The 51,836-nt window shown below is 43.1% G+C and overlaps 1 protein-coding gene across 2 annotated transcripts; it reads right to left on the reverse strand.

Annotated features, from left to right (window-relative positions):
* Positions 1-2,186: 2,186 nt before the first annotated feature.
* RRAS2 (RAS related 2) lies at positions 2,187-48,144 on the reverse strand. Of its 2 annotated transcripts, none has more exons than XM_056353883.1 (6): positions 47,821-48,144; positions 16,078-16,165; positions 15,247-15,349; positions 12,170-12,278; positions 4,132-4,250; positions 2,187-3,641 (listed from the first exon to the last, which is right to left on the reverse strand). In XM_056353883.1, exons 1-6 carry the CDS (start codon positions 47,923-47,925, stop codon positions 3,554-3,556), a joined length of 612 nt encoding a protein of 203 aa, XP_056209858.1. In that variant the 5' UTR covers positions 47,926-48,144; the 3' UTR covers positions 2,187-3,553. The 2 variants fall into 2 exon arrangements, with proteins under 2 accessions (XP_056209858.1, XP_056209857.1); XM_056353882.1 differs by lacking the exon at positions 47,821-48,144 and adding an exon at positions 46,904-47,289.
* Positions 48,145-51,836: the final 3,692 nt, after the last annotated feature.

Consider the following 51,836-nt stretch of genomic DNA (forward strand, 5'->3'; position numbering starts at 1 on the left):
ATAGGAAGCTCATCCGCCTCGTGTGCCTCCAACGGCTCTGCAGCTTGACCACACGAGGTTAGTTTTAACCTGCCCCGTTGCAGATGCACAGTTCACAGGCAGCTGCCCAGTGCAACAGGCTGGAAACAGACTAAACAACTGGTCCTACTTCTTACTTCTCTCCTCTGCACAATCAAGGTCAATTTATAATTATCATCTGTGTCACTGGCCCTGCTGCCCCTGAACAGGCCATGTCACAAAACCAAAGTAGCTTTTAGAGGTGATGTAATACTTCTGGAAATTCTCCTCTTCACCTGTATCCATTAGTTCGCTTGTGAGCACTGATGCAGAAGAGTTGCTAGGTCAGAGAAAGAAAATGCATTAACCAGAGCAGGCACAAGGAACTACAGCGTACTTCCATGGAAGCAATTCTTCCCGATTCTGGACCACCCATAAAACTTCACCAACTGCAGAAAAAGGCATTTGCCTATAAGCAGGTCAATCCTTGTCATTCAGTGGAGCAGCAGGCTCAGTGGTGCAATACTCCACAGAGAGGTGAGTTGGTTTGTGCTTTGAAATAATGAACCAGACCCTCCTCTGTGCTCTAGAAGGAGCAGGAGGTCATTTGTGGATACATTTTAAGCACCCCAAATTTCTGAACTGTGAGTTTAAATGATTTGTGGACGGAAGTAACCACAAACATAAGCAACACATCTTTAAGCATTTATTCTGTCATGTAAAGTTGTGATCAACTCTCTCAGTTTGTCAGCTAAGCTGCTCTCCTGCAGCAAGGTGGCAATGTTGTAAATACACAAATCATCCGAGGTATATAGAAGGGGGCTACTTCTTTTGAGAAGATTTGAGAAGACTGACAAGGTCCCTATTGCACTTTGCAAGCTCTGCAGTAAGGACAGAAGTCCCACTTTCCACCGTTACCTTCAGGTACAACAACTAGAAAAGCAAATTACTGAAATACTTCAAGCTGTTTCAAATTCACAACCACTAAGACCACCATTACTGCCCCCCCCCCCCCAAAAAAAAAAGTATTTTTCTAAATACTTACTTCAAGTCCAAAAAGTAGGATTGAAATGCCTACATTTAACAGCTCCTTAATATGCCATATACAAACACCAAGTGAAGATTTCCCTGTGCATTCTTTCCAGTAGATGCCTTAAAAACACATGCACTGCAGAATATACTTCTTTATCAAACAGAGCAGGTTCTATAGCAGTAGCTGGTGGTCCCCCTTCTGCTTAACTTGTTTATACCATGTTTACAATGTGGCTTAGCAGACAGGAGTAGGTTGCTCAGCATCAACCACCTCAAAGCTATTCTGCTTCCCATGAGGAAAAGCAAAGGTGTGGTGCTCTCCACCTTCCCTATGCATTACAGAGTTACACATTAGAAGACCTATTTATCTAACCATCTTCATTTTCAGATCAATCTATCATGAGTGTAAAGTTGAAAAAAGGAAAAATGATGAAACCTAAAGATTTTTGCATCTCCAGAGATTCAGTCTCAACACACACGCTGTAATTTGTCTCTTTTCATTCCCAAGTCACACATTTAGTGACTTGACTCTGGAGAGCTCTACATATTTAAGAAAACATTTGCCACTGGCAGTAATTTCTTGCATTTGACTTGAAAAGCGCAATCCATCTCCCAAATATACTTCCACTGTAACTTTTTGTGGAACCTTCTACGCATTATCCATAAGCATCCCTTCATCAACCAGTAACTTTACTTAAGGGGGGAGCTACCCACTCTCTCAGAACAGTATCATACAAGCTAATCTAAAGGACACTAAAAATTTAAATTCCTCTGCTACGCACAGTACTAGCGGCACTTTTAGGTTTAATGCTTTGCTGGTGCAAAGGCAAGGGGAGCTTGTTCAAGCACTGTTTTCTCAGCAGACATCTACAGATTTATGGCAGAGCACTCTACAGTGAGCACAGCCTGGGAACAGAAAGAACTGTCAACCGGACCACTGACTACATACTTCAAGTCAAAACAAACATCAGCTTCTATCATCTATCATGATTTAAATTGGAAGGGCTTTGCTTTACTTCCAGGCTCGAAGAAAGGCTGTGCAGACACGCATATCTATCTTCTATAACCGGGTCCCATCGCTCCCTTCTCCCCACCCCCAAAAAATACATTACAGGTTTTGGAAGACAGTCAGAAAGAGGCCGTGTGCTTACCCCCGATAATGGTTAGATCATCTTTAATTCTAGCACCTGAAGTTATACAAGGGTTTGCTTAATAATCAAGTTTCAAAGAACTGTTGGACACATTCAGTAAGGTGACAACTGTGCAATACCACTCAGTATTTCAATATCAGGGACCATACTCTTGAATTGTTTAAACACAATCCACAGAACTCAAAATTAACAACCATCCACAGTTTAACTAAACAATCAGTTAAAAGTCTTACAGTTTAATAATTCACATAATGGTCAGTCTTTAGTAAGGGATAGTGAAGCTCATTAAAACACAACACTAGATTTTCCTCTATGGGTGCGTTGGGCAGGCACATAATCGGCCGTTCTTGGATATAACCGGAAGTAAGGAGAAGTTCACCACAGTTTGGCAAATCCCACATTTTGTCAGTTAAAAGTGAACTGTGAGAATTAAATACTCATCTTTACATATACACAAGTTTATGCTGTGAAAGCATATTTGCTTACAAACATATAAAAATACTTGTTAACTAGTTTGATAAGAAAATAATGTATAAAAGTATATAGCAAAAACATTTAATCATCTCTGACAATGGAAAGATCAAATTCATTTTTATATCACATGAAACAAAAACAGCTACAATTTTAGTTTTCCTTAATCCCTTACCCAGAAATACAAAGGAAGACACAATTTGTTTCCAAACAAATGATGTGAAATTTCTTAATAAGCTGAAACGCCTCAATCCAGAATGAGCTCAGGTATTTGGCCATATCCTAATAGTAGTAGTAATCATCCTGTAGCTGTTCTGGATTCATAAAATAAATACAGTAGACTGTTTTGGCCACTGAAATAAAACTGCAGCATAAATGAGAGATGAAAATTTTTGCTGACAATGAAATTCAGTGTAGGTTTTTCTTAAGGCTAGCTGAATACTCAAGTCTAATTTAACTGAGGGCAAAAAAAGCCAATCCACTCCTTTTTTTAAGGAGTATCCTCTATACTTCAATATAGGTCTTTGTAATAGCTAATGAAATGTCAAAAGTAAAAATAAATTAATTCACAAGAGACAACTTATGCATGACTTCAACACCTTGTCCTACACGGGTTTGTTTCATCTCCTTTGCGAATAAAACTCCACAAGGTGCAAGCTCTTAAGGGAGAGAAGGAAGGAACTGTGGTATTAAAAGAAGCAGCCTTAGTGTTTTGTTTTGAAGTCTGCCCCAGGATGACCGAGTCTTCTTCAAGAACTATTCTGCCAGCTTCTCGGACTAAGGCTATTCTGGTGACCACTTTTAGGACATGCACATATAAGGCTAGACCAATACCAGAAGTGATGTAAAATGATGGAAAGAAAAAAAAAATCTGGCAGTTGATAGCTTGTTTCTTGGGATTCTCAGAAAATAACACAATGGCAGCCTTTCTTGTCTTTTTCTTTCCGTGTTGGCTCTGGTGAAGGAGGGCACTCTTGTTCTTGAAATTTCCTGGAAACAGATATTTCAAATTCAATTCATAGAATCATTTTCAGTTCAGTAAAAATAAATACTGTATTTAAAAGTTACTGGTTTACACTCTTATAGAGGAAGGACTTACTTTTAACACCCAAACTACTGACTTAGTGATGTTTTTTTGGGTTGGTATTTCTGTTGTGATTTTGGTTTAGTTTTTGTTTGTTTCTTAAGAAACACATTTTTTTGCAGAAGGCAGATCCCAGATTTAGTTTTTCAGGTTTGCTTACCAGGCGATCAATAAAATCTGAGATTTAAGTGAAAAAATTATCTTTCAAATATATATTACATTCACATCAACATTCTTCCTAACACACAGGAGTATTCTACAATGGAGAGTACTGATCAAACTTTACGGGTAACAGCAGGAAGAATTTTCTCAGTGATTTCCCACTACATTTCGTACGTTTGCTGTAGCTATCCATTAAATTAGGGGCATTAATTATCTGGTCTCAAGTGATCATACCTTATAACTCTGACAAGTTCATGAAAAGCTTGGTCTACATTCAATCTGATTTTTGCTGAGGCTTCCATGTACGTTACTTTTAGTTGCCGCGCTAGCTGCTGACCTTCCTCTTGCGTCACCTGTAACACACATCAGTCATTAAGTTCAAGGCTTCTGCAGGCATACTCCTATCAGCAGACACTGCACATACACGTTAAGGATGTATTTCCCTTCAAACAATAATGCTTATCTGGCCACAAAATAGCTTCCACACTGTCCACGTAATGCAACTGAGGAACAAATCCATGCAATGAATGTTTTCAAGTGCAAGTGAAGACTTAAAAGTTTCTGCAATTGACAGAGATTGGCCCTCTGAGGCATTTCCCTCACTGCAGCTGCCTTGTCTTTGCTTCAGCTCCACGTAACGCCACCAAGTTTTCCTTCACAGGCAGACAAGAGTCCCTCACCCCTCAAAGCAAGGGCTTCAGCCAACATCTGCTGGACTACTAACAAACCTGCGAATACTATTGCTAAGTTCACCTTCTCTCTCTCCCAACTAAGTCTAGAGAAAAAGAAAAAAAATAATCAGATGACTACTTTTAAAACAAGAACTTCTGAATCTTTAGAGGAGTCGTTAAAAAAACCTGCTTATGACACAGCACAATATTGATACAGCCAGTTATAAATATAGCTTAATTACAAAAGATCTACAAAATCCATGAGACCTTCAGACTATACAGAGATACTGAAGAAACCTTGTCTACCTCTTGACTCCTTGGGACAGAGGAAAGGGAGATGAAGAGGAAATAATGAGCGTCAGAAGAAGTTGCTATAAAGTTTAAGTGATGAAGCAGAAGGCAGGAAGCTAGCGGACCATTATAGGAAGGAGGAATAAGTCAGTCACAGGGCAAACCCAAAAGGAGATCACTGCGTATTTTTGGATGAAGTAGAAAGCAGCGAGGTCAGACAACAGAAGGCCACCCTGAGCTGCGTCAGGCATGTGAGGCTTCAACAGAAAGGTCACCCACAGGGCCGGGGAGGAAAGGGCAGCTTTCAGCGATAAGAGGCAGTACACCAGCTCTTGCCAAGACAATGGCTTGTGGAAGAAGTGTCAAAGATTACACTGCTTTCACAGAGAGAAGTTAAACCATGTAGAGGACTGATGACGAGGACAAAGAGGAAAAGGACTTATTTCAAATTCAGTTTTGAAAAGGCACTCAGATATTCATTTACATTAAGAAGCTCTACAGAAATGGAAATAGATGGGAATAGAAAAGCAGCATCGGCAGAGTTCACCACAGTACAAGACACAGCAGCTGCACACACAGTTTGAGAGCCTTCACACACAGCACCTCAACATTTGATTCCTCTGACCTTAGCACCCCTGCTGGTATTACCTTCATACACTTACTGCTGAATTGAGGGCTGCTCTCCCTAAACCCTCATGAAGCTCTACAAGGAGCCCCCAGCACCTTGTGCCATTAGCTGGAGTAACTCAGGATGCATCTGCTGATCTCACTCACAGAAATGCTGTATTTCAGTGTTTTTACCACCAGCTGAAGCAAAAACACACCCTCAAAACCAATCCAACCTCAAGATCAACTACTAGAGCTGTATTTTTAACTGCAGGGCACAAAGTGAGAATGACTGGGACCCTTCAATCCTCCACTGCTGTCTGAAATCCGACTGTTATTCAAAAGTTTTTGCTCCGCTAGTTACAACAAATCCAGTTACACCCTCCTCTCTAGCCCCATACATTGAAACATCCTTATTCCAATTCTTATTAAGGCTGCTCTCTGAGAAACATTCACAGCTGTTTTCTGGCACATCAATGACATTGCAGAATCCCCCAAAGTTTGTATCAGGGCTTCCAGAACCTTCTATGCATCTCTGCCTCACTTAAACAAAAGTATGTTAAAGCACAGATACGGCAGGTTCTGCAAAACCACTTTACTTTTCTTCATCCCTGCACAGTCTACTGTAGCCCCAGGAAGTGAGAGGCTAAAGCCTAATAAAAATAATTGGGAAGGAATGTACAGTCCTGAGGAGAAACTGAATCCAGTCTCTAAACACATGTGGTTACTACTTTCTTCATTATTGTATCTAAAGCACATTAGAGCTATAAAACAAAACTAACACTGTAATAAAGTCAGACTGCATTTCCACAATATTCTGCATTTAAAATGTTATAGATGCAACAGTGAAGTCCTTACTCCATTTAGTAGACCATCTGGAATTGTTTAATTCCAAAATAATCCTTTTGACAATATACTTGTAGGATTGACAAGTAGCTTGTGGTCAATTTTAGTGACCTCAACAAAGTCAGTTTAAAAAAGTATCTTTAGTTTGGGGCATACTACATAAGCATTTGCAGTGCCCAAGCCGTAAATTAGAGGCCAGAACATACCAGTCCCATTTTCAAAACTGAGGGAATTGTACCAAGCACAAACATAGAAGTGCTTGAAAACAAAAATATGAACATTTGTTTTTTTATTCTCCCTTTTCAAGTACGACAACCCTGTATCTGACAGGTTTTTCAGTAAGCATGATGGGAGAGCTTATTAAACATCACCAGCAAAATAAAACTAAATCCTTTTTCTTCAAAGAACACTGTATTATATTTTGACAGATGTAAAGACAACCACAGATTTTCTGGTAGTAAATGTGCACGTAGATACGTGTGTGTTGGTTCTGCAGTGAAAAATATCTTAGTTTTGGTAAGTTCAAGGCTGAATACGAATGGGAATCACGGTGCTTATCCTTTCTTACAGGGTATTTTACCATTTGATTTTGGATATCATTCATTCACACTGTTCAGACATTTGGTAAAAGTTTCCCCAATTATAGATGATGTGAGCAAGTCAAACACAGGAAAGCTTATTCCCCCACTCCCCAACTTAACAATCTTCTCACTCAAGCAGTTTCCACTTGAGTTCCTGCACAAGCATCCTGCGAACATGTCACACACACACACCCTTCACTATCGTATCTGAGAACTGTCAGAAATACATTAATTTCTGAAGTTTCTACTCTTTTCTCCACCTAAAGCAGCTTACAAGGCTGCCTAACGTAACACCACATCTTTATTTTGCCTGGACACTTAGGCAAGACTACTTGTGTCAGCAGGTAACAGTTAAGCGCTTCCTCAAATTTGCCAGGAACCCCTTTCTTCTTCCTTGTGGTCACCCTGCAGTGCTCCCTGCACAGAAACATTGCCCACGTCTGCCAAGGGCTCCACCACTCCTAAAGAGCTCATCTGTCTGTCATCCTGATTTCCTGCCTCACCAGCCCACTCACGAGTGTTGCTCGTTCACATTTACAGCGGCCACCGTAATGCTTTCCCGTAAGGGCAGCTCACTACCCACTAATTCTATTTTGTCTGCGTTCTCATATAAGAAGCCACTTTGGTACACACAAACCGTGGTTAGGAAGCACTGACACGTACTCAGATGGACCGACTTGCTGTATTCAAATGCTGCATCAGATAGGTGCCTGGTTGCTAGTTCTCTATAAAGCTCAAAATCAGACAAGCCACAGGAAGACCCGAAGGTACGGCCCACCTGTGATAACACTGGCGCCACTGCATATGGCCATGAAATCTACCACCTCAAGAAATTATCGCACTTGTATGAATCTTAACTATCACAATAGTTAAGAAAAAGGGCAAAACAAAGCGTTAAATCTGCTTGGGCAGGCCACCACCCGGGTCCCTGTACCCACCCACCCCCTGGAATAAGCGACCTCAGCCCAAGCTAGCTGTGAAACAGTGACTCTGCAAAACCATCACATGAACTGCCTGCCTGCCAGCACCTGGGCTGACGCCAATCCCGGTCAAAGCGCAAGGCTGCTGGCCTGGCATCATCAGCTTCGCCCATCATCTGCCCATGCGTAAACTGGAGTTGCACGGAGCAATCTTGAAAACCTTGCTTTAAAGGCACGGATGATCTTAGCGCTTGGCCTCTCAGATGCAAAAGCAAAACGAAAGTTTCATGAAACCCAAGCCCTTTCCCATTGCAACCTGGATTTTCCTTGAAACCCTGCCATCTGGGGAATGATCAGACTTGACCCAGTTTAAGTTCGTAGTTACCTACAAAAAGTCATACATATCCTGCACTGACAAGTCTACTCCTCCATCACTAGTGGTTATTACTAAAACATCTGGTGCTCTACTGAACTGTCTTACTGTAGAAACACCCAGTGTTGAGTTGTACGGAATTAACTCACCTAAGAAAGATTGCTACGCTGCATTTACTTTAAGGAAAGAGCAATGAGACATGGTGTTTCAATTTTGGCTTCACAGTCACCAATCTGTGACTGCTTAGGGAATCTGGAAACACTGGTAACTTTATTCCTTCTCATGCAAGGATGTTCTAAAGATCAATGCTTGCTCATCCTCTAATAACTCATTTCTCTTTGTCAGCCTCACCTGTGGATATTGAGGACTTTGCCTCCCATACAACAAAGGGGACAAAATTACAAGCCGCCTGCTTAACTCCATTTGTCTACACAGTTACTACCCTAGCAAATTGCTACCTCAAACTTCCTTTCACCTCTCTCCTTCCAAAAACACCTGTGAGTTGACCTATAGCACATCACGGCCACCACTATTCTAGACTACACCTTTGGTGCGCCCCAACACCTCATCAGGACCACGCTATTGTTTGTGCGCCTCTGCTGTACAACTCAGTTCATGTATTTACTGAGAAACAGTCGCCACCACACAGGGATCATTAGTTACACATCGTTTGCTTCCAACTTCACAGTATCAAGATAGCACTCAGTACTGTGTTCAACTACAAAACAGTTACTTGTGTAAAGGTGTGGCCAGACCCTTGAGACACCCAACACTTTCCTACACATTTAATTAACTCTTTCTGGACCCAGCGAGATTTGTGTGTTCGTTCTTAGTATCGTTTGCTGATCAAAGTGCGCTAAATTAACTTCATGTCAGCCTCCCAGAGGTAGTGTGTGCTCTCTATTTTTTCACTGGTTTGCCTCCTGCCTTTCAGGAAAGGAAGGAAGATACCTAGTATAAGTAGGTTTTGCTCTAAAAAACTCATGCCAGCTACATGAACTTCTAAAAATGCTACTTAAATTCTGAAGCTGAAAAACATACATTTGTGATTAAACGAGACAGCTAAGACAACTTCTTGTCAAACCGCCAGCTGAAGTGAGAGGACTGCAGTGTGACTCTAGCTTGGCTGACCAGGTTTTTTGGTGTTAACAAGTAGGGCCTGACACACCAGCAGACCGAAAATGCAAAAATGGCACTTCTCACATTTTTGCCCCAGAATTACAGCCTGGGGACACCCCACAGCTCCTTCCCACCCCAGCACGCCTAACCAAGGTGAGGGAGCACTCCTGCCTTTGCCATCGCAGCCGCCTGCGCAGCAAGCCCGTAGCCAGAGCAGGGTGACCCTGCTTCTCAGGCTGAAGTTTTCCCATACTTGGGAGACATGGTGGCAGGATTAATTCTGAGCCAGATCAGCAAGCTGGTCCACCTCACTGACTGGATGCCTGCATCGAAAGTTCACATGACAGAGCAGAAACAACCCCACCTATGCAGTGGAGACTGGGGCTGTGTTTAACATGCAGCTGATAACATCTAACTGCTTGCTGCTGCCAAAAGGCGAGGTCTCACTTTCTTCCCCCCACCCCAACTCCTCCCTGCTCTGCTCAGAGCCACAGTCCCACCCCTTCCCATGCTTCGGGCTCTGGCACTTGAATCTTTCTGCAAGCTGATTTAACTCACACAGGTCCCAGAAAGTTATTCCAGCTCGTCTGTTTTCCTCCCTGTCTAGAGAGATGATTCAACTCACAAAGAGCTTCAAGCGAGGGCTAGGGCCAGCAAAGGAAAAAGCAGGAATGTGAAGTCAAGAGGGAGGGGAGCCTCTCCCTTCTGGGGACCAATTACATCAGCTCAGCATCCCCAAGCCATTCCTTCAGCCTGACATAAGGCCAACTGAAACACACCATGTGAAAGGAATGGGGCAGGGAAGAGTTAAAAATACATAAGTAGCTGTTCCAGCAAACCCAAAGTGCTTTTTCAGCTACAGATGTCTAAGCCCCAGCTTATGATGGAAGTCATACAAATCCATCAGTTTGCATGTAAATTGTGTGAGGGATAGTACCAAAAGTCATGCCTGTCAGCATCTAATCAATTATAGTAATTAAGATAGCCATAAAAAGCTACAGGAGTTTTTGGGGACATATGCTTTCTTGTGTTCAAATATAGGCAGCAGAACTGTGAAGTTAAGCAATTTGAAAACAGCTACTTTGAGCTTGAATGTGTCTGAGCCTGTTATCACCTGAAAAAGCAGCTAGGAATCAGGTAGGGAGGGACCAGCAGGAGAACAGGTGACTAGCACCTCTTTCTTCCTTTAAGGGAGAAAAATGCGGTAGAACAACACTAGGAGGTGGAAGACCAAGAACAAAGTTCTTAACTGTTCCTAGAAATGCATCTTCAGGATTATCAATGACATTTGCAGGTATCCTCCGAGACCTGGGGCTGACAGCAATTGTGTTATTTCCCTCCCAAAGCATCTGGCTGTTTGTCCTTCAGCAATTACCATCTGCAGAACAGTTCAGTTTCACCTACATGGTTTCCATGCCAACATTTGTGTATGAGATGAAGTACATTATGTTCCAGGACCTGCAGGGCTAAATTCGGGAATGGTAATAATGAAAGCACAATGGTAAGTGAAGAGTGGAAGTGTTTTGCTTCTGTCTCGGGGACAGGCTGACAGCTCTGTGCATGTGTCAGTACATGAAGTTACCTCCAATGAGTTTGTGAGCCAATTCTGCGGAAACTTCTTTCAAGACAGCATCTTTCAGCACAGGTTCTAATTTTGTCATGATCTTTCTACACAGGTTCTTGGGTAAAGATGTTGTGACAATCATGGGAGCATACTCACCGGGAACTTTTTTTTTAATACTCAAGGTTTTATGTAGTATTCAAGAAATTCAACAACGTACTAACCTACTGAAGTCTATAACATTTTGTGTTTTCAGTCTAGTTTTTTCTTGTTCTAGCCATTGGTTTTTGACAGAGGGAAGACTTTATTTAGCAAAGCACAAAACCTATGTAAGCACTTGCAGACAGAAGTTAAGTCATGTCCTGGTACACAAATCTGAGAATAGCTTATTGTTTAAAGCTGTGTTTTGCTTGTGAAACTCTTAAAATAATTACAGAAATTTTAGTAATATTTAGTTTACTGTCAGACAAAAAAAAAAATCAATCATATTTGCTACCAAGCTTTAAGAGGCATCTTACTGTCTCAGGAGAAAATACTAAGCTTCCAACAAAATTAGTTGCTGAAAAAAAATACAAGTTTGATGCCTGTTCCTTTCCTGCTGCTATAGTAAGATAATTTTCATTTCAGCTCAAATCAGTTTGATTCATGAAAAATCAAAGGTGAATAGGGAAAACAAATTTAAGACCCCTCCTTAAATCATTCTAAACTAAGTGTTTTAAAGCTTTCTTAGAACTAAAGCAGAGGTTGAAATCTACTAGTTTCAAAACTTTTATTTTAACATCTATAAATACAACAGTAACTGTGCTGCTGTACTTCGAACTTTTAAAGTTTTAAGTCAGTTATGCAGAAGACTAGTGGTCAAATAGACAACAAATGGCTACTCATTTATACACAGCAGCAGGGAACGGTAAAAGCAAGAGCACTGAAGTCTCAGGATCGTTAGAGCTAGTGCTGGAATGCACTGTGCTTGGCACAGCGTGCTGTGGTGAGGAACAGAACGGAGGAACTGGACACGTTCATGCCTGAGTAATCAAGTCATGACAGAAAGCTCTCAGCTCTGTATGCGAATAGATTTGGTCTCAACATAACCCCACTGAGTCAGACAGAAGATGTGCCATATGTGGAATGCCATCATGCTTCTAAGATTCTTCAAGGACAGAAACTTAGTGTAGTCCTGTTTCTTGCATTGGAATTACTTAGTATGGTATGTTATTCATTTGTTTCTTGTTCCCAGTCTATTTTTGGGAAGAAAACCATTAAGTTTCTAGAAGAAAGTGAGTAGTAACTAACAGCAAGTGAATTACCTGTCTTTGGTGGTCCAGATCTGCTTTATTACCAACTAGAATCATAGGAAACTCATCGCGATCTTTCACTCTTAGAATCTGTCGTTGAAACTTATAGATTTCTTCAAAACTGTAAAAGAGTAACAGTAGAGCATCAGTGTACTAATTCATAGATTCCCAGGTTCTGCAGAAGTTCATAAACAACGAGTCACCTATTTGGGCTTGCCCTGTCGTGCCACACAAGCGCAGACAGCTGCGGGCACCCCACCAGGGTCCACTAGCACAGCATGACCAGTTAGAGAATCATTCAACACAAACTAAAAAAATCCTCAAGTCACAGCACGAGCTATGCGCAGGACTTCAGAGGTGCTGCAGGGCGAGCAGAACACTTACTGTGTCTCAACCTAGAGGAACCTGGCTGCCAATGTGTTGCAGAGAATCAAGCGACCAGAGTCCATCCTACAAACACTAACTTTGGAGTTCAGCTCTAGCTAGAACATTTAAACTACAGCCTGGAGACCCTAGTGATCAATATTTCAGCTGGCAACCACCATGACTACTTCTAGGAATTTTGGGGGAAGCTGTAAAGCTGGAATATTTTACTTCTTGAAAAACAGAAAAATGGTAGGGCTAAGTGATCAGAATTCTTTCCAGTTACCAACTAAGTTAAACCAGGTACTGATGCTGCTCAAGCAGTAAGGAATACGGCAGCTGTGCTCCAGTGAAGGCAAGCAAAGCAGAAAGCTCCAAGGGCCACCTATTTGTCCTGGTTTCAGCTGGGATTGAGTTAATTTTCTTCTCAGTACCTAGTGCAGTGCTGTGTTTTGGATTTGGTGTAAGAACAATGCTAGTAGCACACTCAGTGTTTTCAGTTGTTGCTGGGTGATGTTTATACTCAGTCAAGGACTTTTTGGTTTCTCAGGCCCTGCCAGCCAGAGGGCTGGAGGGGCATGGGAAGCTGGGAGGGGACACAGCCAGGACAGGTGACCCAAGCTAGCCAAAGAGGTATTCCATACCGTATGACAGCATGCTGAGCATATAAACTGGGGGGGAAGGAGGAGGAAAGGGGGGACATCTGGCATTATGGCATTTGTCCTCCCAAGTAACCCATGTGTGAGCAGCCCTGCTTCCCTGGGATGGCTGAACACCTGCCTGCTGTGGGTAGTAGGAAATTAATTCCTTGCTTTGCTTGTGTGTGCAGCATTTGCTTTACCTATTTAATTGTTCTTATCTCAACCCTTAAGTTTTACATTCCTTTCCCATTCTCCTCCCCATCCCTCTGGGTGAGAGGGGAGTGGACAAGGGGCTGTGTGGTACTTAGTTACCAGCCAGGGTTAAACCACGACACTATTAAACAGTTAATTCTCGCCTAAACAAAGTCTTTTGGAGGAAAAAAAATAAAATCACTCCTTTCAAGTAAACACTGTTAAAGCTACACAAATCACTATACAAGGAGCTTCAGATGCTTGCAGACAATCATATATCCTTTGAAGCACAGACTTCCCAAGCACTATATTTCATTCCAGGCATATAGTCTGAAGCCATTTACACCTAGATCTGCAAACCAAAGTTTAAAAGCAAGATGACCATCAGTAAAAGTTGCATTTTGGAAAAAAAAAAAAAAAAAGATGTAGTCAGACATTACAATGCCAACCCACTTCATCTGTGTAAAGCAATCACAAGAAGGAAGGTGAATTGGAAGGAAGGTAAGCCATGACGTACAGCTGGACCTCCGTTGAGATACCCCGTTTTAATACTCTGCTCAGAGGCCTGTGCCAGCTAGAGGAAGAGAGCTGGAAGTTACCAATGAAGGCATCTAGGTTTCTTCTTGTTTCAGAATTAATTTCCTCCACAGAAGCAGGACAGACACTTCATTGACAGGCAAGTCAAGTCTTGAATCAAATGGCTATCAGAACAAAAATGAAAACTCTGCTCTTCAGAAGTCTTTGAAGGATTTCAGAGAGGAGAGCAATATGCAGTTTTAATGTGTCAAGACCTGCTTCAAATCAAGGCAGACCCTTAGCCAGAGGGGCTAACAAAAATTTAGGTTGGGTCCCCCCCCCCCCCCGACAAATCAAGGAGTTCACATGAATACTTCAAACAACCTACAGTCACCTATAGCAAAAATATTTACGTTAACACAAATTCTCAGTATGCCTTAAATCCAGACACAGATCTCTGACAGAAGTGCAAGAGTCTCTTCTGGACAGATGAATGCATACATTTAGCAGCATCTTAAGTGTTAAGGTACAAATCCAATGGAAACACGCTCAGGCTCCATAGAATATTGGTCTTAATTCTCATTATAGAGCAGTTAATAAGATCAGAAGTAATTTTAATTAGACCCTAGACCGAATCTTTAAGGCAGGGGGGGAAACAGACAGGGGGGTTTTTTTACCATTTTATTGCTCTTCTGTTCCAAGTGGAAACAAGTGGAAGAACATATCCCTGAGCACTTCTTTACTACTACATATCTGAGAAGCTCCATGGAGCAAGACCACAGCCAAAATATTAACTGATTGTCTGTATACATGGCAGTTTTCTACTCTTACAATGATCACGAGCTACCTGACCAAGCTTGTGAGCTTCTAAAAAGATTGTTTGATCTCAACTCTGCGGTTGATCAGTTATGCAGGTTCCAGTCAATTCAGGGCGTACGCAGTGAGCACCGCCTGCAAAAAAGTATAGAGACATACCCTGAACTGGATACACCCGTCCAAAAATCCAGAGCCAGCTGCTTGACACCAACTAGCACACGGCAAGGGGGTATTTCTAAGAACCGATCAGACATCACAGCATGTTGCCCTTAGTTTAAGTTTCTGTCGCTTCCAGGGAGCTAGTATTCTGGACTGTAATGAAGTGCTTGAATACAGTTGTCATTTTTTGGTGTACGCTTTCAAGCCATCCACTGCAAGAGACAGGCGCTTTCAGTAAGTGATTGGTTTAACAAGGGTTTTCATTAGCACTGAAAGAGCGTCAAACCACAGAATCTAAGAGTGATTGCACACTTAACGTTCTTGTTTGAGACTACTTCAGTAAAGGATAAACAGCAATTTAAGATTAATTACAACTTGTTTCAGTAACTTTCCATCACTTACCTTCCTCTATCAGTGACTGAGAAAACAAGCAGAAAACCCTCCCCTGTCCTCATGTACTGTTCACGCATGGCTCCAAATTCTTCTTGTCCTGCTGTATCCAGAACTGAACATAAGCAAAACATTGATTAAGTACAGTTCATGTTCTTAGGAGTACAGACTGAGAAAAAAGAGAACCCTTCCTAACAGGATATTGTGAGAGCCCCACCTGTACATGGTAACTAAGCAGAAGTCACTTTTCACAGATACTACTGGATTTTTGCTAAGATTCCCAACGAGTTCTTAGACTGAAGAACTCAAGACCTACCAAACAAACTGAACAAAGTTTGGTGGACTTCTGCTACTTCACAACCAGCTGAAACAGCTGGAAAATGCTTAGGGAGACATAGGGATGGGGGTTGGGAGGGCCGCTGGTTTGTTCTTGAAGAAGTCACTGACAAGGGAGAACTGAAACTTAAAGCAAAGCATTTATATTGCACTTGGGAGAGGCAGCACACAACAGCCAAGTGATGGGTTTTTCATTCCACCTTGTCACCCAGGTAGCTGCCAGGAGTTATCTAGATTCTCCCAGTTCTGTAGGCAACTTCGGCTTCCAGAATAATTCTTAAAAAAACATGCAATTCAGAACAACACACACATACATAAAGCATAAGCAGTTCAAATCCTGGGTATCTCATTAAAAAGACAAAGGTAGGTAGCTTTCATCAGTTGCACACTTCCATAAAAGCCACACGCTGCACCGTTGCTTACCCGCGTCACGTTTTGTGCACACAGATACAAACAGACACGAACAGCTACGGGCTGCCAGCACCCTGCTTCAGCCAGGCTACTCACTGTCCAAGCGCGCAGCTCTTTCATCTATCACACATTGCTTGGTGTAGGAGTCTTCAATCGTTGGATCATAATCCGTAACAAAATAGGACTGTGGAAAATAAAACAAGTTTGTGTAAGGCAAGCACGATGCAGGACACTTATCGAGCAAGATGCTAGAACCGTACACCTGACAGCTTAGGGAAGATGAGCAGGTTCTACCCGTGTACAACCACGTGCTACTTAATCCAAAAAGCAGGTAACTGCTTTCCTGTTCCTAGTAAATGCTTGTAAACTGTAGAAATTACTAGCCGAGCCACTGAGTTTACTGGAATTCCCCCAGAATTTCTAGCATTTTCTAGAGATTTCTGGTAACTCCTACGATTTCCCAGAAGGAATCCCTAGAAAACTTTTGGGTTCACTGATTTTTAAGGTCTCTAGTAACTTTAAGTTTCTCTGAATTTTGGGTAGGGATCAGAAGTTTCCAGGATTTCCTTCCCCACTCCCAGAGCCAGTAATTTTAGGAAGTGCCAGGATTTTCCCAGCTGTTGCTAGAATTCTTTAGCAGCTTTATAACAGTTTCTAGCTACGACTCCACACAGCACAAGTGGCACTTCATTTGAAAGTTGAATAGAACTTTAGTGGATCATCCTTGTTCCCAGGATTTCTCTCCTGGTTTTAATGACTTTAAGCACACACACCAGAAAGACAGCTACCTGAAAGTAGTACAAGCCACCAAACGCCTGGTGTCACCCACTGCTTAATAAGCACAAGGCTCCACCAGATCCTGCCAGTCTGCCACAACCCAAGCTGCAGAGCAAAGCGCATCCTGGTACATCTTTCTAGAGACTCTGTGACCTGGTATCAAACTCTAGGCTAGCACTACTGCCTGCAGGCAACAAGTTCAGGTTTCCAACAGTGGATTTGTAGCTTGCACGCAGTCACAGCAAAGTTATCTTCACTCAAAGCTAAAGCACACTGGCACAACAAATGTGAACTCCTATCACATTCCTCCCCCTCCGTGCTCAACGGAGCAGGCACTCGGGATGTGTACTACCTTGACTGTTCAGAAACCAAGCACACGGGGCATGTACACACCCAGATGAATGCCACAGTAACGGAAGGAGTACCACCCGCGTATGTGAGTCAGTTCTGTAAGCCAGCAGAGAAACAGGAGTGCTTTAAAACTAAATATTGGCTCCTAGGAATCAAAAAGGGAGGAGTGCTGTTCTTGCATTAACAAGATATCACCAAAAATAGGGCGCATCTCCTTATTCATGTCAAAATTAATAGCTGTCACTGAAGCGTCTTTCTGATCACAGAAATTCAAAAATACCAAAAGACACCAATCTGTTCCTGCAAGCTTACCAAAGTCAAGTTAACAGATGGCATGGTTCGGAAAACAAACGAAAAAAACCCCATGAACACTAGCCCACTAGAATTCTCCAGACACATCACTGTTGGTGCAGAATGCAGTTAACTCTGCTCTTGCAGGTACAGCCATATTAATATGGCTGTGTTTGTTCACGGCCAGTTTCAAGACGGAGCTGCCCAGGAGAGCTGGCTCAGTCCTTTGTCCTGCCTGCACCAGGTTTCTGGGTTAACAGCATGGACCTGGACTGCCCAGCAGAGCTCCTCGACCAGGCTGCAGCTGCCTTGCTGGGAGGAACACATCGCCAGTTTAACACACTTTACCAGCTGTGTATACTATATATAGCCTATGCTCATATACCATAACCTCACCATCATGCAACTGGCTGCAGGAAGAGCATGTGCAGGTTGCTGTTGATCTATTAATTTCGAGCTGGCACCATACTGAGAAACTGCTGACCCCTAGATCGGAGACACTGATCAGCTCTGCCTATCTCCTTTGCATTTTAAGTAGACATCAGTAAACTGTCCGCTCAGGATACACCTACACAGTAGTCTCAGTCATTCTGCATCAACAGCACCACTGTGTAACCAGCTGTCTAAAGGCAGCAGTAACTAAACAACCATGTTCCTCTGTGAGAAGGACAGAACCCTAGCTATCTCTCCCACCAGAGATTACTGCGGCACGTGAGCTGCTGTAATTCACTCCTTTCTCACAGTGTTTCAGAATGTAAGTCAAGTCGGACATTCCTGGTTAAGAAATGGTCTCCTCCCTCGTTCAGAACATTCATGCACGCTAAGCAACCAGCCCCCTCCAACCCTTTCCAAAACCCCACCCACACAGGACAGGAACCCAAACCAACACACTCCCCCCAAAATTCAAACAAACCAACCGGCATGGGATCCTAAACACAGCAACAAACTTCCAAGTTTTCCAGCAGAAGAGTGCCTATTCGCAGGCAGCAGAACATCTCGCCACAGAGCAAGCCCCAAGATGATGCTATTCCAACTACAAGTTGTCCCTTTACCTTGCTTCTCTGAAGATTTAGAAGGAAAAAAACACTGGCTCCAAAACTGTCCTTGTTTTTTTCTTTTACTTGTATCCATGACTCAAGAAGTGCTATCCAGAAGCTTAAGAACAGACTTTGAGGCATGAATTAATAAACTATGAACTGCGTCCCAACTCTTCTGTGGTTTTTAACAGACTTTGAAAGATGGAAAAGAAATTCACTTAGATCAACATACAAGACCGTAAATAAAGCCATTTACAGAATCTGACTTTAGAGGGGACAATCACAAGGAATAGAATTTAGGTCCTATGTTTCATTAAGGAAACAAAGTGGTATTTATAAAGAACCATGAGGTGACTAAAACATGGTGTCACTACCAGTGTATCTAGAAATTCAGGACTCTGACTAGAAGGTAAAGCACACAGTTTGTCTGAAGTTACTCCCTATCTGTCTCCAGCTTCAACTCCCATTCCTCCATCCCACAGAATTCAGTTAGTCTGACCCTTTACATTGACAAAGCAGTAAAGTCAGTCAAGTTTTAAATAAAAGGGATAATTTGGAATCAATTTATTTCTCTCTCATGAATCAGTATTAGAAGACCACCTAAAGCAGCAGGTTTATCTCTAACAAGAGCAGTATTTTTCACTGACAGAGGTCAGAAAAAGAAAACCATAATAACCTCAGAGGAATTCTTCATTATTTTCCTCATTGTCTGTCCAAGGGCCAAGAACTGCAGCGTGTTCTGTCACCTCTAGGTCATTACTGTGATTCCCTCCACCCTTTCTGGTTTGTTTTTCCTTTGGTTTTGTGGTGTTGTTTTTTTTCTAAAAAGGAAACTACACACAAAGTGAGTGTGCCATACTACATACAGAGATGGAACACTGTTCCTCCTGCAAAAAAGGGAACAGGACTAAGTTGGCCTGATCCAGCATCGGCTGCATCTCAGATTCAGAATGATGCCAGAGCTCCCCCATTTTACAAGTCTCTTACAAGCAGTTTCTTCCCTCCCATGGAGCTGTGCTGCCAAATCTGCTGTCACAGCCACCACAGGAGAGGTTCGCAAGGCAATGAGCACTGTGGTTTACCTCCAGGCACTGGACAAACTCACATGCCTGAAATAGCTGCTGTTTTGAAGGAGCCTTCCCAAATTGCACCAGGACTGTTTGCCAGAGGGAGCATGTCAGCCGCTGCTTGCAGGCCTCATTCAGTCAGGGTTCATTTACAAAAATTAGATGTAGCAGACCCAGTCTGCTACACAACGTGAGCAGAAACAGACCTTGCTGCTGCTGCTGCACAGTGTTTGAAGAATTAAGGGATGGCAGAGAATATCCTGAAGCACCCCGTGAGGCTGTACCTTTACTTCTAAATGCCAACCTGCCACAGTGGGCAGGTGCCTGCACACCCAGCAAGCCCAAGACCATACCCTGACCTCAATAACTTCGTAGAAGCCAAGGAAGAATTGCTTCAAAGATCAACAGGAGTGCAATCCCAGCAGATGCAAAGCCCTGCCAGCCTAGTGGGTTTAAACTGACGCTGAGTCCAGACAAACCAGAGGAGCACGCCCTCCCCCCAGTGTTCAAATACCCAGGTCTTGCCTGCTGCTGTCTCCTTTACGAAAACTGTATGTGCAAGTCCCAACACTGAAAGGCAGTTGCCCTGCTGAACGACAAGAACACCAGAAAGCTACAGCAGGTGTCTCGGGTGCCAGCTGGCACACACCACACTGGAGCACTCTCTAGGGTGACCCATTACAACCAGGTTGTCACATGTGCTCTTCCAGGAGTTTCTATGGCAGATCGGGAAGAGCCAAGCCTCATTCAGCTGGCTCCACCACAGCTGGCCTCTGCCTGCAGGAAATAATTAGAAGAAACTAAATTTCATCTCTTAAGACAGTAACTTGAACACGTCCTTCTGTTACAACACTCCCTTAATCACTAGCAAAAATCAAGGCTTTCCACCCACCTCCTAGAAGGGAAACAAGAAGCCGAGCCCAGTAGTCTCATAAACCATCCAATTTAATATTATGCAACAAGTTTTCTAGGTTTCCTCTTTCTAAGAGTGCTGAGGCAATCAAGTCCAGAGATGGGAAAGCCTGCCAAGGACACAAGCTGTTTTGCAGAGGAAAACAAAAACAAACAAAAAAACCCACCTCATCCCCACTTATCTATATCACTGGCAGCTGGGCAACCCACCACCAAAATCCCTTCCTATAGGCACGCTTGTAATCTGGAAACTTATTTCAAACACAGCCTCCTGACCTTCACAGGAGCGTCTACTTGCAGTGCTCGGGAACAATGACACAACTATACCAAGTATTGCTCTAGCAGCCTTAAATATTACCTACTATTTAAGGTAATAGTAATCCCTAAATCATTGTTTCAATCACTCAAGTCTTCTGGCAAGGGGAACATGTGAAAACCTCCTTTCAGTTTATCATCTTCCCCCTCTGTTATGCTGCCTTTAATATACATAAGGGAATTCCTTCATTAGCTGGGCTTGCTTACAAGCTCAAGAGTCCCGCTCCATATATTAATAAAAATAACTATGGAAATAGAGATCTTACACTGAAAAACTGAGAACCCCAGTGCAGTTTCACAGCTCTCATGCAGTTTTTCTTATTTACTCTTTGGAAGGTCACCAACGTCTGCAAGCTGGAAAGCCACTGGATTGCTTTCCTTTGCATCAACATTTAACTTTTAATGTGAGAGAAAAGTCCGAAACTATCAACAGGGAGCTGCTACACGCTGCAGCCCAGAGGCTGGTTGCAAAACATGCTTCCTTTTATCTTACACAAAGTTTGAAGGACGTGCAACAAAACGCAGCCCAGCACAGTGAAAGCGCACCACTACGAGTAAGTTAAAGGAGTGGTACATGCCAAAATTCATTCTCGCTTTGTCTATAATCTCCATTTGTATTTACTAAATACACTTAATGTTTCAAAGAGCCACTAGTTGCCTATTTAAATTTTTTCCACATTTAAATTTTCAGTTTCAACCCAGTGAAGGGAAGGAAATGGAAGGGTTTCCACCCTCCAGCTGGAGTTACAGACCAGCTCCAGATTTAAATACCATCTACAATTTCAGCATTGCAAATAGCCCAAAAATCCTTCCTAGCTCGAATTTTTAAGTTAGAACTTAAAACAAACACGTTGGTAGATGCTACACACCAAAGCTTCAGCTTTAGACTTGAGTACATTCCCAAATACCTGAAATACATGATCCCAAGACACCTCTCCTAGGCTTTAAGCACTACTTAACAGAGTATTTCTTTTGGCAGTTTCTTCTTAGACTACCTCTAACACCATCATTTCTTTTCCTCATTTCATCTCCACTTCAAGAACATCAGTCTGTTCCTGTCCCACTCAGCAGATGCAAAGTCCAATTCACGATCTGTGGTGGCACATCTTCATCATGGGTATAGAACGAACAACAGTACCTGCTACAGCCCCATCATGCACCGCAGTGAACAGATCAGAAACGCTTAACCCAGAAAAAGATGGAAACCTGACCAAGTTCTCTCTTGCAAACAGCTTTCTTCATGTTTCTGGCATTTGTTCCAAGTCACAAAGTCAGTGCAGTCCTGGTCTTACAACAGTGTAGTGCCCTGGCCAGTTAGTAGGACTGCAAGTGGACACCTTTCTGTTTGAGGTATTTGGCTACACTGTAAAAGCTTTCTCAGACCAGGAATTCAGACCTAAACTGCTGACTGCAGACATCTGTTCTTAACTTTCACTGTGTCCCCACCCATGGAAATCTTACAGCCTCTGCCTTCAGCTCTTGTGCAAGAGCGACACAGCAGTCAAGTCCATAGTAAGGTGACCGCAGGGTCACACCATGCCCTCCCCTCCAGGCTGCAGGAGGGCAGAGATCCCTTCAAGGAGTTTTCATCTACATTCCCATCCCTGTCCCTAGGGGAGCACAAACAGGTTCGATGTCACCAAGACATGTTCCTGGAGGATGGGTGGCAGTAACCTGCCACCTGACTCAAGCACTACGGCTGGCTCTGGTCCAGAGCTAGCTCACCGAGCAGAACTGGTAAGCTAGCAAAGCAGCTGCTAGAACCTCAGCACCCGAAAAGGTTACCTGAAGAACCTCCTTTCACAAGACAAAGGAGGCTCCTCAAATCACTTTCGAAAGATTTGAGCTGGCTGGCTAGAAAACAAGGAAAACTTGCAGGAAAAAACCCGAACTGACTTCTGGAAGCAAACGTAAACCCAGGCTGCATTCCAGGATAAAGGAACAGACACAGCAAAACATACAAATTTAGTATTTTGCAGAGCCTCACGCACTCAGGTCACAGAAAAGAGATAGACAAAAAAAAGCGCACACCACTGATCTCAGAGTCTTTGACAAGCTTGTTACTTACCATATACCTCCCCAAGCACAGGTGGCTCAGTAGGACCTGGCTTTTCCAGGCAGGTCTAACGGGGAGAACAGGAGATGGATGCTGATGGGGTTGCCAAGAGGGTGTGCCACCTCTGCAAAGGGCTCAGGCACCCCACGGAACAGCACCAGCAAGGCTGCAGGGGCTACCCACAGCAAACCCACCACCACTGTCAATAGCAGTGCTTGAGAGAGCACTGGGCATGCTTTGCTGATGTAAACAGGCACACTTTGTAGAAGAAGGAATTTGGTGTTGAACACCAGGGATAGCAGGGGCCCAAAGGTCTAGAATTATGCTAATAAACACTAGACTGCAGAGATAACAAATAAAACACTGGACCATGCTACAGAAGGCCAGGTGTATCCTCCTCCAGTTATCCCATATTCATACAGATCTTTAAGAGCTACTTTCTTTTAATTACTCAAACAGTAAGAGCGTCTGTTCCTTTCTTCCAAAAACTATAAATTAAAAGATAAGTCAGTGCTTGTAAGTAATCCATGATACTTCCCTCGATTTACACTACTTCCCGCTGTACTAATGTATACTGCCAGCACTGTTATGGCTATCCAGGGAAAGAGATGTCATTTGTAACCACAATTACTGCAATTATCTAATGATGAGAAACACTTGATAATTTTATGAACAGTGAAAACTGACACACAAAGAGAGAAGAGGATTAAACTGAAGAAAGCTATAGTAAAGGAAAGATGATGTAAGCCATATACAAGTGAAACCTTTTGGAAATACACAAGTTGAAAAAGTTCTTTTCATTTCAGGGGGGACTCCATTGCTCCCTACAACTCCCTGACAGGAGGCTGCAGGCAGGTGGGGGTCGGTCTCTTCTCCCAGATAAGAAGCAACAGGACAAGAGGGAACAGCCTCAAGCTATGCCGGGGAGGTTTAGATCGGATATTAGGAAAAATTTCCCACCGAAAGGGCAGTCAAGCATTGGAACAGGCTGCCCAGGGAGGTGGCGGAATCACTGTCCCTGGAGGTGTTTAAAAAACACATAGCTGTGGTGCTTGGGGACATGGTTTAGTGATGGACGTGGCACCCCTGGGTTAACGGTTGGACTTTATGATCTCAAAGGTCTTTTCAAGCTAAATGATTCTGTGATGCTATCATTTATTCCTGAAGAACTAGCATTACATGTATTACATAATACTGATATTTATGGTTAAGTACATACTTAATGTTTCTGTTAAAGAAGAAAATTATAACAAAGATTGCAAAGTTCTTGAATAACTGATGGTAGCCTCAGAGTACATCCATAAGATTACCTCCCAACACATGATTTGAAAACAAGAGATACAAATCTTAAATTCTGAATAAGATATAGTAGGATACAAAAATAAACATCTGACTTGGTTAAGTACAGGTAAGTCTTCCCCTTAACTTGTTTATGCAATGCAAGGACTGTCAAGACCTTGTGCTTTGTCTGGAAACACTAAACAAAGCATGAGTCAGTCTTATTATACATACAGCCACATACCCTTCTCTCTCCATTCCCTGCCCTTCCATATACACTGATAACTGAACGAGCACATCAGAAAAACTATTAAGAAATCTGTGTTCAGTGTATGGGCACTATTTATCGCACATAGCCAAACATAACATGGCTCTTTTCTTTACAGGCTTTGTTGCAGTCACTACCCAAAGTATCTAAAAACAAAACTAACTTTGCTTCCCTCCCATTGGGAAATGTGAGTTAGGATGCGGGGAGTGAGGGGAGAAAGGATATAAAGAGCAAAGCACCTTCAATCTGAAAACTAATCCACAGATCTTAATTCTGTCCACATGCTTTTAATTTTCTTATTTCCTAAATGAACAGCTGAACTTCGTATCTATAAACCACTTGTTTCCACTGATGCTTCTCTAGATAGCCATATGCTAGGCAATTCCACAGATCTCATTCATAGTTCAGCAGGAGTGACTCGTGTTAGGGATTTCAGAGCCACATTAGTTCTGCAGCATCAACCTATGGTGCAGGTCACCCAGTGGACTAGGACTCAGGAAGATGAAAGCCTGAAATCAAACTGACTTTTATGCTCTGAAAGGAAACATCCATCAGCTCTTTGCACCTTTCAACACTCCTAAAAACCAGCCTGCTAGTTTTTGGCCCTCCACTACCTCCTGCTTATAATAAAGCAGCTTTACCTTCTCCAAACCTACCTGCACTGCAGCAACACAGGAAAGAATCTCCCTTTTCTCCCTCAAATCTGGCATGCAAGGCACAACTTGCAAAACAGCTTGGTCTTACAGGTAGACATCTGGAGAGGTTTTAACTGCTAAACAGATAATTACAAGATTCTGCAGAAGAAAACCCAGAACAACCACATAGGCATCCACCTACAGACAGCAGACTTGCATGGGGGAAAGAAGAGTCTTCGAAAGGTAAATAAGGCAGCCCCTCAATGCATGTTCAAATCGGAGGTTTAAAGAATAACAGTTAACAACTACTTGATTATAAAATTACATGCCTTTTCGCCAACACCCTGCCCCGCTTAAACATACTGTTCGGGTAACTCATTAATGCAGCCTCAACACTTGGGCTTGATGATCTTAAAGGTCTTTTTCCAAACGAAAGGATTCTACAATTCTAATTATTGACAGAGTGGGTACTGGTTACATGCACGTAACATGAATACTGATGAGAGTGGGGTTTTTTAAATACATATGAACATCTTTTTAAATACTATGTAACTATGTTCCTTAATAAAAAAAAAGGTTGATACTTTTAAAACAGCTTTCACCTTTTAAACTCAAACTGGATCTGCACTGTGCTTACATCTCCTTTCAGTTACTGGCTTTGCAGCTCTCCACACTGTACATCAACTCAGTATTAGCAGCTCACCAGCCTGGGAACATTCACCTCTAATTTATAATTCTCAAATGTCTCAAAAAATCAAACCACACCAGACACCAAGTACACTCAGAGAGACCTGTTTTAAGCAATACATGCATTAAACTTTGGCCTCTGGAATAATTCCTGGTGATCCAGTTTTCATTATTCAAGATCAGAGAACGTACACTTTCACTGTCTGTTAAGACTTCTTTGTAATGCCTTGAATTAATGCCTTTTAATGCCAGTAAGCACCTACTAAATTCTTTGAAGGTGGCTGTGCAATTTCTCAAGTTGAAACATGTCTGACTGTAAAGTGTACTCTATACTGCAAGCAGAGCGAGTCTTTATTTCATTTAATTTTGGTTTTGCTTCACAGTAAATATATGCAAGAACTATGAACACGACAAGTACTTAATCTTCCTGATCTTGGCCACTTGCAATTCAAGGAATGTTTTAAAATATTTTCTGCATACTATATCTTTTCATCCATAACAATTTATCAGGTTCAGGCAGTTTTCAACACAGCAGCTCGCACAAGCTCTTCAGGATGAACTCAGGTTTTATTTTCTCAAAAATCCCATGACAGCTTTTAGAAAGTACCCATCTCATTTTAGGATGTGTATAATCAGATAATAGGCAACATAACTGTAAGTGAAAAGAAAGCAAGGTTCTCAAATCTCTGGTGGGGCAGAAGTTACTGGAATAAGTTTGCATACACATTAAATCACTACAACACCTCAAGATAAACTGTGTGACACAAGAGCTTTGGATTTACACATGTAAGTACAGTAACGGAGTAAGACTTACAATCAATTTAAATAGGTTTAAGTTACTGAAGTGAAGAGCTATCTAAAACAGTCAGCAACAGACTTCAGGTTAGAGGCTAGGAAGAGACCCATGTTCAGGGCATTCACAGTCTAAGAAAGAAGCCACTTCCCAACTCCTTGAGGAATGTACTGGATGAACTGAAATGCATATTGGAAGAGTTAATTCCATGGCAGAAAACCTCTTGATGAGAGTGTAGGTATTCACATCAAATCAGAACCTTTAAACTAGGCTCAAGTTGTAAACAAATTACTTGTTGATTGGACTTTTCAGACTGCCTTGCCTAGGTTACAGACACTTGGACCTATACAGTTACATTAATGCGGTAAAACGTATTTCTAGCCCAGATAAACCAGTAAAAGTTTCACTTCAGCAACTGTAGTGCATTTTAGTAATGTTAACTCCTGCGTCCCATTTTAAGTACCTGAAAACGTTTGAGCCCTGGGCCTGCACAGCAAGCCAGGGCAAGCAATCTCTGAAGTTAATACTTCCTACTTTCAGGGTAAGAAGGGTAAGATCCATCTTAGGTAGTAAGAGCCTTTTCCTGCCTTCACTCATTACATCTCAGCTCTCCACAAAGCCACGGGCTAATGTCAGTTGTGCAGCTTTGCGATACCTTGGAAGCAAACGTGGGCTTGGACCACAGTTACTCAAAAAGAGCCAGGTAGGAAGCCTGAGAACGGCAAGTTCTCCGCATTCTTCCTCTTAAAGCGTGTTTAACATGAGATACAGCCAGGTTAACTAGTCCATTAAATCCAGAGCCTACAGTTTTCTAGGATGATTCAAGTTAGGACTAAATATTTGCAGGGTAGTATTTCACAATATAACTGAACTACATTCGCAATTTCCTGCTAGTGGAAGAAGGAGGTTTTGTCATCGCTACTCCTGACCTTCAACCATGGTTCCCCTGTTGCCTACACCACAATCAGTAGACCAGACAGTTCAAACTGCCAGCTAAAAACTTTTAAAAACCCAACGTTAAATACTAACCAACTGCAAACCACCTTTAAATGTCCAGACACTTCAGGAAAGCTCACAGCATGTCACTAAGCCATGTCTCTTCCCCCAGCTCTAATTATACATATATATATATGTATACATATTTTAAGCTTGCGTATTTATATAAGTGCTAAACCAGGACTGAACCAAGACAGTGAAAGCTTCTTGAAGTTTTTATCATACCACTTGTTCTGTTAGAAAAGAAAGAGACACAGAATCATTAGGACATAGGTAATTACAAGCTGAGATTACTCTTTCAGAGCCAGTAACACAACTCATTTATACTGTGAGATCATTGTTGTTATAGATAGCAATACACTAGTTCCTGTCCTATAATTTTTTCCTATTACCACAGTTAATCCCATGGAATTTTTGAACACCAGCTTGGACAATATCCAGCATGAAAACATTCAGCTTCATTAGCCAAGTCTGGAGCACTTTATTTTTCAAAGATTTATTGACTGATCATTAGAAGCTAATTATTTAGGAAAAAGCTATAAAATAGCACTTGTATCTAATAAGAACTATTGTGTCAGAAGATAAGCACAGTTCTAATAGCTTTATTTACGCAAATTATGTATTTATTCAACTCCAACCTTTTGGCCTGAGACTAGACTGTCTAGACTCATTTTGCAGACTACAAACAATTACTATAATCTTTTAAGTTTTGAAAGTGCCATAACCAGAAGTGCCAAGAATACTCAAATGGCAGCCGTGTTACTTAACCATCTATTTTCATTAGGAAGGTTAATTACTAGCAGTCTTCCTCCAAAATCTTTGCCCAAGTAAAATATACAAATATACAGTTTGAGACATGAAAATTTTAAATGCTAATGAAAGCACTGGTTACCTACCTACAAACTAAAGGACTACCTGAAAGTGTGTGAATCACTCAGGAGTGTCAACATATGAAGCTGCAGCACAACACAACTGTACTGGTCAGCGAGTGTTTTTTCCATGCGATCTATACTTTCAGATTTGGTAGCTCCAGGCAGGGCTAGTAGACAAGCTCCCACAGGACCAAGGAGAACAGAGCACCTACGTGCCAGTCACTCTTGAGTCCAGCAATAAGCTCCATAACCTTAACGTCCCCTCTGCAAAGAAATTTTTCAAGAGATTGACATTTCAGCATCAGATTTTTAACTCTGGTACATCAAAGGAGAAATACTCATAACCTTAAGTTTGGGATTTAGAGCCAAAAAACAGAAAGCTTTTTTGACTTGTCTCTAACCTAAGGCATCAGGTTAATCCACCTAATTGTGAGAGTGAGAAGGAGGGAAGGGGATCTCTTCCAAGGTAGGGCAGGCTGTGTAAGCCTTTTCAGTGTGTTCAGATCTTCCTGGCACACAAGCAGTCCTTTTGTTTTCTTTGATCACGCACAGCATTCGACAGATCAGATTCTGACAGAGCGGAAGAGGAAAAAAAAAAAAAAAAAAAAAACTGGACTTTGTCATTGTCAACCAAACAGCACAGCAATGTGCTAAGTTACACTGCCCTTGAAGCAAGACAGAGAAATCCTACCCCATCGCAGCAGAGAGATACCAATGCAGATTTTAGTGATGCAGGCTGACCTGAAATCATGAGTGATGAGGCATGATGCTCATTGAAAAACACAAATATTTTAAATAGAGGCTAGTCTCACAAATGCAGACACCGCTGCCTCATAAGTAGTGGTTCAACTTAATACCACTTTTTTCAAAAACTCCAGGTTTCTGTAAGAACAAGAGATTAGAAATCCAACATACAGAGTTCAAGGAACCTGCAGCATGGACTTGTGCAACTGAAACAAAGCTTCAGCTGGACAAACCACTTTGAAAGAGGCAATACTGAGTATTTTCTACCATGGATACCAGCAGAGTACAATGCTTTTCTTTCCAGCCTAATCAGTGCTTGCAGAGAAGTTTAAGACACGTCCTTGAAGAGTATCTTCATAGTCTCTCTTACTACCACCAGCAGCAGATTTCAAGATCAAAGGTTATTCCTCCTTCACATCTGACAACACTGTAATTCAGACTGGTTTTCTCATCAAGTGCTAAGTTGCACTACAGTGCGTGAGGACTGTTTACAATAGGAAATGCAACGTTTCTGACCTTTCAGAAGCAAAGCCACATATACCGGGACTTTTACATGGGGAGACAGACAGCTGAAGTTCCTAGAAGAAATACAGGAGGTAACACAGAAAATTTTATCCTAAACAGAAATAAAAACAACAACACAACCCAAACTACCACTCTTACAAATTACTATTTCATGTTTTGTGTCACTGTCTCATCAAGTCAACCCAAACATACTGTCCTGCAGTAGCTCCAAGCCTCTATGTTTTATTTCTTTTTGAGGTCTGTTCCAATGCCTGTGTTACACTTACATCCACACCTCAGTGGCTCAAAGTTGATCAGAATCACTGAATTCACTTTTAAACCAGCAAATTTGCAGACTAACACCTGAAGTTTACATCCAGCCTAACACTTCCTGTGCACCTGACTTGCAATCTATCCTTGCTTGTGCTTGGTTCAAGAGTATCAAACTGGGCAGCACCTATTTACCCGAATTGTTTTCACAGTGCACCCAAAGTCACATCAGCATCAGAAATCACACAACAAGCAAGGGGGAGATGCCTTCCTGGCACAGGGTGCACAGAGGGCCCACTCCTTTGTTCCACCGAGCGAGCAGCTGCACACAGGCACACCCCACCAGCGCTGCAGTCGTGGACCTGAATCATTCACAACAGGAACATTTACTAGGGAGGCTGACAGAAGCAAGTTCCTGGGTGGCGTTATCCTCCCAGTTAAGGAAGGCTTTAAAAGCACAATATGACCGATAATTGTCACAACTTACCTATGGGGAAATGTGTACAGACTCCAATTCCAGGAACCAGAAACAGAGTGGTTTTATAGTTGCTAATCCTGACATGCGAGCAAGATTTCATAGTACAGTACTGGTTACAAGTGCTGTCTTGCTAAAGTTAGATTGGTGGCTGATGTACAGGGACAACGTAGAGATCCTAAAGCCCCAATAAGCACAACTCAAATGCTCTTAAGTAGTTCCATAATTTTCAGCCTCAGCAACTTTAGATTTTAAAGGCAAAAGAGTAACAGTCAAATGGAAGCATGCTTATGTTTTCAAATTTTATTTAAAATGCTTTTGCCTTCAGTATTCAGTCTACGTATTTAAGCAAGCATCAATTTCCATCTAAAAAAAACATTTACCAGCAAAACATTTGCTTGTACTAAAACCTACCACAGTATTTCTTCCCCTTCGTCTCCGCACCTGCAGGTGTAGTACTACTCTTAGTCAGCATCACCCCAAATCACAGGGCAGGGAAACAAGCAGGAAACTCAAGAGAGCTCACTTTTTGGTTGGAATCATCATAGACACAGTGTGGAATACAAAAAGATAGAGATAACCAACATAATACTTAACATCTATAGGATTAACAGTGTTAGATGAGTATTTGGCATGACCTTTGAGTTAGAGGACCTAAGCAGTTAAGTGCTAATCCCAGCCTTCACACTTTTAAGAGAATATATTATTTTAATAGCAAGGCCTGTTTTATCTCAGCAAGAATATAATTACCCCCAGACCAAGTGCTGTTATAACCAAGGCAAAAAGAAATTATACATATCCACCTCCTGTAAGGCACTGTCCGCATTAAATTAACCCCAGCGACACAGTATGCTAAAGACGAGCCTTAGCAGACTTATTCTCATATTAAGATCTGCTTCACACCATACAACACCACAAACTACAGTTTTATGTGCAAATACTTACTTTCACATTATGAAAAGCCACATCTATTATGAACCACATCAAGAAACTGCAAGCAAACATTCAGCTGAGGTGCTACATAATCAACCACCACACACAGTCAACACATGTTTTTACATCATGGCCATTTATGGTAGCTGTAAAGAAGGCAAATGAAAGACTGGAGCAGTTTTACACAAAGCAGCATCACTTCCCATGCTGAAGCAGATTCTAAGTAACAGATAAAAACCCCATGATTTGCACTAAACAGTACATCCACAGATAATCCCTCCTTGTTCAGGGAATTCACAGTTCAAGCCAGAAGCATTTGCTTGAGTCACATAGGCCTTAGGATCACTGAAAAGCAAGGTCTAGTATTTTCTTCTCCAACATCCTGTTTAGCGGTATGTTAGAGCAGGTTCCAGAATAGTTCTCTACCCAAAGTTTGTGAGCAAGGTTCCTCCAAGGGGAAGGAGAGCTTAAAGATCAAACTGAGAGCAAACGCTGTATAGACAGTTTCATTCAGAAGCACACAAACAGCTAAAAGAAAACAGTACTTTGTTTCTTTGAAGAGCTGGATGCTCAGGCAAAACCCGAGCTCTCCAGCAAAGAGCTTTTCTCCTGAAATGATGGATGTTGCAATTCATTGTTTGAAGCACAAATGCTCTAAATATTAACCAAGCCACGTATGCTGTGATAGCACAGCACCGAGGCAGCCATTCTCCACTCTCAGTTCTGTCATCTAAGGCTTGTGAACACAGCTTTGCTTAAGTAATCAGCTGGCAAGTTAATACTGCAAATAGGGCTTCAACATCAAAATGCTCTTCCTCCAGTAGAGCAGCCAACTCTCTGGAGACTATTAAATGAATCTCCAGAACTCAAGGCCATTGAGAGCACACTAACCCCCATCAGATCTAGAAACGCTCATCCTCCTTTTTGCATTCTTCCCTTGCTCCTTACCTAACCCTCATTAAAAACCCTAGGGGGACCACCTGCACTGCTGACACAAACCCTTCAAGAGGGTACCTCCAGTATTGTCTTTGCTGGTGTCCCAAAGCTTAGACTCTCCCCACCCAAAGGTCTTTCCTTTCTGTTAACTGCATCTTACTCTTCCACATGCTTCGCTTTAGGGAAATGTCCCATACCAACTAGAAGAGGGTTGAAGCACCACCAGCTCACATACAACATAGCTCAATTCAGTTAAGCAAAATATTTCCCTCACCCTTTTGCAAATTTGTAACTTTCTATGCTTAAACACATTTCAGCCCAGTTTTCTGTTGGCACTGCTTTTCAAGGGGAGCACAGCTAAATCTTCAGAGCCACCCACATAAGTCCACACAAATCTTCAAGGACAGCTCTTCACCACATTTCACTTGAATAGATTCAATTACTCTCCCCTTCTCCTGCTACTCCTGTTCTGAATAAAACAGGATCTTGTATTTTAACAAAATTCCAAGTTTTAAGGGGAAAATAAAAATGTAAAGCATTTGTTTCTCCTACATTGTACTCTGTTGACCAGTTCATCATCCCATGCTCAAGACTGGCAGGCTTTTGGATTTTTAGGCTCGTTGAAGATGTGACCTTAAAAACTAAGGGTTCAAATTCAGATACTTCAGTTTAGTAACAGCAAATAGTCAAGATCTGCTCGGGGGGGGGTTTCCAGCAAGGTGATTTCCCTTCTGTCCCCTGTGTGCTCTCATTCTTACAAAGAATTTACATAAATTCTCAAATAAACTTGTTTTCTAAACTTACGAACCACCATCAGCCTGCACAGAGCAGCCAGATCACATGATTTACTTCATTTGCATTAGAGGATACGTGCCGACTTCTCTATGTAGTATTCCTTTACAGACATCAGTTGAGGAGAAAAGCACCACTAGCTGGAAAACACAGGTGCACATCCTGTGATGAATATAGGTCATGAAAAGCATCGGTAAACATTATTATCTAAACCACATACAAGTATGATCAAAGTGAAGAAGGGCAAGGGCTGATGAAAAATAACTACCATGCTAGTCGTACTTCTCCACTTAAGAAAACTTGGTTCCATTAACTGCTGCTCACTCTGTCTGATTTTTTGTTTACTAATTTGTAACAAATCTTTAATAACATGAGTTACCTTCTTTAGGACAGATTCTATGAACAGCCACTGCCACAAAATGACTCTGTAGTTTTTTCATTATTAAGGTATTTTGCCATTAAAGAAAAAGGTACTTACACCAATATTCTTAGAGCAGTTAGCAAGCTCAAAAGAGGATACTAGTACAAACCTACACAGGCTAGCAGAGACTTACAAGGAAGATTTTTTGTTTATCATCTTAACAACACAAGTTAAAAAACTTACACTATCAAATGCTATAAAAATGCCAAAAACTTACACAATCAGCTACACTATGGTAGTTTACAGTCTTTCAACTTGACAGGTCCCATAAGATTTTCCAGAAGGGAAAGCCATTACTCCTGAAATGTAATCTTGCTGCTCTTAGTTACCTTTTGGACCCCTCCCGAGCAATCCATCCCTTCCTCGCCTCATTTCTTGAGGCCATAATCCAAGCAGCAGCTAACACTATTGTGCAGAAGGTAGAGCCCCAGAAGAATTAGCTATCCCACGCAAGGTGCAAGAAGGCAACCTAGGAGTTTCTGCAGCATGAGATAGAACACTTATGAAATCCCCACACACAAACACCAGAAAAAAAACAAATTCAAGTTCTCTCTCCAAGCAAGTTCACATTGATAGAAGTCTGAGCAGCTGCGTAAGTTACCTGAGCTCAACTCAAAACATGTACAGCAGTGCAAATCCATTGCATGCCACAGCCTTCTAGTACTGTAACAAGGTTAGCAGCACTTGAAAAAGTGGCTTTATCATACATCTAGTAGGGAAGACAGCTTAAAACATCTTGTCCTAAAGGAAAGAACTCTGTCACCTAAAAGCACTCATTTTCATCAAGAAAATCACCTATATAGCAATCCCTAAATTCAAACTCTAATGTGCAGTATTCTTCCCTGGTCTGACAGGCACACACACTGAAGTATAATTATAAGTAGAGAACATCATTATTTCATTGCTTTCTTGAGCAAAGAACTTATGCAAACATTTTGTTTAAAGATATAAAGAGGTAGCAGTGCAGCAAATGCCATCTCAAAACGTGTGAGCAGTGTGCAGAGACCTTCAATTTGTTTGCTTTCAGAAGAAGGTTTCAGAGTGCACGGTGTTTGATCAGAGGGGTTTTTTTGTTGGTTTTTTTTTAAAAAAAAAAACAACCTACTGCTATTTCCGCTCCCATATTCTAGCGAGTAGTGATCTTGTGGTAAAGGCATTCAGTGAAGAGAAAACAGAGTGTGGAATGCACAGGCAGCCAGCGTTCTGCACCGAAACCACAGGAAAGCACATTAGTTTCTCTCATTTTTATAGATTAGAAACAGGTTCTTCAACCTCATCATACTTAGAATAATGGACTATTCAGTGTTACTCAGTTTTCCAGTAATCATAGGTGAAGCCTCCAGACAGCTCAGATCACCGTAACTTCTCGCTGGTTAATTCGTACCTAGCGAAGTGTGAATGTACCCCTGAACACAGCGTTACCACCACACAGCTCAGCCAGCTTTTAACACGCAGCAAAGCTAGTATTATTTACAAACACAGGCTGGATACTACCAATTAAAGTTGTTTCTCTTTTGAGCTTTCTTCCAGCGTTAGAAAGTGGTTTAATTTAAATGGTAAGTCCTCCAGACTCATTTCCTGTGCATGTGTTGAAAGCAACCTTTCATAATGACCGGCACTCAGAACCGATCAGATGGGCCCTATGTATTACAAACTTGTTGAACAGAATCAAGACCACACTAGCACATTGTTGGTTTTGATTTTTTGGTTTTGGGGGTTGGGGTTTTTTTGTTGTTTGTTTTGTTTCGGGGTTGTTTTGTTTTTTTTAATCAGAAAGCAAGCAGAGTTACAACAAAGCATTCTTCAAAAATGCTTTGGCACCAACAGCCTACATGCTTCAAGTTTAGGAAATGATTGCCAGACCCTGAAGGTAAGACATAAAAACAAGTCTAGGGATATCTTCCTATGAATCACTGCTAGAAGAGCAAGCAGCCGCTGGTTTGCAACAGTGCACACTCCAGAGCACTAGTGTGGAAGCTGACAACAAGCCTGTGCTCCAACGCAGAGGTGTTCAGTCAGCACTAACAGAACTAGCACACGCAGGGTTTTGCCCAGGAGAATCAAGTAATGCAGGTCCCTTCTACCAACTACGCTTCATGTATTTTTCTAGATTTAGGAGAGACCAGAGGTATCATAATCCATTTGAGGAAGAAGCTGGAAAAAGATAAATACCTAGCTGAATAGCATTAGGCAATCACAGCAGCATCTCGTAACAGCTACCAGCACTGGGGGAAAGCTGAGACACTTAAAAATTAAAAAAATCTCAGGCTACTCAACTGACATGGAAGCACTCACATACAAAACAGCTAGCTGAACTACATGTACTGCAGGAAACTTAAGTTTAACAAACTGTTCAGCTGCTAGAAAAACTCAGCCTCAATTATCTAGTCTGAAGCAAGCAGCTCCAGCTTAAATTATTCATCTTCTGCAACCACCCTGAAACAAATTCTTCCAGATCACCACCTTGCCTCACGCAGGGAGGCAGCCAGCACCTTTTCAGGAGATCACATCAAGAGATGCAGGGCTTTTGTTTATTTTCTTCCGAATATTTGTAAATTGAAGAAATGCACAGAATACAGAATTTCAAGGTGCAATTTTAGCTCTTAAACTAGAAAAATCCCAAACTCTTAGACCTGGAGCAAAATCCCTAACTCTGTGGGATTTTAAAAGCCCCAGCCAGAGTTCCACTGAACAGATACCCAGTCAGCATCGATCAGATTATTTTCAAGTTCTGCTCAAAGAGAACAATTCTATTATCGGTTTCTTTTTTGGGGGAGAAGATTTCTCGTGTGTCAGTCGAAATATTCAAGTCCTCCCACAAAGCAAGTCAAAGCAGCCATGGAGGAGGGGAAGCCACTATTAAAAATGTGTGGAATGTAACTTACTTGGAAGAAGGCAGATAATATTAGGACAAGGAAGCCTTCTACTTCCGATCTAAGGCTATTTTCCCAAACAGTCCCACCAACACAGATACTGGGTATTTTCAAATTTACAAATATTAGTGAATTTCATCCTTTGTAGACTATACAAGACTAAAAATCAGTTGCACAGATAAAGAAAATATCAAACCCTTTGGTTACCTGATACACACTCTATCTATTTGCATGGGTGCAAAAACTTCTAGATAGCAAAAGGAAAAAGTTTCTTCACTTCAAAAGCTGAGCTTTGAAGTGACTTTTTTTAAATTCAAAGAAGTTGAGAAGTATGCATCAATACATTTGAGCGTACCTTTCCAGCAAGACAGAAACAAAGCACAAACTCTGTAGGAGACAATAAGTTTTCTATAGTTAGATTCATGCCACAGACACAGGTATTCAGAAGTTTTCCAGATTTTAAATAGCCTTGTTAAAAGTTTAAGAATGTTTCCTCACACAAAGCGATGCTCTCAGAACTAGTAGCTACCTAAGATGATCAAAGAGCTAACCCACTGACAGGCAGCAAACTAACTTTCAGCCTCAGCAGTCTCAGAGATGCACAACACCTACTGTAGCTAGACCAGTCAGAAGACCACAATAACCTGAAGTCTCAGAGCTGCCTTGACATTTCCAGCTGAACCTGAAAGAAATCAAACCTCTTGCTCCGTTAGCTGGTCTGAAGTCAGAGAATTCTGCTGTCTGGTAAGAGGGTGTTCAACTGGACTTGCTCATCACTATTACACACAGGAGGCATTTTGCAACTCTTCTTGTGTTTGCTCTACATGGTAAAAGCAACCACTCTGAAGTCTCATTCTCCACCTTGAGCAGAGCTGGAACAGGTCAGCTTCCCCCCTGCTGCCCCAGGCTTTGCACAGCTGTACACATGTCATCTTCAGTGGTTAACCTGCTGCAGAAGCTGCTGCCCATACCACCCCTCCTCCCCTCCCTCTGCCTGCACACAGCTCTCAGCATCACTGTGTTGGTCCACATCAGCTACAGAGATTTTTACTTGGGGCTTTGTGATCCTTTTTACAGCATCATCCCCTATGGCTGAAGCGATTTAACTGAGCAAGTTATGAGCAGCATAACTGCTAGAAGCAGAAGCATCTTAAATTATCTTTACTGCTGAAGACCTGTTTTCATGTAACATTTAGAGCTACAATCATGCTCGGGAAGTTACAGTGAGCAACCCAATTCCCTTCTGATGTTTCCTTGGATGATTCTGCAGTGCCTCCAGATGATTAATCCTCCCGTTATCCAGGTACGGCATACAGCTTAAACATTCAGTTATTGCAGCAATCAAACAAGATGAGAGCTTTAAGGTTTTTCTGTACCTCAGCGCTTGCTAGTATTACCTGTACAACATAAAATAATATCCTACCAAAAGCCAGAGAAGCAGTTAAACAACACACAAGATTGTACAGCAGTTTAGTACACACTTTCCCTTTGTTTATGGGAAGAGGCTTCTGGCTGTGAAAGAGCTAGAAGCACAAGCATCTGACCCAAAGCTAAGCTGTCAACAGCACTGTCGGTTGGTGACAGCCTGTTCAGAGCCAGCATTGAATATCCTGCCTTGCTGCTTTTAAAGTGGTCCATCCACTGGATGCCACAGGCAGAACACTTTACTTCTAGAAACAAAAAACAGCACCCAGATCAACACACCCCATCACACACCTTACCTCTACAGAGACAGAAGAAAGACATCTCCAGTTTAAAACTTCTCATTTAAATACCCTCAGACAGTAAGGCAAGACACATTTGGTTTAACTCAAGAGTTTTTTACCTTGCTCAGATGCTAAGAACAATTTTGGCCTCACATGTTTACTTTGAAACTTGAGGGTCTGGAAATTGTTTATCATGGCACACAATCTACCAACAAAGTTTTCAGAATTGCCTGCAGCACTGTGGGAGAGCTGCCGAGTTCAGGAGGATATCTGCTCCACCCATGATACTTGGAGACCCCAAAGCTGGATCTCAAGTTGAGGACTCCCAGCAGGGCGAGAACCCCGTTCACAGGAAGGAGGAACACCAGTTAAAGGAAACTCAAAGATGGGAAATCAATATGATACAGCATGCATATTTGCATCTTTGAAATCTCAGTCAGGACATCTAGTCAAGATTCAGATTAACATTGTCTGGGGCGAGGCAGGAGAATAAGATGCAAGGGCAAGGATAGCATGTTTCTGGAGGACTTCAAAGACAAACTCCTAAGAAAAAATCCTAAGCAGCAACCGGAATTGCAAGACAGTTAAAATACACTCATACTTGAGTTCATTATAATGCTGGGTAGTACAAAGCCACAATCCCTTTAAATACATCACTATTACTTACTTTATTAGGTTTTGCTAATGAAAACCTCTTAGTGTGAGCTAGTAGAAGAAAACATTGTAAACGTTTTTTAACAGGGTCTTTCTCTCAAGTAGTAGAGTTAGTAGCACATACACAAGTATATTATCAACAACCACTTTTTACACATGATTATAAAGGACCTTCATAAAAAGAGAGGAACACAGGAAAACTATTAGGAGTACACAGTTTAGCAACAGTCTACCTCAAGCAGTACATATTACTGCAATCCCGCTTACTTTCCTTACACAGTTAAGTCTAATAACAGAAGAAATTTAGCAGATCTCTTTCTTACCCAAGGATGCCGGATTTTCCATGCAGATTTACCACTGGCATCATACCATTTCATGGTCTACTTGCCACATAAGCAGCAAAATATTCAGATGTGCTTGCAGGTTTATAGATTTATATCTGCTTAAGTGAGGAATGCTGAAGATGCTCTGTGATATGAGCTGAGCAAGTTAGCTTTGTCAGAAAAACTCAAAACGGTAACTGCAGTCATTTTAGAATTTCTCCTTTTTCTAGCAAATGTAACTAATGACTTAACATTATATCACTAGAGTTATGGAATACTCAGAACAAACAAATAATTTGATTTTAAGTTGTACAGAAGCTCAAGTTTATTTTCTGGCTTAAAAGACCCAAGGGAATTGACACACACGATAGTTATGAATATGTGTACCTATGGTTAATCTGCCGAGAAATAAAGCTTCTCATAGGTCTTCTGCATAAAGATATTTGTGAAATACTTTGGTTATTAGTGTTACTTTTTGGTTTTTTTTGCTTGAACTGTAGCATTTTTATGTGTCAGTGCCAACATCTAGTTAATTATTAATGCACACTGGTCCTAGCAGCTAGTACTTCATGCTATCTTTAATAGTGCCCTTCTGCATACATTCCTACCATCTGAACTCACTGCTATCTAGATTCACCAGAAACTACAGTTCACTTTCTGGACGCAGCTGAGAAGCTGGTACAGGTCTGGTTAAACAAGCACGACTGCCAGATGAAGCTGTTTGCAGAGCTGCACGGCAAACCAGACAGAGTAACCGATCCCGGGTAAAAACATTCTCTGGTTATTTTTAACTCTGATCACTTGTGGAGTTTCAGTGAACTAGATGGAGTAAACAGCCACAGCAGTTTGGGGCAGCTTGGGGACTGCTGAGCATTTTTCCTTACTGGTAGTACTAGCTTATCAAATTAAACCTTCCGTTACAGCAAAGCCCTGTTTCTTCAGGCTTAAAAGAATCAAAACCTTTTCCTAGCCTTGTGCCTCCTCACTGGTTGTCCCTTCTGAAGAGGAAACAAACCAACAACCAGCCTTCACATTCAAGGCTCTTCTGTTTCTCCAGCAGCACTAGCATGCTGCTCCAACCTGCGACAGCTTCAGCACAGTCCTCAGTCATGGACAGAGCCCTCACTTTCCATCCTGGTTTTGGGAAGTGTTCCAGACGCCTTCTCCTCTACAGTCTGTTGTGAGCTTTTGTGTGAGCACATCTGTACTCCACAAAAATTCACCACAGAACTTACCCATCCAACAGGATCTCCACCTGTAAGCAGAGCTTTCAGCACTTCCCCACACAACCAGAGATGTGCACTACAGTCTTCCTAACCCCATCCTGCTCAGGCTGGAGGTTCAGCATATACCTTAGGACAGCTAAAGAGCAAGTTCTCCAACCTTTCCCTTTCCAGCAGCAGATAAGGATCCCTGACCTCGCTTTGAGGACAGGCAGCCTTGCAAACAATGCCCTTTTAAGTCGCAAGATCAAGCACTTCAATACATGACTTTGTTCAACTTAACCATGAAGAACCCATGCCCAGCATTCCAGCCAGCCCTCATAAAAGGAGCCTAATAAAAAGCAATCAATCTATATATTTTTTTTAAAAAAGGAAGTAATTTTAACCTCATGGAAGTTCCACCTAGAGGCAGTGCTGCTTATCAGGCAGTTTACACATTGGGATGTGACCAGCTTAAGTATATGCATTGTGTGTCATCATCGGAGATTAAGTAAGAAAAGGCAAAGATTAAGTAAACATCCTTTTTGTCTGCCACCTACTTCAAGTAATTAAGTTATAAAGAAAGGAAAGAAAGACTGGAAAGAAGTATTTTCTTTTGTGTTACCTGTTCCCACGAGCACATTACAGGCTATCCCAGACCCAAGCTGCAGCCACACTTAAGCCACAAGACAGAACATAACAATGGCAAATAGCAGAAGGCAAAAGAGCCAAGCAAAAAAAAAAAAAAAAAGTTGTTCACAATCACAGGGCATCTCATTCTTTACTAAGAGAGATACAGTTCAAGACAAATAAGAAGGGTTTCACTCACTACTCTGAAATAGTTCACCTAGGATCCAACTCAACTCTGTAACTGTAGTAACAGGCTACCACTACTATCTGTCAACATTTCAAAACAAACCTCCAGCAGCTTTGCAAGGCAAACCATTCGCCACGCAAACATCGCCTACCAGTATTATTTACAATATAGCTTTTCAATTCAAAAATACCATTCACTCTATGCCTTCTGATAAAAGTTTGTCTTGGTTGATCAAAGTTCCATCCAGACATCTTTGGACATGTTATATGCAAAGCAACAGGGAAGAGTTAAAAAAAAAAGGCAATTACAGGCTTGATTTCAGTTTTAATTCTGATTTAACTTCCTGAAATAGAACACATTTATAATTACAGTATATAAGTGCTGCCTTTACCTGGATGTTACTTTTTCCTTTAACAGTGTTTATGGCCACAGTTGAAAACAAGACTAGCAAACCAGGGCAGGTAAGCCACCTGAATCATCAGAACCAACGGACAAGTCTTCTGCTTGTGTCATACCAGCCTAGACCTAAAGAGCGACCAATTTCGGAAGGTCTGCAAAAAACCCAGCCTCCTACCAGCTAGCCAGAAGACTGCTAAATTTCACTTCATGAAACTGGTATTTATCTTCAGGTGCATCAAGGAGCTCAGTCACAACATTTTCAGTGCCGGTAATGCTTTTGGCAAATGCAGACAGGTTGCATAATGTATACAAACATGAGCCATTCCTGTTCTTCAAAATTCTCTGAACACAAGGGCTCTACTTATAAGAGCCACGCTCTACCACCACTACTGAATACTGGAAATCAGAGCTTCAGCCGAAGCCAGAAGCAGAAGCCCTTCCCTCTAGCATGGGAAGGAGGAACAGGGCTACGGGCCAGCGGCTCCTATTCATCCCCAAGAGTGCATAGGGCTCGCCGGCCAGTAATCCGGGAAGCTGTGCCAGTACTCCTTGTGCAAGTGGCAGCAGAAGTCAACCTGATAACCAAAAGGTACGTCAATATTTACTTGCTATATAAGCAACTGCTGCTACAAGTTAACACACAGAAAGGTGCTTTCCGACTACAGTATGGTTTAAAATTATCCCAAAGAAATCTCACTTTGGGAAGGGACCGTACATTCTTCAAAACCAGAATGAGGAGTATCTCACAATTTAAGCACCAGTCCAAATCTATGCTGGTTTTTGAACCCAGCTCAGTTCTACCCTGTATACACACAGTAATACACAGCATCCCTGCTGGCTAAGGTACACTGCAGTACACCATCGCCAGGTATACCACAACACCGACATGCAAACCAATGCTTCCTTCTTGCCTGCAAGTTAAGCCTGAAGTCATCTGCTACATTTCCCAGGCTGTAGAATTAAAAGTAACAGAGCAAGACAAACCTTTTGTTTGGTAGCAGTGCTCTAGGAAGCAAGGAACCGAGCAGTTCAAGTTTTACAAGAAGTGCAACAAGCAGCACTTACTATTCCAGGTGACTGTATCACAACTGTTTTGCTCTGGTTAGGATTTTTATTTCCCACCTTTAACCTCAACAGATGCCAACCATCAGTTGCTCACTCTCTTAAACAGTTTTTTGTCACCTTGCGTTACGCTGTACTACTTGCCGTAAGAAGGCCCCACGCTTTATCAAAATGTAAGCATACCAGTCCCAGCGTAGCCCTGCATGAATCTGCAGCCTGGAATTCATGGCATTTTATTCCTTTGATTTTTCTTATGCGCCTACTTGAAGAACATTTTTCCGACGGTCAGCAACGGTTAGTCAGAATACCTAGGAACTGCAGAGGGATTTGCACACTCCACAAGTCTAGCATACAAAAGTGGTACACTTAAGACATCAGGGTCTGTCAAACATCCAGCATGCCAGCTCAAACACCAGCTGCCTTTTCAGTTGTTGCTTTTCAATCTGCTTTACTACTGTTTTAGGGCTTTACCATAAAATTCCGAACAAGCTATTTTCTTGCCCAACAGCTATATCAGAGATAAAAGGTACTTTGAGATAACCCACCTTTAGCTTTATTGCTAGTTAATGAGAACTAACAGTCTCGTGAAAGTAGCAGCTTGGAAAAGGAAAAAGGGGAAAAAAAAAGTATGAACAGCTGCTCACCACCCATCTTCAAGCTATATATGCTTGCTTTCAGACTAGTGTCTGATATTAACATTAAAGCATCAACAAGTCAACAAATCTACATCCAACTCATTTTATTTACTAGTTAGCAGAACAGTAAGCTCAGCTCCAATCAGAAATTGTTACTGAGATTTTAAGAGCAGTAGGGAAAATATTTTATCTTACAAATTTGGCAGTAAGAATTAAGCTTGTAAACACAGCACGAAATCAGTAAACTAGGAAAAAAATGCCAAACACTAAACCCCTAGATACATTTTATATTAGATTGTTTTATCAGTTTCAGACATGCACATGCATTACCATAGTTAACATGAAGCTGATTGACAAACTAAGCTCGACTCAGCCACACTGAGTTACATCCAGTCAATACCATCTCAGGTTCTAGTGACATTTATTAACTGAAACATTCTTGTAAGTCACCAAAGTCTACTCAGTATGCAAAAATACACCTGTCATTGTCACAAAAGCAGCACTATAGCTTTACGAAAAGGAAAAACAGTATGACAAATTTTAACAATTCTGATCAAACACATCCACTATTTTGCAGTGCAGATTTGAAAAAATAAAACTTTAGTTGCTTTCTTGCTGTATACTGCTAAAACTAGCTATACGTTGTTCAGTTTAATTAAAAAAAAAAAGCATGAAGTAAATGGCAACTGCAGGGTACAAAAAACTGCAGAGGGTGATTAGGTATTTGCTAGGCTGTACTCCCTTTGAGCAAGGAAACCTGAATATTACAAAGGGCTGAGTTAGAAGGGAATGTGGGGTATTTTGTGACAGACCTCTGCATGACAGCTGGAGAAAAGCTATTGTGGCAACAGCTGTGTGCTCTGCACAGCTCATACTCCCAAATACCTCAGCCTGCTAAGAGGCCAGTTAACTGGCTGCAATGCATTTTAGAAGTTTTCTGCCTCTTGGGATGTGAGCATGATGGATTATTCGTGTATGTCTTAAATAAGAGCAGGCACGCTCAGTTCTGTCACTTAGAGTTTTACAAAATACCGTGGTGTAATGCTGAACTACCATTCACGGCTGCTTTCCTAAAGTTTCTAGCTGCAACGGATCTCATCAACTCCCCTCTGCAATCAGAATGTCTTCACTTCCTGTCTTAACAGTGCACCCTCTCAACAGCAGTAAGTTCATTTATCATATCCTGATTTAAAGGAAATTATATTATATTTCCAGGATGAAATCCTGGCCCACCAAAAGCAGTATTGAGCTGTGTTTATCTCCCCAGAGGAAGAATTTTGAGGAATACACCAATCATCCAACCACTGAAAGCTTTGATCTGCTAATTCGTACTCTGAAGTTTCTCCAAGTTGTTAGGTGAACTTCTAAAAGGTGAACCCAAGATCACAAGCAATCTTACACAAGTGACCAGTTACATCTCATGTACCATTCCTACTGCACCGCGCTAATTTAGCACAACGATGCTGGATCCAGTCTGTGAAAGAGCTTTCATTGTATGACAGAAGTTTGCTCACTCAGCTTCCTTACAAAAACATTGTTGTTTCAGCTCAGATTGTGGCACAACAATCTTCAGGAACTGATACTCCGGCACACAGCACAGCACGCACAGGAGCGCTTTACGTGCTGATCACTACCATAACAAGTCCAATCTCATCCACGACTACTCTTGTAAGAATGAATGCTCTCCGTTTCCCCACCAACACCTAAACAAGGCTGGAAAGGATGCGCTGTGCACAAATCCCAGAAAGCTGGCAAAAGAAAGAAGACAAACTGGTTCTTCTTACATCCTCAGTTCCTCATGTTTGCATTTATTTCATCTGAAATGAAGGAAGAGTCTTCCCATTTTCAAATATGAATCCCTCTTCATCTTTCAAAGACAGAACAGAAATCACAGCACATGCTTCCCCATAATATCCTATCACAACAGTCTTGTTTACTGGAAAATAATCAGCAGCACTGAAGGAAAAGCAAGAATAACTGTACTTGAGTACTGATTCACTGAAAACTAAAGAGAGGATTAAAGGAAAGCAAGACCAAGCGTGCAAATGTTTGCAAGTATCAGTAAGAATAAGCTTTCCTTTCCAAGCTTCAAAACCGAGTTGGCAACAGCCACATTTTCATCACAAGCAATAAAGAAGCAAAAAGAGAACGGAAATCCTTCACTGACATCAATATTTGTCATGTGGCAAGAGTTAGTACTGATCCATGTTTTAGTGGAAGCAACTACAAGCTTGTCACTTAATCCTAAGAAATTCCAAAAATGAAGCATGTGACTTGCTTGTAATCAATTTTAAAACAATCTGGAGCAGTTCCTATGCAGTCTTAAGATAAATACAACGTATTTAGCAATACACTTGCTGTACAGAAACTACACAAATGGTTGCATGGCATCACACACACTTGATAACATCACAGCTTTAAAAGCTCAGGAAGATACTGTGATATATAAATAACAGACCAAGCCTCCTCTCCTATTGTCTGTAACTGCACAGCAAGCATGGAAACGAATACAAAAAAAATACCTCTTTTCTACAGGACCCAAGGTTCTTCTCAGAAGGTCTTTATTTCCCAGCTATTTTTCATATTTTTTTTTTTAGAAGGTTGAATTTTCTGCTAAACATCACTTTGTGATAGCAAGATTTCACCTCAAGATAAAGCAGCTGAGAGGGCAAAAAGCTGTAGATAACTTAATGCAAAGTGACAATAAGCTGTTTTGAAAAATTCACCCTCAACATGTCAGCTTAACACGACAGTGCTGTTCCCTCAACACTCTTTCACAATGAACTATTTCTTTTTCTGCTAGTAATTGGAAGAGATCCTTATACGTGACAAAGCAGACACAGGTTCCTCTTTTGCAGGTATCTGCTGGAAGACAGGCATTAGTCACAGCACTTGAGCCAAAACTTTTACTTCTATAGGGATGTAACTCAAGCTTTTAGTTTAAAGAACTAATTTCTACCAGCACTCAAATACTTCGGTTATCCAGTACTTGGCAGAACCTTACTGCTATTAAAATAAATGGATGTACCAAGTCATCAAGCATGAACTTCACTTTTTTGTTTTCCCCTCCTTGTATCTTTAATAAAAATTACAGCTCTGTTGGGGTTTTTCTTGTGATGTTAAAATTATCCAAAAGCCTGTAACATCACCAGGGACTCCAATAATCCATTCAGCAACATCTCCCAAGACAGAAGCATCTCAGAACCGAAGCCATGTCCAGATGCACATGCCAGTGTCACAACCAGTTTAGATGCCCACAAAAAGACACGGGCAATGCCATCTAAAGCAGCAGTACTGTGTTTGAGTGAATGACACTGTAAGCCAACTTCAGCCAACCACAGCAATTATTTCTGTATACAAGCAATGAGGAATTCAATCGACACACTGAGAGGACTGCAGTTATTCTAGCCCCATCACCTTCAAACAGGCCAGTGAGTCAGGATCTTGTTCGCATCTGGCCAGCCACCTACACGCCCCACAAACAAGGCACCTGTACCACACGTATTTCTGTCCCATCTCAAATGCCCTGCTCAAGCTAATTTATAAAGAACTAATTCTCGAGTGTCACAATGTCCTGTACGATACTGGATCTTCCAAGCACTCGGTTATCCAGTCCTTAGCCAGAATCTGAAAGCATCATCTTCTATGTTGTTACTCACTCCATGCTGCAGAGCTTAAATTCTCAACAGAATACTGCAGCTAAGGAACACATGGATGTGAGTGTTAGCTAAGAACATCTGAAGTGAAGAAACAGCCCATTTGCTATCAGATCACCTGTTCTAACAGCCTGAGAGCATCATCTCCGCCAGCACAGCAGGGGCAGGTCAGGCAGAGCTCTCACCCTGGCCTCTCCCCGGCAGAACCGGAGCCCCAGCAAACCAGCCGCTCTCTCCCGATTTGGAGTCGGCAGCACCAGCAAGCGGAAGGCCACGAGTTGTCTCCTCCTTCTACCACGGACAGGCAGTAGATGGCCAAGGCTCCCACAGCGCCGGCAGGAACGCTCGAAGCAACAGGGCGGGAGGGGAAAGTCACCGGAGGGGCCAGGGCGGGCGGCGCGGGGGGCGCCTGACGGGCCGCTGCGCGCTGCCTGCACGTACGTGTGCGCCCACATGTGCCTGCCCCGACACGGGCTTTGCGGAAAGCCAGCAGGGAAGAACTTCCACGGCCTCGGAGCTGGAGCACCGACAGCCGGAGCCGAGGGCGCGGCGGGCCCGGCCAGCCCCTGCCCAGCCGCCTGCCCCTCTCCCCTCAGAGCCGCGGCAGCCCCGGCCCCGCGCTGCGCCGCCGGCTCGGCCCCGGGGCGGCTATTACGGGGCCGCCCGCCGCCACTGCCGCTTCCCGGGCGGAGCGCGGGGCCGGACCCGCCCGCGGAACCGGGAGGCCGCCGGTCCCAGTGCCTCGGCGCCCCCGGCCGCCCGCTCGCGGCCCCGGCGCTCCGCAACCCCGCCCCGGCGGCGCCGGCCGCCAGAGCCGCGCGGCGCAGGGCCCCGGCTGAGGGGCCCGGGGGCGGCGGCCGCCGCTTCCCGCCCTCCAGAACCTTCCCGGGGGGTTCGCGCCGCGCCCCGACCGCCGCCCCGGGCCCCTCAAGGTCACGCCGCTGCCCCGCTCCCCTGCCCGGCGAGCCCCGCCGCCTCCGGGAGCTGCCGCCCGCCGCGCCGGCCCCGACCCCCCCCCGCGCTGCGCGCCGGGCAGCGCCCAGGCCCCGGCCGGGCGGAGCGGCTGCCCCCCCACCCCCCCCCAGGCGCCGCGGCCCCTCACCTGGATGAACTGGATGGTGAGCGCCGACTTGCCCACGCCGCCGCCGCCCACCACCACCAGCCGGTACTTCTCCTGCCCCGGGCCGTCCCTGCAGCCCGCGGCCATGGGGGAGCCGAGCCGAGCAGAGCCGATCGCGGCAGCGCCGCCGTGTCCAGGAACGGGTCCGGGTCCTCGATCTCCGCCGCCGCCGCCGCCCCTCTCCGCCCGCTCCCTCTGGGTGAGCAGCCGCAGGCCCCGCCGCCCCTACGCTCCGCCGAGTAGCGCCGCCGGCAGCGCCCCGCCGCGCGGTGCAGGAGGGAGGGAGCGCCCGCCCCCGCAGCCAGGGCGCCGCGGCTACAAATGGCCGCCAGGGGCGGGGCCGGCCCGGCCGTATGCTAATGTAGGGCGGAGCCTGTCCGCCCCGCCCCGCCACTTCAGAGGGCAGCGCGGCGCGGCCCGGCCCGGCCGTGCTGGGGGCAGCGGGCAGGGCGCCGGGCGGGAGGCGGCGGCGGCGGGCAGCGGGGTCCCGCTCCTCGGCACCACAGCCCTTTGTTTGTAACGGGCGGGTTGGGGCAGCCCCTGGGCCGGCCCTTTCCCCTGCGCTCTCCCGCCAAACGGCGCTACCGAAGTGATGACGAACGGTGCGGGGGCTGTCCCGGGCCCTCCGCCGCCCGAGTGCCCGCCAGCGTTCATCAGCCCCCTGCACACCCACGGGAGGGTGCACCGAGGCACAGCGGGTTTAAAGCCAAAGCATCGCTCTGCCGGGCATGGGTTTGCCCGGCGGGAACGGGGGAAAACAGTGCCGAAGGCTTCGGCCCTTCCCTGCTCTTCATGGGCCCTCCCGGGGCTATGCTTGCGGAGGGGCTCCCCGCTCCTTCAGGCCATGCAGAGCAAGGCCACCGTGCCCCGAGTGTCCCCCGGTGCTGGGTGCAACGGCCCCACGCGTCTGAACCCCCCTTGGTCCTTCAAACCGCTGCTGCCCTGGCCACGGGCTGGCTGCTCGCAGGGCTGACCCTAATCACCTGCTGCCCGCTGTGCTTTTGGGCACCCGAAGTGTGAGACAGGTGGCCACTGCACCTATGACAAGCAGAACTTTCTGCTTGTAGAGTTACTTTCAGGTAATTCCTTCTTCCCTCCCTCTCCCTTGTTGAAAAGATGCATAACCACAGAATCACGTAGGAATAATTCTACATACGTGTATGCAGACATACACACAGCCTTTTGCCAGCATGGAACGACCACTGGTTGCTACCACGTTCCTGAATGGCAGAGTCACACGACAAGTCTGTAACGTAGAGACATTCCTCCTACCTAGAAAATAACAAAACCAGCAGCAGTATGCAAGCTTTGTTGAAGGGACCTGCCCAGCACAGCCCTGGAGCCATGTGGGGAGGCAGGGACAGCGATCTGGGCAGCCTGCTGCTTATTTGCCCAAGAAACACAGAGTTCCCACAAGCAGCATGCATTCCGGCTCGGCGCTGGGCCAGGTGAGGGTCCCCACACAGGACCCACCGCCCTGCCGCAGACCCGGCTGGGCAGTACTGCGGCTAACAGGGGTCCACAGTGCGATAACCTATTGTGGAGCTAATTAAGAACTAACGTGATACCATGTATACACACGGGGATAAATCAGCCATGTACCCATAATCTTCATTCCACCGTTTCCTAATTTGTCATGCTGAACTTTGTAATTCTTGCAAAAACTTTACAATTAAATTTAAAAAAGCAAAACTATAAACCCCAAATCAACATAATGAATAACACCTTTCAACACCCATTCTGTCTCACTGGAGGGAAGAGCGTTGGGCACACAGGAAACAAACAGAAGCCTTTCCAGTTCGCAAAGGAGATAAGTGAGTGGGAGGTCTGTAACGCTCTATGCTGCACAGAGGAGTTGAGCAGAGAAAGTCTCAAAATAGGAGAACTGAGGGACGCCCAGTGATAGTCTGAAGATACAAGTTCAAATGAACAAAAAGCCATGCTGTTTTCCGCAGACACAGACATGGAGCTGTGGAAGTCACTGCCACACGGGGCTGTGGAAAAGAAAACTGCACCCAAGCGACAAAAGCTTAGACAAAGTCAGAGAGCATAAAGCAGCTACTAAGCACCGTGGTCAGGGACACTGTTTTGATTTGGGAAGTTTCTAAAACTCTGGGAGCCTGAAGGCGGGTTGGCTGTGAGAAACGGGTCACTTCCCACGTGTCCTGGTTCTGGTGCTCTCGCCTGTGAATCACTTACTGGGCACTGTCAGGAGCAGGAACCTGTGGGAGCATTCAGCCAGCAGGACAAGTCTTCTCCTAATCCTTAATTATGTCCTCTAGCTTAAGAAAAAGTAAAAGTACAGACTACGATGAAGTGAAACTCCTGCTAGTTTATAAAGTATTGGGTGTTTTTAAATAAAAATACAGTTATGATCTCATAGTTGGCTATTAGTATAGAGACGAGTAAACTCCACTGTCAGGGATGCCAGTGACATGGAAAGCAGATTTCAAGTGAGTTTTAAGAACTAATCTATACAAACTATTGCAACAGGATATCTGATTTTTTGGTTTAAAGATACACAGAAAACCAAACATCTTTATTTTCCCTTAACATTTTTTTAGGTTTCAGTATCATTATGCTTCCTTTTAAATAGCTATTCTCACTGGCATGGTTATCCAATCTGTGAATTCTACAAGAAAATCTTGGTTTTTTAAACAGCACTGATATGTTAAAGGATTAAACCAACTAACACAATCACCCATTACATTAAAAAAGACTATTGCAAGAACCTATTACTGTGAAATTCTTTGCATTTGATACTTTTGGCAATGAAATTCAGTTTCATAAATAGAGTGATACTCTTGCAAAGCACAAGGTAGTGATCACAGAAAAAACAAGAGACGGATGGCAATTAATAAATAGCTTCTTTTTTTTTTTTTTTTGTAGTTTTATGACTTCACCCAAAGATCCCAGTAAGAGTTGTTTTCTTTCTGTTGTATAAACATAAGCAGAGAGAGAAGTTCTCAAGTACAGAGGTGTTATAGTCTAAAACCTTGGGTGCTCAAGCATCTATGTGTAATAGTAATTTTATACATGGAAATGATGGTCTCGTACTCCCCATGCTGTCAAGAGGCAGAAGCTGGAACCTCCAGAGGAGGGCACCAGGGCAGCCAGGGCAGCACCAGCCCTGGCAGTGCCAGTATCTACTGCCTGCACCCTGCGCTCTGGCAGAGACTCAGCACCTTGTCTTCCCGCAGGAGCAGCACTTGCTATGAGCCTTGGTTTCAGGAGCAAGGGGCATACATGTGAGTAAAGACAGGGAGATGAGGATGCAACACATTCCAGGTTTCAAGATCACCTAACCTGGGAAAGACTGAGTGGTGAAGTGCCTAAAAGGTGAAGACGAGAAACTTGTGACTGATAGGAGGTGGCAGGTTGAGGTGACTCAAAAGGGGTTTTGTGAGGTCCACGCAGTCAGGAAAATAAATTTTGCAGCACCAGTTTGCATATCCCTAGGGAGGCAGAAAATGCAGGGTTTCATAACAGAGGGGAAAAACTTGAAATACTGAGACTTGAGATGATGAAGACATGACCAAAGTTCTGATGAAGCAGCTGGAAAAAAAAAGTACAGATTTTAGAACCGTTACATAGAAAGAAGCTGCGTCATTTCAGGTCTAGCCTGAATATGCATATTTAAAAAGAGACAAAATCAAGAATGACATCCAGATGGCAAGCTTAAAAGAAAGAGCACCATAGCACTTTATATAATGACAGGAAAAAAAAGATTTCAGGAAGTGCTTCGGGGAAAGATCCAGAACCTTATTTTACATTGGCAGCCTGGCAAAGATGTGGGTTTGGAAGGTTAGAAGACGTGTATGCAGTAAGTGACATATTGAAAGTTAAAAAGTGCTCTGTGAGAACGTAATAGCTTAATTAAAAGAAAATTTGTTCACAGACTTCTCACAGGAAAAAAGGTACAAAAATCTTTGGGACATGAGTCAGCATGGTAGGTAACTTTAACACTGAGTTATTTCACTAATTTAGGATTATATGTG

This window comes from Falco biarmicus, chromosome 10 (assembly GCF_023638135.1).
Source record: "Falco biarmicus isolate bFalBia1 chromosome 10, bFalBia1.pri, whole genome shotgun sequence".
NCBI lineage: Eukaryota > Metazoa > Chordata > Aves > Falconiformes > Falconidae > Falco > Falco biarmicus.

What these genes read in the sequence shown, in the direction of transcription:
- RRAS2 (XM_056353882.1), bottom strand. Translation starts at nt 47,173, where the DNA reads ATGTGGGCGCACACGTACGTGCAGGCAGCGCGCAGCGGCCCGTCAGGC. An exon ending in AAGAGCTGCGCGCTTGGACA is followed by an intron (nt 15,350 to 16,077) that starts GTGAGTAGCCTG and finishes GCTTATGTTCAG; the next exon opens with TTCTGGATACAGCAGGACAA. An exon ending in ATCTGGACCACCAAAGACAG is followed by an intron (nt 4,251 to 12,169) that starts GTAATTCACTTG and finishes TGTGTGTTACAG; the next exon opens with GTGACGCAAGAGGAAGGTCA.